Source organism: Schistocerca cancellata, chromosome 4 (assembly GCF_023864275.1).
Source record: "Schistocerca cancellata isolate TAMUIC-IGC-003103 chromosome 4, iqSchCanc2.1, whole genome shotgun sequence".
In the NCBI taxonomy this organism is placed as follows: domain Eukaryota; kingdom Metazoa; phylum Arthropoda; class Insecta; order Orthoptera; family Acrididae; genus Schistocerca; species Schistocerca cancellata.
In genome coordinates this window covers 98573977-98646065 of record NC_064629.1, presented here as the reverse complement: position 1 = coordinate 98646065, position 72089 = coordinate 98573977, and positions in this window count along the sequence as shown.

Sequence of the window (72089 nt, the reverse complement as noted above, 5' to 3'; positions counted from 1 at the left end):
GTTGGCATGCGCCAGACTATTATACGCTGATGCTGATGGCTGCAGCATACAGAAATATAAAATGGGACAAACTGGTTGTTAAAACTTTTTGCTCTGTTCTAAGCGCGGGGAACTCAGAAGAATCCAAAGGTAAGACCCTGGATCAGTGTCGCTATGGAAACTCTGACCCCTTGTGCTACGTTCATTGCTATCACAAGAATAACACGTAAAAGCAAATGATACTTATGCAAGACAAGGACGCAGTGCTTGTTGCTTTCACAAAATTAAGTAAATTATACCTGTAGTTGACCACTGTGCGCAAGGACAACCCTAACACAATAAAGTGAACCAGTTCCGTGTACAACAGGTTATAATTATTTGTAATGGGTCACCTTACCAGGGAAAGTTTATGAAAAATTAAGTATCTTGAAAAGTAAGTCAAGAGTAAGATTAACAGTCATTTATTTGCTCTAATGACTGACATAAATCACAATGAAATTAACAGAGTTCATTACAACTCAAACCAAATTACAAAATGACGCCAAAACAGTGGGGAGGTACCAAAATGTGTAGAAGAATGTCTGGTGTGAGCGCAACAAAACCTGGTTGTATGGGACGCTCGTGATATCACAGTTAAAATTACAACAAGAAGCCATAATTTACGAACCGCAACTTGCATGGCAAAGTAAGCTAGCAACTAGCCGCACAGTATATGGGCTGCGCTGCAATAGTTGCGACACACACAATCCCCTAAACAGCTAGCATATGCAAGACAGCACCTAGCTGTAGCCAGAGATGATAGCCTGGAGCAGAATGCTCTGAATCTAAGTTCACAGTCCCAGCTCTCTACTTTCAAAGAAACTCTACTTGGAAGAGCTACTCCATGCTGTTGCCAGTGAGACAGGCCAGAACTGTTGCTGAATCCATGGGAAAAGCAAGGGAAAGCACATGTGACCTCCCTCCTTATGTGTACAAGATGCTCATCTTTATACATGAAGTTGGAAATTTGCCGAAGCACTGTCTTCATGATCGGTCAACCTGACCGGCATTATCCGAACGAAACAAATATGATTATTTATTCAAGAGAAAGAGCTTCATCAGTTGAGAAAGTGAATAACGTGTTGGTTTCCCGCATCTCGTGGTCGTGCGGTAGCATTCTCGCTTCCAACGCCCGGGTTCCCGGGTTCGATTCCCGGCGGGGTCAGGGATTTTCTCTGCCTCGTGATGGCTGGGTGTTGTGTGCTGTCCTTAGGTTAGTTAGGTTTAAGTAGTTCTAAGTTCTAGGGGACTGATGACCATAGATGTTAAGTCCCATAGTGCTCAGAGCCATTTGAACCATTTTTTTAACGTGTTGGTCCACATGTGGCCCTTTTGACAGAGTTGTCGGATTTCCTTCTCAGGGGTATCGTGCCAAATTATGTCTAATTGGTGCGTTAGATCGTAAAAATCCTGACATGTTTGGAGGGCGCTGCCTATAATGCTCCAAATTTTCTCAACTTGGGAGAGATCGGGCGACATTGCTGGCCACGATACGGTTTGGCAATCACGAAGAGAAGGTGCAAAATTTCTAGCCTTGTGCAGGCGGGCATTATCTTCCTACTATGTAAGGCCAGGATGGCTTTCCATGAAGGGCAGCAATATACGTGTTTGGCCTGGAATCTCACAGACAGGAGTAGAATTTTCTTCAGCAATGAGCACCGCTTCAGACTCAGTCCTGATGATCGGCGAAAATCCGTCTGGAGACGTCGCATGTAGCGGTTGGATACCAACCTGACTGTCGCCCACCATACGGCCCAAGAGACCGGAGTGATAGTCTGGGGTTCCATTTCTCTCCATAGCAGAACCCCTTCAGTTGTCATCCGCGGCACCCCTACAGCATAGCGATACATCGACGGTTCTCTACGGACCCTTTTGTTGCCTTTCACGGCAAGCCATCCAGCACTTACATTTCAGCAAGATAATACCTGCCTGCACACGGTGACAGTTTCTGCTGCTCGTCTTCATTCCTGCCTAACTCTGTCGTGGCCATCATGGTGGTCGGATCTATCTCAAATTGGGAACGTTTGAAGCATTATGGGCAGGGCCCTCAAACCATATCTGGATTTTGACGATCTAACTCGCCATTTGCATACAATATGTCACGACATCCCTAGGAGGACATCCAACAACTCGCTCAATCAGTGCCAAAACGTACGACTGCTCGCTTTAAGACCAGAGGCTGACCAACCTGTCATTGACATGCTGAATTTATGAAGATGTCTCTCTTCAATAAATCATTCAGTTTTTCTAAAATTGTAATAATTTTTTTGTCTGTAGATGTACATCACACCTACCGATTTCCGTCCCTTTCGGATAATACTCCACGCTAAGACCATTGTGTAAAAAGGGCGACACATTGTCAAAAGAGAGTTAGGCAGTACATGTCCCGGATTTCCTGCAGCAAAGTTCTGCTGTGTTACGGGTAACACGTACATGAAATTGTGCTGCTGAAATGGCGCGGCAACTGATTACGTACTCAAAAGGTTATGTTGACGGGACAAACTGAGCGCCTGTCGTGTGGAAAACGTCTAAATTGCGCACAGATTCACCTAGAAATCGTGATGGTATATGGGCCCAACGCGAATGTCGCGTCCAGCCGTAATGAAATGGTACTATTAGTTTGCTGCAGGTGCAGAGTCGTGGCTCACGTTAATTGGAGAAGAAGGAAGATCTTGCACTATGCGGTTTCCATCTGGAAGAACATGTGAGGGAAAAGAGATTTTCCAAGGATGAGGGCATTCACACAGGTTCTCGAATGGCTGTGTGACAAACGGGCGGATTTCTGTCGTCGAGGAATTGAACGATTGATAGAACTATCTGACCGTTGTTCACAGAGACTTAGTGATTATGTTGCAATGTAGTGTCACGTGTCTGTGTCACCTTGACATGTGCTGTAGCATTCAATAAAAGTTAATTGATCTGTCATAGTAATGTGTAATTTACATTTCGAGGTGCCCTCGTATATCGAGGACTTCATGATGAAGACGCTAGAAACAGAGAATGGGGTAATAAAGCGGAGTGGTCTGGAAGATCAACTGCATCATATCTGCGATGACATGATACTGCTTGGAGATAAAACAATACCTCTTGAGAGAATTTTATTCACACTTGAAGAAGGTTTGCAAAAGTACTGGGTGACAATGAACACAAAGAAAACTGAAATGATTAAAAATGTATGGAGAAGTAGGTATGAAAGAGAAAACAAGAGAAGATCAAACTGAATAGATTGTACAGTACAGATATTTGGGGAGCATGCTAACTGATAACTGGACAAGTGAAGAAGAATTAAGATCAATCATATCAACGGAAAAGCAAGGAATCCAGGAAAAATAACGCTTATTAGGCAGAAAAATTGTGTTGGGGTTGAGGAAATGTTGGTAAAATGCTTCGTGTTGAATGTTTTTATGTACGGCTGAGAAAGCTGGACGTTAAAGAAGAGAGAAAAATACAAAATTGAACCATTCAGTTATAGAGGTTCGGAGGAGGATGGAGAAAATATGGCGGATGGATAAAGTGAAGTCTAGTGAAGATATGGGAAAGGTAAAGGAACGAAGAACACCTCTAAACTTGGTTCAGACAAAGAAAGGAGACTTGATTGGACATACGCTGTGAGGAGAAGGAAATGTAACAACAGCTATCGAAGGGACAGTGGAAGGACAGAAGAAACCAGAAAATCAGATGTAAAAAACGCAACATGAAGTGAAAAGAGAGAGGCACCAGGTTGCAAAGCAGTTGGCTTGGAAGTGGATCATATGGAAATAGCAACCATGTCTGGCATCTACTAATAGGCAGAACAATTTATGATGATGATTCTTCCTGCTATATTGTAAATGCACAATTAGCAGAACTTTGCTATTTGCTATTTTACATGTTGTTGCACTTTTAATGGCCACATTAAAGAGAGAGAATGAGTGAGTGAGAGAGAGAGAAAGGACTGAGAGGCATGGAATGTAAGTCATCAACCTTCACTCTGCAAATCGTCTTTCTTTGGTATATTGGTCCGAATGAAATGATTTTCTGGGTAATAATATAACCATCCAGTAGCTTTCGGATCACAGCTGAAAATGTGTACGGGAGCGGAAACGTACTGTCTTTCTCAAAACACTAAGAAGAAACTAGGGAGAAAAAATGTGAACGTTAAAATAAATAATAACTTGTGGAACAATAACTACTGTGCATGTTTAGTTGTATTTCCATTTAAGTAACCGTTCTGTACTGCAATGTACAAGAGGGAGGCTTCAAATACACTAGGAAATTCTGTTCTTCTCTATTGTATACGTACCATCGGAGGGTACGTAATTAATATCATTAGGCCTGAGGTCATGGAACAATAGCGCACAAGATTAGCGAACGCTATACATCGACTTTGTCTAGTATAATTGTGACAGATACTGTCCAGCAGTCAGGTACTAATTGCGCAATCAGTATCGATTCCCACCTCGGCGCGCTAGCAATCCATTACAATGACACCGAGTCCTCACGTGACAGGTGGTTTAATTACGGAGGATTGGATCGACGTGTACAGTCCCTGTGGACTTGGGTTCCGGCGCCCTTGTCTGAGATACGCCCAGCGTCCTGTTCTCCGCGCAGTGCTCCCTGTAGTACTCTTTTCTTTTATAATAACCCTCGACTGTGTTTTCTAAGCCGTGTTAGCTATGGAAGTATGAAATATAATTTGCTGACACTCATAGCTAAATCGCTGACTCTTTCTGATTAAGCATCTTAGCTGATTTTAAGTTGCTTGACGACAGGAGACTGGTAAGTAAGCACCTGATAAGGGATAAATCACGTGATACAAAATTTTGTCTCAAACTTTCAATTTTTAAAACCAGAAAGTAATGAAACGCCTTAATGTGTGGGACGTTCATCTTAAGAGTATATTTATGCTCCATGAAACTGAAACATCAATGACGCACTCAAATCAAAGTAGTATAAGTTGCAAATAAGATGCAGACTGACATTTCACATATGATGATTAGGCACAAAGGGCACATAAAAATGACCAGAATTTTCCCACATATTTGTCCATCGTGCCAATAGTTGCCAAACGAGTCCACTGAATTTATTTCTTGTTTATAACATCTCTACGAATGCCAAGTAGGATCACATGGGACTATTACGTTGTGGTGTGCTTCTTAGGCTAGCAGATGGCGGAACCTACTAGACAGTGTGAACTCGTACCAGGGCGAGGAAGTTAAGAAAGGTCACGTCAATTCCGTCTATAAGGAGCAGTCCAATGAAAACGAGACAGATGGAAAAAAGTAAATATACTGTTCATTATTTCAAAAGTAGTCGCCGTAACTATTAATACATTTATCCCACTGTGAGACAAGACGGTTAGTGCCTTTTTACCCAGGAAAATAATTAAGGATAAATCAGTGTTCATAGCACAAAGTTGAAACTGAAATACTTTTTATTAGTAACTTTGGCAAACTTCTGATCCACGCACATAAATATGAAGTTAATATCTATATGGCAACTACACAAAGTCGTATTACGCAATAATGTTTGCTGACGTAATATCGCTTTGTGAAATATCTTCTTGGCGTCGAAGTTTCCTATTTTAGAGCAAACCAATATATGTCATCATACAATCTCCAATAGAAATCCCCGTCCAAGGCATGTCTTTTGTCTCATTAAGCACTAGGGATGTTAGCAGGTTGGATGCTAGCCACCGACTATATCTGTCACAAAGACTTCTCGCGCAACTTTCTGCCAAACCATTTTTTACAGTCCCAGCTGAGGGGCATCCTTCAGCTTTTACAGCTCTTACAATCCTAAGGTTCCTAAGCATGAACCAGTTATACATATAATACTTTAATACATTTATAGTATGAAAGGACCTGGTTTTAAAAAGAACGTTTAGAAATTAATTCAGGTTAAATAAAATAACAGAAATAAGAAATTTTATTTCTATATGATTCAAGTCAAAGAACGTTATAACACACATATTTCAGTATTCATAACATACAAGATTACATAGAAGTATCATAATCTATAACAGACACAGGTTTTAGATATGCCTCATGTTTCATTGATGTTCCTCGTTTAGGATACCATCGTGAAATATCTATAACACTTCTCACAGCCTTTGGCGCCACTATATACAAGTTTCTTCAGAAACAACGCATTTTTACACAAGGATCGATAAATGGTTTGAGCCCATATGAGTCTCAGTGGATCATATGTTACTTGACATCATACTGCTTCATACCCTCTTACCAAATTTTAGAAAAATGTGGGATCCATTATCAGGTAGTACTGATTCTGGTTTTCGTATAGTAGCAAAGTATTCTATCATTCTGTTAAATACAGCTGTAGTTGTTGCTTTTTCAAGTAGAGAGAGTTTGATAAAGTTGCGAAAGACTTCTAGTGCCAATGGCATATATATATATATATATATATATATATATATATATATATATATATATTCCTGCCTCCCCCCCACGAACCATGGACCTTGCCGTTGGTGGGGAGGCTTGCGTGCCTCAGCGATACAGATGGCCGTACCGTAGGTGCAACCACAACGGAGGGGTATCTGTTGAGAGGCCAGACAAACATGTGGTTCCTGAAGAGGGGCAGCAGCCTTTTCAGTAGTTGCAGGGGCAACAGTCTGGATGATTGACTGATCCGGCCTTGTAACATTAACCAAAACGGCCTTGCTGTGCTGGTACTGCGAACGGCTGAAAGCAAGGGGAAACTACAGCTGTAATTTTTCCCGAGGACATGCAGCTCTACTGTATGATTAAATGATGATGGCGTCCTCTTGGGTAAAATATTCCGGAGGTAAAATACTCCCCCATTCGGATCTCCGGGCGGGGACTACTCAAGAGGACGTCGTTATCAGGAGAAAGAAAACTGGCGTTCTACGGATCGGAGCGTGGAATGTCAGATCACTTAATCGGGCAGGTAGGTTAGAAAATTTAAAAAGGGAGATGGATAAGTTAAAGTTAGATATAGTGGGAATTAGTGAAGTTCGGTGGCAGGAGGAACAAGACTTTTGGTCAGGTGATTACAGGGTTATAAATACAAAATCAAATAGGGGTAATGCAGGAGTAGGTTTAATAATGAATAAAAAAATAGGAGTGCGGGTTAGCTACTACAAACAGCATAGTGAACGCATTATTGTGGCCAAGATAGACACAAAGCCCATGCCTACTACAGTAGTACAAGTTTATATACCAACTAGCTCTGCGGATGATGAAATAGATGAAATGTATGACGAGATAAAAGAAATTATTCAGGTAGTGAAGGGAGACGAAAATTTAATAGTGATGGGTGACTGGAATTCGTCAGTAGGAAAAGGGAGAGAAGGAAACATAGTAGGTGAATATGGATTGGGGGGAAGGAATGAAAGAGGAAGCCGCCTTGTAGAATTTTGCACAGAGCATAACTTAATCATAGCTAACACTTGGTTCAAGAATCATGAAAGGAGGCTGTATACATGGAAGAAGCCTGGAGATACTGACAGGTTTCAGATAGATTAGATAATGGTAAGACAGAGATTTAGGAACCAGGTATTAAATTGTAAGACATTTCCTGGGGCAGATGTAGATTCTGACCACAATCTATTGGTTATGAACTGCAGATTGAAACCGAAGAAACTGCAAAAAGGTGGGAATTTAAGGAGATGGGACCTGGATAAACTGAATGAACCAGAGGTTGTAGAGAGTTTCAGGGAGAGCATTAGGGAACAATTGACAGGAATGGGGGAAAGAAATACAGTAGAAGAAGAATGGGTAGCTCTGAGGGATGAAGTGGTGAAGGCAGCAGACGATCAAGTAGGTAAAAAGACGCGGGCTAATAGAAATCCTTGGGTAACAGAAGAAATATTGAATTTAATTGATGAAAGGAGAAAATATAAAAATGCAGTAAATGAAGCAGGCAAAAAATGAAATCGACAGGAAGTGCAAAATGGCTAAGCAGGGATGGCTAGAGGACAAATGTAAGGATGTAGAGGCTTGTCTCACTAGGGGTAAGATAGATACTGCCTACAGGAAAATTAAAGAGACCTTTGGAGAGAAGAGAACCACTTGTATGAATATCAAGAGCTCAGATGGCAACCCAGTTCTAAGCAAAGAAGGGAAAGCAGAAAGGTGGAAGGAGTATATAGAGGGTTTATACAAGGGCGATGTACTTGAGGACAATATTATGGAAATGGAAGAGGATGTAGATGAAGATGAAATGGGTGATAAGATACTGCGTGAAGAGTTTGACAGAGCACTGAAAGACCTGAGTGAAAACAAGACCCCGGGAGTAGACAACATTCCATTAGAACTACTGATGGCCTCAGGAGAGCCAGTTATGACAAAGCTCTACCATCTGGTGAGCACGATGTATGAGACAGGCGAAATACCCTCAGACTTTAAGAAGAATATAATAATTCCAATCCCAAAGAAAGCAGGTGTTGACAGATGTGAAAGTTACCTAACTATCAGTTTAATAAGTCACAGCTGCAAAATACTAACGCGAATTCTTTACAGACGAATGGAAAAACTGGTAGAAGCCGACCTCGGGGAAGATCAGTTTGGATTCCGTAGAAATGTTGGAACACGTGAGGCAATACTGACATTACGACTTATCTTGGAAGAAAGATTAAGAAAAGGCAAACCTACGTTTCTAGCATTTGTAGACTTAGAGAAAGCTTTTGACAATGTTGACTGGAATACTCTCTTTCAAATTCTGAAGGTGGCAGGGGTAAAATACAGGGAGCGAAAGGCTATTTACAATTTGTACAGAAACCAGATGGCAGTTATAAGAGTCGAGGGGCATGAAAGGGAAGCAGTGGTTGGGAAAGGAGTGAGACAGGGTTGTAGCTTCTCCCCGATGTTATTCAATCTGTATATTGAGCAAGCAGTAAAGGAAACAAAAGAAAAATTCGGAGTAGGTATTAAAATTCATGGAGAAGAAGTAAAAACTTTGAGGTTCGCCGATGACATTGTAATTCTGTCAGAGACAGCAAAGGACTTGGAACAGCAGTTGAACGGAATGGACAGTGTCTTGAAAGGAGGATATAAGATGAACATCAACAAAAGCAAAACGAGGATAATGGAATGTAGTCAAATTAAGTCGGGTGATGCTGAGGGAATTAGATTGGGAAATGAGACACTTAAAGTAGTAAAGGAGTTTTGCTATTTAGGGAGTAAAATAACCAATGATGGTCGAAGTAGAGAGGATATAAAATGTAGACTGGCAATGGCAAGGAAAGCGTTTCTCAAGAAGAGAAATTTGTTAACATCGAATATAGATTTAGGTGTCAGGAAGTCGTTTCTGAAAGTATTTGTATGGAGTGTAGCCATGTATGGAAGTGAGACATGGACGATAACTAGTTTGGACAAGAAGACAATAGAAGCTTTCGAAATGTGGTGCTACAGAAGAATGCTGAAGATAAGGTGGGTAGATCACGTAACTAATGAGGAGGTATTGAATAGGATTGGGGAGAAGAGAAGTTTGTGGCACAACTTGACTAGAAGAAGGGATCGGTTGGTAGGACATATTCTGAGGCATCGAGGGATCACAAATTTAGCATTGGAGGGCAGCGTGGAGGGTAAAAATCGTAGAGGGAGACCAAGAGATCAATACACTAAGCAGATTCAGAAGGATGTAGGTTGCAGTAGGTACTGGGAGATGAAGAAGCTTGCACAGGATAGAGTAGCATGGAGAGCTGCATCAAACCAGTCTCAGGACTGAAGACTACAACAACAACATAAATTCCTGCAGTCTTCAGATAGGGGCCATATAAATCCACAGAAAATAAATCAAATGTGGGACTTCAGTATAGTATTTTGCATGGTACCCTTATTGGTTCTGTTTGTCAGTCCTGCCTTTTGGCAAATATTGCACAAGTTTAGAAGATCAGTCGTTTTGTTCACTAGGTCATCAAGAGTTACTATGACATCCGAAAGTTTTTCGGTACACTTCTTGGTTCCACAATGTTCTAATGCGAGGAGAAAATAATCTGTTAGATCTGTCTCAAAGTGTGATGGCAAACAAACCTTCCAATCACCCATATCTTTATCTTTCCGTTTATATAAAACGATTTCTGATATTTTGTAATATTGAGCAATGTGAGGATGATTGACATTACCAAAATGAACTTTAAGAAATTTCCAATCTTCGTCCTTATTTTTACATGTATGTTCAATTTTCTCTTGCCCAGTTACTTCTTTACTGAAACGCATCTGGAATGTACCGTCGTCATCATTCTCTCTACATAGACAGATTAGATAGTCTGGCAGCCTATATGAAGCATCTGCCACATAATTACAGCTGTATTTGGGGTAACAAATATCATAATCAAGTTGTTGTAGGCATATTGCTCAGCGGGGTAACCTCTCATTTAATAATCGACAATATTTTAGAAATATTAGTGCCTTATCATCACTATGAATAACAGTTTTATGCTCCCACAAATAATTTTGAAAGTTTTTCAGTCCCTGTATAAATACCAAAGCTTGTTTCTCTGATATGATGCAATTTATTTCATATTGATTTAGTGTCGTGTTCAGTCATACGTTGGTTTTGTGGCCTGTTCCTCCTGGGCTAATGATTTCTTGCAAGATTTCAACCTCCAATTCCATTTGCAATGCTGTCAGCACTCATATGAAATAGTTGCGTTAATTCTGGATTGTTCAAAACATTATTCCTTAACAGTTCAATTTTTAATTCTTCGAAATCGTCTTGGCATTCTTTAATCCAAGTAAAGGTACTATCTGTTCCAAGTAAGTTGTCTGAATGAGGTATATTAAAAGCCCACAGCCTTACAGATTTGCTGTAACATCCACACAGCTTGAACCTGTTTTTTTATTCTGGAGGAGGGTACTTTTCAGTAGCTGTTAACTTTCCTAGGTCCTAGGCAGTCCCAGATGTCGAATTAATATCCCCAGAAATTAAATTCTGTTTTTGCAAATTCGCGCTTTTTAAGTTTTAAGGTCATCCAACTGATTGAAGAGCAGTGAAGACTTTACTTAGCAATTCACAGTATTCTCGCTATTCTTCTGTGGCAAATGAGAGTTCATCTAGGTATAGAGTTATTCTGACACTCACTTCTCACCCTAAAACTGAATCTAATGCAGGGGATAAAGACGGTAACGAATGTATTGAGATTAAAAGGAACCTCTTTCTAATGGTAACATTTGCCAGCAAATAAAAATGCCGTGTACTTATGGGGTGCTGCACATAATGGAACTTGCCAGTGTCCGGCTGTCAAATCGAAGCCTGTTAGATACTATGTATTAGTGAATTTCTATAACGTCACATTTAAGGTTGGCCAGTTTCCCATTAAGCAGTTTTACTTGAAGATTGCACCTCACTTACCACTCACTGTCCGTCAGCTTTGTTATCCATTATAAGGAGAGGACTGTTGTCTTCTCTGTTGCTCGTCTCAATCACTCACTATTCAGTCAAGTCTGTTTTAACCTGAACGGCTTGTTTCTTAGCCAAGGCAACTGACAAATGTCTCAAAATAAAAATTCATTACAGTTTATTTGTAAAATACTGTACAATTCATTTTTATGTTCTGATGTAAGGTCATGTAAATTCTCATATACAATTTCTACATCTAATAACTCAAATTTTTATCCTGTTTAATTTCTGTGTCCTCAAATGCTATTTCTAAAGTACCTGATTTAGTGTTAATTCTGACAGTTTCATTACTGCAATAAATAACTGCTTGTTTATCCAGCTAATCGATTTTCAAAAGTCATCTTGACATTCAGATAAGGAGCAACCAAAAAATAATGTTAAATTGTTGCCATTTAATTTTCATATGTACAAGCTTATTCTTTTCTCCAGTAGCCCCTACAACCTAGACATCGTTTACCGACATAATAACTAGACCAGGTTTGTCTCTGATATAGTCAAAAAATGATTGTCATTAGTCACTGATCTGTGATACGGCATCTAAAAATATTTCTAATATAACATTGTATATTTCATCGGATATAATAGTCTGTTTTACTGTCATATTTTCGGAGTCATCTTGGATCACTGACGATAAGTCTTAATCGACCATGATATCATTCCAAGAAGTGTTGTTAAAGAAATGTTGTTTATCTGCAGATCATCTACATCAGGAGGTTTGTTCCGTTTTCGGATTTCCAAGAATTTTACAATTTGAACCGACTATTGACAGTGTCTCATATCATCTGGAGGTTTATTCTTTTTCGGTTCTCTGTTCACTTCTGGTTTTTGCTTTGAAATTGTTTAATCTTTCTTAGCATAAGAATATTTCGCAACGCAATCATCTGATTTGATTGCCTTCCCATGCTCTTCATCAGAACTATTGACTGAATCTGACCACTAGGGGTCGCTATTTGGTTCCAACATATACGCTTTCCTCTGTCGTGTGGTAAATTTTTCATCTGACCTTGCAACATAATTTGAACGTTTAATAATCCTTTCTGTATCATAACAGGCTTTTCGTCTGTGCTGTCTTCTTCATCGGATCTAATGATGTCTTTTTTCACTTCATATTTCTTGTAGTCATCAAGTATTTTAATAATTCGTAAACGATCGTCTGTATTCAACTAGTCTTGACAACTGTCGTTTCATTAGTCAGGAATACTTTCCGATATTGTTGTGCCTGTGCATGCCTGTCCTAATGAACATTGCATCGTACTTCTTGACACTACAGATACTGCAGTATCGTGTTTATCCGCCGATACTGGGCAGCGACTTTTAATTGAAATGTCCTCACCCTGCACGGGAATTATATAATGTGTACGAGCGCCAGATGTGAGTCATGAACGACGACGTATAGAAGTTCGGGTCTGGCCGTGAGTCGTGCACAGCCAGCCAGAGCAGTTAAGGCGACTGCTCGCGTAAAGCAGGAAGTAGGGGTTTGCAGCCTGGTCCGGAACAAATTTTCAGTGTCGTCATCCCATTACACAGCTGATGGCTGACAGTATTCGCAGTTGCGAATACATTTCAGGAATTCGTTGCCTAATGAGTTCCTCTTCTTCCATTTTCCTTCTGTTTACGAGCATGCTCGTTTTCCTATCACTAATTTCAATTACAGTGGCAGTTTGCGTAGTGTGTGTAGCGCATTTTAACTCGAACCTATCATCTCTTCAACCCTTTCGGCATGCGAAATCTGTGCGGTGCTATGTATGTCAACATTCTCTCTGATCTTTTGTTCTTGTGCAACGTCCTACTTTCAACGTCCCTTAGGTGCTTAGCATTCGTTGGCTGCCTACGAACTTGGCGGATCCGGACTTCTCGTGCTGGGAACTGGTAAGCTCCGTCAGTCCTCCGTTACAGTAAGCTCTGGGCGTGCTTCAGCGATCACCGTGAGGTGTGGCGGTGGAACGTTGTGTGTCTCAGGGAACGGGGATCTTGGCTAGACCTCCCGGATCGCGAGAATGGAGTAAACGTCTATAAAAGGCCCCTCAGTCTCCAAGTGTGCTACGCGCTGATGAGATGCATGGCTGTTGAGGTGGAACAGTCGTTAGCGGGCAACCTCTGGGGAACCTGCCGCACCTCAGTTATATAAGACTTACCTAGGGACGCGGGGCTCTGTCTAGGTGGACTTCTATTTCCCTAGCTACAAGTGGGATCGAGATGGATCCTACGAAGTACCCTCTTCCACATCCCAGCGGAATGGGTGGGCCGCTTGTAGGTACTAACACCCAATGAAATTACAGGGCTCATGTGGCCAGTCCTCCAGACTCAGGAGTTGCACAGAATTTATCTACGCATAGTAACAGAACGCACGCTGTCAGTCAGAAAGTGTGAAACGGAAACCACCAGAAAGCTAAATGTCTTGCAGAATATGCCATAGAAACGGAGCTCCACAACACCTTGAACGATAGCAAAGGTGTTGTGAACTGTCGAGATATTGTTGACATTCCCAAGGAGGAATGAAAGTATGAGTCGGCTTAAGAGAGGATCGTTGGCATGCAGAATATACTGAAAATGGTGGATGGAGATCTGGTTTAATCTGACTTCTTCATCCTTACATTCAATAGCACGAAACCACCAGAGCCTATCAAGGGGGGTATTTTTCGTCTCAGCGTATGGCCATATGCCCCTAACCCAAATGCGCTGTTTTAAGTGCCAACGCTTTGGGCACACCATCTTAGGATGCAAGGGTAAAGCGACTCGTGGAAAATGTGGCAATGTCACCCACGATGGCGTTGACTGCTCCTCCTCTCCAAAGTGTGTAAATTGCTGTGGGGATCACCCTGCCTGGATTAGGGCTTGCATTGTCTTCATTGAAGAGCCGAAGATACCGGAGATTAAGACTTCGAAACGCAGCCCATATGGGGAGGCCAAGAAGATCTGTAAGTACACCTCCGACATTCTCTACCTCTTTTGCTTCCGTCCTAAAAAAGCCTCTTTCGACAGCCAACGCTTCTATAAAAACGGAGGTTGCTAGTGTCGGCACTAGTACCTGCGTTTGTCAGTGTACTTGTGAAGCTGCAGTTGTGTCCAAGCGCATAGCCCCTCCGAGAACATATGAGAAAGGTACCGTTACCGCCATTGCGGAGCTCACGGTACCTTCAAGGGCAGAGTCTTGTAAAAAATCCAGTGCTGCTTGTGCCTCTGTTGCGGTAGTTCCCGAAAAGCCATCCCAGGTCAAGAAAGGAAATGGATAGCTTCCGCCACAGGCGAAAACAGGCCGTAGACCATCAGACCATGTTTATGTCATTCGAATTGATGGTTCTGCTACTTCTGCTTCAAAGCTAATGGACCGCAAAGTCTGCTCAGGGCAACCATCTCGCCCCAAAAATGAAGCTCCAGCTGTTGTGGACTCACTCCGGTGGAATGACAGGGTGAAAATCCAACCACAATGGTAAATGGCTCCCATACTACAGTGGAACATGTATGGGTTCAGGTCTCATGCGAAGGAACTGAAACTCCTTGAAAAGGCACAACCCCAGTGCTTGTGTTTACAGGAAATGCACTTCAAATCTATTGATGCCCCTGTGCTACAGGCCTATACCCTCCACCTCCAACATAAGGATGACCTGACTGGGGTACGAGCCAGTGGAGATGTTGCTCTGTTGGTACTAACACACACCACTCCTCTGCTCTCCACTTAGTTACTGCCCTACAAGCCGTAGCCATTACAGTTCATGCGAGTCCAACGATCACTATCTGCTCCCTGTACTTACTTCTGCACGATCTAATAGACTGGGAGGCTCTCGCAGGCCTTATTGAATAACTCCCCCGTCCGTTTCTCTTACTGATTGATTTTAATGCCAATAATGTATTGTGAGGCTCACACTATTTTTGCCCCAGGGGTCGAGTGTTGGAGATCCCCACGGTATCTCACAAGATGTTCATCCTTAACAAAGGCAGTCCCACAAATTTCTCGGCTGCTACCAGGCCATCTCCCACCATCGAGCTCTCTTTCTGCTCTCTATCCCTTGCAGACTCAGCACAGGGGGAAGAAACTGATGACCTTCTTTCTAGTAATCACTTCCCGCTGAGGATCCACCTACTGAATGGAGGATTGCTGGAACAGACGCCACCAAGACTGATGATAAGCAGGGCTAACTGGGCGCTTATCAGCCAGTTGGATGTCTTTGAACACTGTGATAGTGTCCAGGTGTGGGTAGCCCACATGTCATGTATGATCCATCATGCCGCTGTCCTGTCCATACCACAGTCTCTTGGTCCTCTTAGGAGGCGACCTGTACCTTTGTGGACAGAAGAGCATCGTTCAGCTATGTGGGTCAGGCGTGCAACTCTTCGACGGTTTAAACGCTGGCAGAAACTGGATAGCCTCACAGCCTCTCGAATCGCGAGAGCCAAGGCTCGACGCGCGTCATTAAGGAGAGCAAAAACCGGTCATGGGAAGCGTTCCTGGAATCCATCAACCTTTCCACTTGTTCTGTAAAAGTATGGGAAGCCACCCGGAGGTTTTCTAGTAAAAACAGTCGTTTACAGATAGCAGCAGTACTGAAACAGGGGTGTCTCCAAACAGCGCCCAGAGGCATCACCCAGATGATGACTCAAAATGGCTCTGAGCACTATGCGACTCAACTTCTGAGGTCATCAGTCGCCTAGAACTTAGAACTAATTAAACCTAACTAATCTAAGGACAGCACACACATCCATGCCCGAGGCAGGATTCGAACCTGCGACCGTAGCGGTCACGCGGTTCCAGACTGAAGCGCCTTTAACCGCACGGCCACACCGGCCGGCTCAGATGATGGCTGAACATTTTGCAAAAGCTAGAACCGATGGAAGCCAGGATCCGGAATTATTGTCGCTACTGTGCAGTTGTAGATAGGGGTAAGTTGGAGTTCAGCTGCAACTGTTCTGAGGCCTACAACTCTCCTTTCTCCATGTGGGAGCTCGAATCGGCACTGTGTGAGACTCGTGATACTGCACCTGGTCGCGACCAAATCCGGTACTGCACGCTTCGACATTTGCCAGTGGCGTCAAATGATAACCTCCTCAAATGTTTCAGTCTTATATGGCAGACAGGTACCTTCACCAACCCATGGAGAGAGGCGGTTATGATCCCTTATCTGAAACTGGGAAACGACTGTACATCTCTCAGTAGTTACAGGAGTATCATCTGAACGAGCTGTGCAGGAAAGCTCTGGAGCGAATTGTTAACTGTCGTATGGTCTGGTTGTTACAGACTAGACAAATCCTTAGCCACTCTCAGTGTGGATTCTTTAGATTTCGGTCCACTGTCGGCAACCTGGCCCTACTGGAGGCGGCTGTTCAGCAATCTTTCCTACGCAACAGTTACTGTTTCGGTATATCCTTCGACATCAGTAAGGCGTACGAGACTACTTAGAGACACTGTATTCCTGCACAACTGCATCAGTGAGGCTTTCCTGGCCACCTCCACATCTTCATATGGTCTTTCCTGTTTCATCGTGTTTTTCGGATTTGAGTTAGTGCCTCACTGTCAGATCATTTTGAGCAGGAGAATGGTGTCACTCAGGGCAGTGTTTTAAGTATTACCCTACTTGGTATAGCCATAAATAGTATCACGTCAACGATAAGGAGTGCTGTACAGTGATCCTTACTTCCGGAAAATTTCGCTGTTTTCCGTTCCTCCTCCAGTGTTGCAACGGCAAGCCGTCAGTTGAAACTTACTGTGCGGGGGTTAGAGCAGCAGGCTGCAAATATGGGTTTCCAGTTTTCTCCGGATAAGTGTATAATGACTTTTCTGGAGACTAGAAATCTACTCTGTAGGAATCAGCATGGGTTTCGAAAAAGACGATCGTGTGAAACCCTGCTCACGCTATTCGTCCACGAGACTCAGAGGGCCATAGACACTGGTTCACAGGTAGATGCCGTGCTTATTGACTTCCGTAATGCGTTCGATACAGTTCCCCACAGTCGTTTAATGAACAAAGTAAGAGCATATGGACTATCAGACCAATTGTGTGATTGAATTGAAGAGTTCCTAGATAACAGAACGCAGCATGTCATTCTCAGTGGAGAGAAGTCTTCCGAAGTAAGAGTGATTTCAGGTGTGCCGCAGGGGAGTACCGCAGGACCGTTGCTATTCACAATACACGTAAATGACCTTGTGGATAACATCGGAAGTTCACTGAGGCTTTTTGCGGATGAGGCTGTAGTATATCGAGAGGTTGCAACAATGGAAAATTGTACTGAAATGCAGGAGGATCTGCAACGAATTGAAGCATGGTGCAGGGAATGGCAATTGAATCTCAATGTAGACAAGTGTAATGTGCTGCGAACACATAGAAAGAAAGATCCTTTATCATTTAGCTACAATATAGCAGGTCAGCAACTGGAAGCAGTTAATTCCATAAATTATCTGGGAGTAGGCATTAGGAGTGATTTAAAATGGAATGATCATATAAAGTTGATCGTCGGTAAAGCAGATGCCAGACTGAGATTCATTGGAAGAATCCTAAGGAAATGCAATCCGAAAACAAAGGAAGTAGGTTACAGTACACTTGCTTGCCCACTGCTTGAATACTGTTCACCGGTGTGGGATCCGTACCAGATAGGGTTGGTAGAAGAGATAGAGAAGATCCAACGGAGAGCAGCGCGCTTTGCTACAGGATCATTTAGTAATCGCGAAAGCGTTACGGAGATGATAGATAAACTCCAGTGGAAGACTTTGCAGGAGAGACGCTCAGTTGCTCGGTACGGGCTTTTGTTGAAATTTCGAGAACATACCTTCACCGAGGAGTCAAGCAGTATATTTCTCCCTCCTACGTATATCTCGCGAAAAGACCATGAGGATAAAATCAGAGACATTAAAGCCCAGACATAGGCATACCGACAATCTCTCTTTCCACGAACAATACGAAGCTGGAATAGAAGGGAGAACCGATAGAGATATTCAAAGTATGCTCCGCCACACACCGTCAGGTGGCTTGCGAAGTATGGATGTAGATGTAGATGTAGATGCGTGTTCATTTTAATCGTTCTCTTCGTGTTTTTAATTAGCCTGCCTTGCATATGGGGGCACCATCCTACATTTTAGAGACTCTGTGCGGTTTCGGTGCCTTATTTTTGTCGACACTGGACTCTCTTTCGGGACGGTTCAATCCCGCGTCCGGCCATCCTGATTTAGGTTTTCCGTGATTTCCCTAAATCGCTCCAGGCAAATGCCGGAATAGTTCCTTTGAAAGGGCACGGACGACTTCCTTCCCCGTCCTTCCCTAATCCGATGAGACCGATGACCTCGCTGTCTGGTCTCCTTCCCCAAAGAACCCAAACCAACCTCTTATTTTTGACTGGAAATTGTCGTGGTTGCCACACCTGAGAGACTTGAAAGTCAGAACGATGGAGGCACTGAATCTCTTAAAGTGCCTTAGCCACAGGTCTTGGAGATCTGGCAGGACGCGTATCCTCCAGTTTCATATGACTTTCGTGCTTTCGCAGCTGGACTACGGGTGCACAGTGTATGGATCACTGAGGCCTTCTTGTTCGAAGACCACTGACGTTGTCCACCATGAGAGGACTCGGCTAGCCACGGTTGCTTATAGGACTAGTCCTATACCCAGCCTCTATGATGAGACCGGGGAACCACCACTTATCATCCGGCAGCAGCTCCTCATGCTGCATCATGCATGTAAGGTCCTCGCAGCTCCGACTTCACCCGCACACCATACTACTGCTCGTCTGCCGCTGGAACGCCTTTTCTTCAACTGTCCACGAGCACCAATGCCATTTGGGATCTGCGTCCAACGTGTGCTGGAGTCACTTGGTGTGGAACAAGTAAAACCTCAAATCTAGATCTTTAACCGTCTGCCACCCTGGTTACTGGAGAGGCCCAGGGTCATTTTAGATTTAGTGCAGTACTGGAGGGACTGCACTCCTGCTTGTTCAAATGGTTCAAATGGCTCTGAGCACTATGGGACTTAACATCTATGGTCATCAGTCCCCTAGAACTTAGAACTACTTAAACCTAACTAACCTAAGGACATCACACAACACCCAGTCATCACGAGGCACTCCTGCTTGTGTTTCTAATTCGATGTTTACAGACATCTTATACGAGCACCACAATTATGTAGCTGTCTTTACGGATGGGTTAAAGCATGGGGAGTCCGTTAGTTGCTCTTTCGTTTCCCGAATCGTGTCCTCAAGGTCCGACTGCCTCAAGACTTTACTATCTGCGACTAAGAATTATATGCCATCTTACGGGCTCTGGAGCAGATGAGACATTCATCCAGTGATAAATTTCTTGTCTGTTCAGATTCTCTGAGCGCCCTTTACTCTCTCCAACGTTTGTACCCAGCAGTTAAACTCATCTGGAATATCCAGGATGCACTCCTCCAACTACAACGACTGGGGAAAGAGGTGCAGGGAACAAAGCGGCTGATCGAGCAACCAAGGAGGCGTGTGGTGATTCTCAGGCATTTCAGTGGGCCATTGCTCTGCATGCTATCACCTCGCTGTTGAGGTACATTCATCGAGGGGAAGACGAGTGGCTGGAAGTGACCAACAACAAAGCTCCGAGTCGTAAAGTCCATAACTCGGCCGCGGGGTACTTTCTTCCACCCAGTCGACGGGACGAGGTCCTTCTTACTCGTCTTCACGTAGTTCACAGCCCCGTGACGCAAGAATTCTTACTCCAGCGACAGGACGCTCCAATGTGTGTGCTTGTCGCATGCAGATCACTGTGCGCTACATTTTATTGGACTGCCTTTTATTTGCGGACCAGCAGTCTGTGGCAGATTTGCCGACGTATCTTCTGTCTATTTTAAGCAATGTTCAAACGAATGTGGTGCGAGTTTTAAAGTTTTGTGAATTCTCCAACATTTGCCGCAAAAGTTTAGAAAGATGTTTTTAATGCATCAACAGGATGACTGACTCGCTCAAGTTTTTTTAGGTGGTCAGCCGGTCACATTTGTCTATGCTTTTCTTTTAGCTTTTTTTGTTTTGATTTCTCTTTGTTTTAATATCTTGTACCGCTACCTCCACTCTTAACTGATATTAGTTCACGTGAGGTAATGAGTGTGGGTTCATTTCGAGTGGACGACTGTACAACAATTTTAGTTTGTCTCCACATTCGTTTATTTTGATAAGTGGAAGGGAGCTACGTCCATAAGATTCAAATACACACACACACTACTTTCAACGCCTCCTTTTCTCCCTACACGTCTACTTGATTTTCTGACCACATAACCCTTCTGAAATAGTTCTCATTCACATCGTTTTTGTCCATTATACAGATGGTCGATCTGTTAACGCCAAACGGTTATTCTTGAAAACTCATTTCCATAAGAATTCCTTACTTCATTATAATTTAAACCGTTGTTGGCATTTATTTTCTTGCCTACGAACATATTCACATTTCTTTCGCTGCGGTTTCATTAGCTACCCAAGTGAGTTAGTTCTTCTCTACTGTGACGTCACTTCTTAGCTCTGCCACTGGAGCTACTGCTCCCAAGCGGACAGCTGATCGTTTGGTTCTATCCGTTGCTGACGGGAGCTCTCTGCCTGTAACCTCATATTCGATTTATTGCCAGCCTGCGTGATTCATCTCCGTGAACATCTGGTGCTACGTAAATAGTGGCTCACATCACTACGCAGTCACTATCGGGTGCACAGTATTCACAATGTTTATTCCGATGCTGTTTCCTACAGCTGGGCCATGAGAATCTACCCATGTTTTTTTGGCCCACACCTTTCACGCTCCATAGTTTTCTGCATCGTTGCTGTCTTTTTCCATAGGTCCTATATGGTACCGGAACTGGATCGGCTATTTCTCAAATTCGTTAATTTTCTGTACCAGGATTTGCAGAAATCTATCATAGACTTCCTGACCCTATTGTCATACATTCCAACCATAATGATCTCACAATTTTTCGGTAAATTTTTTATTGAACTCACTGAAAGTCATCTGACCTGTACTCAAATTCAGTCCCCATCTTCGGTCATTCCCAGCTAACCCACGGTTTACTATTTTGCTTTTTTCCTGGTCTGTCAGATCTTAAAGAAAAAGTCTTTCACTTGTTACCAGGAAATCCAACGGCTGCCAAACATTATGATTTTTGTCTTTATCATGTCTTTGTTCATCATCTAACAGTTTGTTATGAGCTGTCCTGTCTGTCACATATTTAGGTTCGTCTCTAATTTTCCTTTTACGGTCACAAAAACCGAGCGAGGTGGCGCAGTGGTTAGAGACCGGGCTCGCATTCGGAAGGAAGACGGTTCAATCCCGCGTCCGGCCATCCTGATTTAGGTTTTCCGTGATTTCCCTAGGTTCCACGCTTTTCTGGATCTTTTCGATTTATGAATAGTACCTCACATTGATATCATTAATCTGACCTTGCGTATTTGCAACATTGGTGTTTATGCCCTATATTGCAATGTCTGTATTGTTAAGAAGAATGATGCGATGATTCTTCGTACATGCCGCGAGTCCAAAGGAATAGCCGCTGCGGCGACTACAGCCGTTACGAAATACATGAAATGTGTTTTCAGTTGCGAATACGAAAAACCTTCAGCTGTAGAGGGATGAGGAATATGAAAATTTATGCAGCACAGAGACTCAGACCTAGATTCCCTATTTGGCTATCCGTGCAGGACTCACGTCGAGAACGAAACCTCGATATTTGGTTGTTCCTGCATCGCAACCTGTACTCGTACACACTTTACGTAATTCTCGTACAGTGGAGGACATTTTAAATCAAATTCGCTGATCGGTATCGACGGATAAATAGATTTTAAGAACAACACTGCAGTGTTACTTCGGACATGCATGAATGTATTACCACTTAAAGTATCGGGTGATTAGGTTCTACATCTACATTTATTCTCCGCAAGCCACCCAACGGTGTGTGGCGGAGAGCACTTTACGTGGCACTGTCATTACTTCCCTTTTATGTTCCAGTCGCGTATGGTTCGCGGGAAGAACGACTGTCTGAAAGCCTTCGTGCGCGCTCGAATCTCTCTAATTTTACATTCGTGACCTCCTCGGGAGGTATAAGTAGGGGGAAGCAATATGTTCGATACCTCATCCAGAAACGCACCCTCTTGAAACCTGGACAGCAAGCTACACCGCGATGCAGAGCGCCTCTCTTGCAGAGTCTGCCACTTGAGTTTGCTAAACATCTCCGTAACGCTATCACGGTTACCAAATAACCCTGTGACGAAACGCGCCGCTCTTCTTTGGATCTTCTCTATCTCCTCCGTCAACCCGATCTGGTACGGATCCCACACTGATGAGCAATACTCAAGTATAGGTCGAACGAGTGTTTTGTAAGCCACCTCCTTTGTTGATGGAGTACATTTTTCTAAGGACTCTCCCAATGAATCTCAACCTGGTACCCGCCTTACCAACAATTAATTTTATATCATCATTCCACTTCAAATCGTTCCGCACGCGTACTCCCAGATATTTTACAGAAGTAACTGCTACCACTGTATGTTCCGCTATCATTTAATCATACAATAAAGGATCCTTCTTTCTATGTATTCGCAATACATTACATTTGTCTATGTTAGGGGTCAGTTGCCACTCCCTGCACCAAGTGCCTATCCGCTGCAGATCTTCCTGCATTTCGCTACAATTTTCTAATGCTGCAACTTCTCCGTATACTACAGAATCATCCGCGAAAAGCCGCATGGAACTTCCGACACTATCTACTAGGTCATTTATATATATTGTGAAAAGCAATGGTCCCATAACACTCCCCTGTGGCACGCCAGAGGTTACTTTAACGTCTGTAGACGTCTCTCCATTAATAACAACATGCTGTGTTCTGTTTGCTAAAAACTCTTCAATCCAGCCACACAGCTGGTCTGATATTCCGTAGGGTCTTACTTTGTTTATCAGGCGACAGTGGGGAACTGTATCGAACGCGTTCCGGAAGTCAAGGAAAATAGCATCTACCTGGGAGCCTGTATCTAATATTTTCTGGGTCTCATGCATAAATAAAGCGAGTTGAGTCTCACACGATCGCTGTTTCCGGAATCCATGTTGATTCCTACAGAGTTCCTACAGAGTTTCCAAAAACGACATGATACTCGAGCAAAAAACATGTTCTAAAATTCTACAACAGATCGACGTCAGAGATATAGGTCTACAGTTTTGCGCATCTGCTCGACGACCCTTCTTGAAGACTGGGACTACCTGTGCTCTTTTCCAATCATTTGGAACCTTCCGTTCCTCTAGAGACTTGCGGTATACGGCTGTTAGAAGGGGGGCAAGATCCTCTTGCCTCTTTGCGGCTCTACCGTAGCGATGTGAGAGCTTCCTTGTTTCCCTTCAGCGTTGTGGGAGTCTTTATGTGCGTCCAATCGTTGATTGTCTCTCAGCACCACATTTTTGTAAATCAGTTTTGACTCTGCGTTGCCTTGCGCCGTGATGTGTCCATAGATCCCATTAACATGCACGTTAGATAACATCAGTTTTCGTTTTGACAAGTCCACACGGCAAGTGCAGCCAGGTTTGAAAGATTTTTATGAGTGGCTTGTAGACACAATCAGGCTAACTTAAGAATAGATTCACAAGACTTCCTTCAATTCTGAATCAACTGTGTTTTATGTTAAGTTTTAGACCCGGGCCTGCCGGAGTGGCCGTGCGGTTCTAGGCGCTGCAGTCTGGAGCCGAGCGACAGCTACGGTCGCAGGTTCGAATCCTGCCTCGGGCATGGATGTGTGTGATGTCCTTAGGTTAGTTAGGTTTAATTAGTTCTAAATTCTAGGCGACTGATGTCCTCAGAAGTTAAGTCGCATAGTGCTCAGAGCCATTTGAACCATTTTTTTTAAAACCCCCTTTAGACTGAGTTGTTGACAGTTTTCTCAAGACCGTCCTACTTCCATTTGGGTCATTCGGAAAATACGGCGGGAACACTGGTCCCCTCAAAATCGTGTACAAATTTATTGTGGTGTTTGTTCCGTGCAGGACTCACGTCGAGACAGAATACCACCTCCCATTTGCAGGTTAGTAGATATCGAATATATACAATTTACACAGAGAAGTAGGAACCTGTTTTGTATGTAATGAGAGTGCACACCTGCTCACAAATTACCTGCATTGTGTCACGGTCTTAAAATCCACTTATGAACTTCGTAAAAGGCTAATTTCAGCGGACCTTGTTCCCCAATTTGATATTTGTTGTAAGGTCTTATGGGACCAAACTGCTGAGGTCGTCGGTCCCTAAGCTTACGCACTACCTAATCTAACGTGAAATAACGTACGCTAAGGACAACACACACTCATGCCCGAGGGGGGACTCGAACCTTCGACGAGGGGAGCCGCGCGGACCGTGACAAGACGCCCAAGACTGTGCGTCTACCCCGCCTGGCTGTTCCCCAAGTAACATTCGTTATACCTTACCAAATTCCTGAGGGGCACGCGAGTCATTGCTTGGTGGCCCGAATGAATTACCACTGTTAACGTCGCATAGGACTTTACTGCAGTAATTTCTGCGTCGCCGCAACTTCCACTTCAAAACAAGTGTAGACTTGTCCAAGATTGTGAGGAGTCAGACGATACCTCTTCCCTTTTCCGCTCTACTGAAAATATTCCGTTGGAGAATGCCTCTCCCCTCACCGAGTTCATATCGGATGGCAAAATGATAGCTACTGTTCGAGATTCGAAAGCATTCAGCACCACTTCCGTTGTATCTTCCGAGGCTGAGAACGTCTCTTCAGGATCGCATGAGGACAGGCATACTCCGGAGCCGGCCGTGGCGGTTGAGCGGTTCTAGGCGCTTCAGTCTGGAACCGCGCGACCACTACGGTCGCATCCTGCCTCGAGCATGGATGTGTGTGATGTCCTTAGGTTAGTTAGGTTTAATTAGTTCTAAGTTCTAGAGGACTGTTGGCCTCAGATGTTAAGTCCCATAGTGCTCAGAGCCATTTGAACCATTTTTTGAACCTGCTCCGGAGCTCCGTACTGTATCGACGGACTTGCCGGACAACCCTGAGTCTGTAACCTATTACGTAATGTACGTCCGAAAGAACAGACGCGACATGTATAATTAAGGCGATGAGCCTCAGTGATCTTTCCAGTGGGTTTGCGCACCACACACGAAGGCTAATGGGAATGGACGAAACGCTGCAAGTACCGAGAATAATGGGCAGGTGAACTAAATTGGCAGTATTGTGGATAAGTTGGGAATTTAGGCCTGATGGGAGGGGGGCTAGAGTAGTCCGTGCAGCTGCGATCATCATTGTGTCCAAATGGCGCAATGGTCAGAGCATCCACAGGGGATATGCAAAATAATGTGAAAATCTGCACTTACTTGGGAATGGTTTATAAATAAGGAGTTGGACCCCCATTTTCCTGTAATACAGCTGTGACTTTTCTCAGAATACTAGCATATAATGATTGTAGTCTCCATTGGAATGTTATGCCACTCTTCGATCAGAGCCTCTCTTGTAGTGACGAGGGAGGCGGAAATCTGCTCCTGAGTCTACGCTCCAATACCGACCACAAGGGTCCGATAATGTTCAAGTCCGGGAACTAAACAGCTACGGAAGACGCTGCAGTTCAGTTGCATGCTCCTCATACCACGATCGTACAGTCCTGGCTGTGCGAATGGGTGCATTTTCATCCTGAAATATGGCATCATTGTTGGGGAACAACATCTGAATCATGGAATACACCTGATAACCTAAAATGTACAGACAATCATTGGCTGCAACACGGCCTTTGAGAGTAATGATGGGACCAGCAGAATATCATGGTATGGCTACCCACATCATCACACACCTCCATGTTTAATCGCTGGAATCAAGCAATCAGGATTGTAGGCTTCTTTTCGCGTTCTCTAGACGTAAATCTGGCCCGATGTTGGAAATAACGAAAACGTTAACTCGTCTGATCCTATGACTTGTTTCCCCTGATCAGCAGTCCAGGATTAATGGTTCCGACACCATGTTTTTTGCTTCTTTGCGTTGATTGTCGTCACTAATGGTTTCGACATAGCAGCTCGTCTACGAATATTCGCTCTATGGAATTCTCGGTGGACAGTGTGGGTAGATACATGGTCTCGAAGATGTCTTTCAAGCTCTGTAGTCACTTTAGCCGCCATAGCTTCGTGTTGTTTTGACACAATTCGTGTTAGCTTACGACGATATTTGTCATTTAATTTCGATTTGTACCCACTATTACGTATGCATGATTATGCCTTTCCATGATTTGTGTAGGCTGTCATGACTGTTGGAACATTTGCTCTTGAAACATTCATTAAGTTGGCTGTCTTGGTTAATGATACTCCGGCTAATCAGGCCTCCACAATCTGTCCTCTTTGTTACTCTGTTATGTCTTTCAAGACACGTGGACATCAGCCTCTGAATGCAAATACGAGGTGTACACTACTCGTAAACAACCTACGATGATGCCCAGTCCGTACTGAACGTGCACTCTCCAGCGCGACACATGCCTTACCTGCGTTGTCAACCGTCAAACGCAACCATCCCATTACTACTACTGTTCACATTATTTTTCCTACTCCCTTTACCTCACAGGGCCACCGCCCTTGTCGCAGTGGTAACACCGGTTCCCGTCAGATCACCGAAGTTAAGCGCTGTCGGACTGGGCTTGCACTTGGATGGGTGACCGTCCGGTTTGCCGAGCGCTGTTGGCAAGCGTTGTGCTCTCAGCCCTTCTGAGGCAAACCGAGGAGCTACTTGATTGAAAAGTAACGGCTCCGGTCTCGGAAACTGACATACGGCAGGGAGAGAGGTGTGCTGAGCACATACCGCTCCATATCTGCATCCAGTGACGCCTATGGGCCGAGGATGACACGGCGGCCGGTCGGTGCCGTTAGGCCTTCATGGCCTTTTCGAGAGGAATTTAGTTTATTTCATAGGCAGGAGCTCGCGGTTCAAATTCCGGTCTGGCACAAACTTTCCGCTTGGCGCTGTCTTCAATTTCCTTGTGTCTATTGTTCTGTGCCTTGATCCTACCAACGTTACTAGCTTGTGCCTTAAGTTCACTGTCAATATAATTTGATTGTGTCTTAATACGATTTTCAAGACCACTAGCAATGCTAACCAGTTGGCTACTTCGCGCTTTTATTTGACTGTTACGGTGCGTACCCTTTGCCTTAATTTGTGTGATTAAAAATTTAATAATTCATTCACGCTCAAAAATGTTCACCACCTTGCTCTAATGTATCAACATCACCTAATTCTACATCATATATATCTACCAGTACTTTCTTTATTCGTGATGAGTTTAATATTTCAACAGAGTCATTTACATATTTATCGTCTTCCATGTATGGTTCTTCATTTGTGTCTTCTGTTGGTTCTTGTTTTATTTGTGATGGACTCAGTATTGGGATCTAATTGTTTATGTGCTCATGGTACTCTGGATAAGATTGTTAATGTACAGTAACTTCATCTGTGCGTCCATTTCGGTAACTGCTAAGCGTGCGTATCCATTAAATTTCTCTGCACGACATGTACTTCTCCATTGTGCTCACTATTATCTGCTACAGATTTCGCATTCATTTTGTTGTTAAATGAGGGATACAATTTACTTTAGAAATTCCCTTGATATCTGGTACTGATTTCCCTATCAAGGTTACTGCACGTTTGTGGCACTAGACACTTGGTACTTGTAATATATGTGTTTTGTGGCTGCTATTAAATTTGTTTTACGGTTTTCGCTGTATAACAGGATGAAAGAATATCTTACTACGGGTGCAAAGTGCTGTAGGGCTGGCCGCGAACCAAGCCGTGGTCTGCGTGCCACAGCTCTCAGTGAAACTGCACGTTTTTCCCACCGCCGCGCCGCTCTGTATGATCGGTAAGAGGGATAAACGGCGAACGCGCCGTATCTAAATGGCAATGCATTTTTACTGCGTACGACTTGGTTTCATATTTCTCAACAACACAGGCCACAAACGAAACAAATTATCACTATTACTGAAGTATTTTTGGCACCCTGAAGACGTAATATAAATTTTGTCCGGTACAAGCTGTTGTAATAGACAGAATCAGATTATATCACAGATTGTCGCAAACAGGTATCCACGTAATCATGACTTATTTAGTTTTATAACGAAAAAAATGCCTTTCACATACATATTGTGGTCGCAATATATTACCACGTTTGCAAACTCGTTATGAAGCTGTGGAAACTCTCCCTGAGCATAACAACGTACACCGTGTGGACGATGTTAACGTAAGCGGATTTGTCTTTAAAACTGGACTTAAACTGCAGATCAATCAGTTACATGCACATATGCACAGGGATGTTTTGAACTGAAACGATAAAAGGACTCGAAAACCGATGTAGGAAAGGTAGCGAGTTGCCAGTGGGTACATTGAGGGCAGTTGGAGTTTCTAATGGATACGCTTTTCGTGAATTAATTATTTTCAATGTGATACAGCTGTATGCCACCGAAAATAATTATTTCGTATAAACCGTGTGCATTAAAAAACTCTTACTGCACTCAACGTACCTACTTACATTGCTATACAACTATTTACTAGGTTCGTTGAGTGCGGTAGAATTAATTTACAATCCTATATATTTGTGATGATGCAAATCTGTATCACTATAGGGGAACAAATTTTTGACCCCTGAAAGTACTGTGCACTCTGCAGCCATGCACATGAAGTAATTTAAATAATTCATTTTAGTTTATCAAATGCTTGTGGAGGGTGGTCATAGCCCATGAAATTATTAAATAATATTTCAAATTTCATTCGGTGTTGGATGGTCATCCAACATAGATTACGGTGACAAAATTAGAATAGAAATCCCTTATCATGAAATTCATTACCATTCTTTTTGAGTTTCTTCATTCATTTTATCTCAGTTTAATATTCCCTTCTTCAAAACCTGAAAATCCCAATTTACTAATTATTTCCAGATATCTATCTGGCAAAATAACAGTGCCAAGCATATTTTATGTCCACATCTAGAATGCAAATCTTCACAAGCACTAATACTATATAAAACTTTTACATGTAGCTCACTAATCTTTTTAAACATATTAGTGTTGCTAATGTTAAACTTCTTCAAATAGGTTTCCATTTATATAAAATAAATATTTATTAACTATTTGATGAACCATATGGTATTGAATCATAATTATCTACAACAATTCTTTTTTCATGCTGAAATAAGAATTCTTTTTTAACTTGTTTGTTGACTAAATATTTAGTATTTACATCTTTAGTTAATTGGTTGTAGTCCAGTTGTATGTTATTCTTTACTTTGTCCTCAGTTAATCTTATTTTAGATTTGTCATTCAATTTTTTAATATTTCTGCCGTTTAAACTGAATGTTCGTGTCTGTTTTTTCCATCATTTTTCTCATAACTATAGATTTTGGTCCACCTGGAGCCGAGTTTCCAGTCCATTGGTTATTTCCTAATTCATCAGTCAATTCACTTAACATACAGCCAGTTTCAACAGTATTTTCACCATTATCAATATGTACTGTACTGTCCTTATCAAAATACATAACAGCTCTTACTAGTTTATCTAACATATCATATAACCTAAGTGTAGCATTTGATGTAGTGAATGCTGCCATATAAATATTTTTGGCTGTGTCATTTTCCACATATTAAACTTTGAAACAGTATTACATCTGCACAATATTTCCATTCATAAAATTTGTGTCTATATTATCTAATCGATCATCCAATAGTATTTACAAAAAATTCTTTTAAACCTATAACATAATCTGTTTTACTCATTTTTGGTGTTGTCCAATTTTTCCCATAAGGAATTCAGACATATTTTAGCAACAGCACATCTACAAGCATTTTCTTCTATATTATTAGGATCCCAATTCTATCCAGTATTTCTTTGTTTGGTTAGATATATGATACTTACTTTCTAAAATCATGTTTACTGGGTTCTAAATTTCTTTTCATGAAATGTTTCTCATAATTCTTAAACAAAATTTCATAGACATCTAAAATTTTATGTCCTCTTTCTGTAGCCTCATTTACTTCATCAGTTGTCCTATCTCAAATAAAACTTCTTTCATTATCATTATGATTACATTATTTTATTTTCACTTCTACATGTTTGACATGTGATGGAACCAACAGTTTTTCATTTTTATCGATCTCCATCCTTACTGGCAAAACAGGATGATAAAAATGTCTGAATGTCAATACTTTACAATTTTATAAAACTATACCATTTACTATTATAACATTTCGGTTTGTGTATTTTTATTGAATGGCTTACAGGATAATAATCATAAAATTGAACTGTTGGATAAAGACTACATTCTTCAATATATTTTATTTTTGTGTCAACAGCAGCTGCTTTTGCCCTTAATTTTATTGTATTTGCTTGGTCACTATAAAAAACATCTCTCAGGTTTAACTGTTCAACAATTTCTGGTAATTGTTTTAATTTTTTGTGTTTTTTATACACTGTTGAGTTATTTCAATTACATTCCCACATTTCTACTAAATTGTATCTGGCATTGCATATTTCTACATTTCTCATTAACATTTTTTTGTATAAATCATCCATCAATTCATTATTTTTATTTTTAATCGTTTCAGTTTTGAAACATTTTTTGCAACTGCGCCAGAAACGGTCATGGTACTGATAAACAGTATTCATTTCTTTATAAAAACCATCTACTTTTTCTCCAGCTATTTTTACCTTTCTTGTATCAAGTGTGTGTTGAATATTATTATTATTATTTAAACTATTTAACTAAGCTAAGGTTTCTTTACTATAATTTTATTTTTGTTCTTCATCAAATAAGGAAATTTTTATTAGGTAAATATTCACAACTGTAAATACCCGAACAAACTCCATAAATGATTAAATAACGAAATCAATCGATATTTTCTATTTAGGGAATTGTTTTCTTAGCTTGAAACAGCCCTTTCTTAGTATATCTACATTAGAATTCCACCATTAAAAAATTTCTTCCCGCATATTGCATACATACTTTTCTATAAGTTTTTGAATATACCATTTGAGAAATTCTACTCTTTCTTTTGGTTTCACAGTGTCACCATAATAATATTCGATATCAGGAAATGGTCCTATGTAATTTTCATTTTCCTTTGTATTGAATAAATGTGGGAAGTAATCTTTCTTTAATTCATTCATTTGCTACTATGTATAAATTTTAGAACTAACTCTTGAATCTCCAATGACATTAATTTGTTTCCTTTGTAGATAGTATATGGTTTTATTGCGTTTTCAACACGATACTTCAAAATAAACAACGAGTTATAATGTTTAACAAAATTAGCTATGAAGGCATAATTTTTGTTTTTTCAGTTATTGTCCACTTACCTTTCAATTCTCCATTACTGTAGCAACGATCTCCATACCAATTTTACCAACCATTAACTACAAGTCATCTCTAATTTCTCTTTTACAAATACCACCTTTACTTCTTTTTACATTTTATACTTTTTCAATGTGTCATTTATGTTCCTCCAATCACAAACAAATCTTTTCACATTCTTCACATTAACAAGCTGCAGACTTCTGGATAATTGCTTAAACATTCTTCATTATAGCAGTATCTATTAGATTTTTTACAGTATATTTTATTCACTGTAGCTTCATGTTCTGGAGAAAAACACAATATACATACTTTCGTTTTTATTTTATACTCATGTTTTTTGTTGTTATATATTTTGTTACATTTACCACAGAAATATGAAACTCCTATGACTGCTGCCATGTTTGTGATTTTTATACAAATATATTTTTATATTCTCAGGAACATTATAGATAACTCAATGAAATTCTCAGTGCATACAACATTTATATCCAGTAATCGCTCAACATTTTTAATATCGTGTAGAGTAGATCCTTCTTCATTGTATTCGCCTGATTACATAATTTTCTGGTTAGCTCTTTCACGAATTTATTTTTGCCTCCTTCTCTACTTTTAATAATGTCAGCAGCAGTTAGTTTTCTTGCTAAGATAACAATTGTGTGATATGTTAATGCAGCTATTACTGGTCTAAGGCAGTGTAGCTTATCACTATTATTGTTTCTAGTAATACATCTTTTAGTTCTTTTACCATCAGCTAGATTTAATATTTTATTACCTCCACTACCTCTTGGAATGGGTAACATTTGAATATTAAAATAGTATTTACTGCATCAGTAGATTCATCAGATGTCAGTATATCTCTGATTTTATTGCATAAAACGTGTACTGATTGTTTAGTATTATTTGGTGCTTTATGTCCTGTAGAAATTGGATAAGCTATTTTCAGATTTGAAACCATAGACCTTGCCATTGGTGGGGAGGCTTGTGTGCCTCAGCGATACAGATATCCGTACCGTAGGTGCAACCACAACGGAGGGGTATCTGGTGAGAGGCAAGACAAATGTATGGTTCCTGAAGAGGGGCAGCAGCCTTTTCAGTAGTTGTAGGGGCAACAGTCTGCATGACTGACTGATATGGCCTTGTAACACTAACCAAAATGGCCTTGCTGTGCTGGTACTGCGAACGGCTGAAAGCAAGGGGAAACTACGGCCGTAATTTTTCCCGAGGGTATGCAGCTTTACTGTATGGATAAATGATAATGGCAGACTCTTGGGTAAAATATTCCGGAGGTAAAATAGTCCCCCATTCGGATCTCTGGGTGGGGACTACTCAAGAGGACGTCGATATCAGGAGAAAGAAAACTGGCGTTCTACGGATTGGAGTGTGGAATGTCAGATCCCTTAGTCGGGCAGGTAGATTAGAAAATTTAAAAGGGGTAATGGATAGGTTAAAGTTAGAAATCGTGGGAATTAGCGAAGTTCGGTGGCAGGAGGAACAAGACTAATGGTCAGGTGAATACAGGGTTATAAATGCAAAATCAAATAGGGGAAATGGAGGAGAATGTTTAATAATGAATAAAAAAATAGGAGTTCGGGTAAGCTACTACAAACAACATAGTGAACACATTATTGTGGCCAAGATAGACACGAAGCCCAGGCCTACGACAGTAGTACAAGTCTGTATGCCAACAAGCTCTGAGGATGACGAAGAAATTGAAGAAATGTATGATGAGATAAAAGAAATTATTCAGATAATGGAGGGAGACGAAAATTTAGTAGCCATGTGTGACTGGAATTCGATAGTAGGAAAAGAAAGAGAAGGAAACGTAGTAGGTGAATATGGATTGGGGGTAAGAAATGAAAGAGGAAGCTGCCTGGTAGAATTTTGCACAGAGCACAACTTAATCATAGCTAACACTTGGTTCAAGAATCATAAAAGGAGGTTGTATACATAGAAGAAGCCTGGAGATACTGACAGATTTCAGATAGATTATATAATGGTAAGACAGAGATTTAGGAACCAAGTTTTAAATGTAAGACATCTCCAAGGGTGGATGTGGACTCTAACCACAATCTATTGGTTATGAACTGTAGATTAAAACTGAAGAAACTGCAAAAAGGTGGGAATTTGAGGAGATGGGACCTGGATAAACTGACTAAACCAGAGGTTGTACAGAGTTTCAGAGAGAGCATAAGGGAACAATTGGCAAGAATGGGGGAAAGAAATACAGTAGAAGAAGAATGGGTAGCTTTGAGGGATTAAGTAGTGAAGGCAGCAAAGGATCAAGTAGGTAAAAATACGAGGGCTAGTAGAAATCTTTGGGTGACAAGAGAAATACTGAATTTAATTGATGAAAGGAGAAAATATAAAAATGCAGTAAATGAAGCAGGCAAAAAGGAATACAAACGTCTTAAAAATGAGATCGGCAGGAAGTGCAAAATGGTGAGCAGGCATGGCTAGAGGACAAATGTAAGGATGTAGAGGCTTATCTCACTAGGGGTAAGATAGATACTGCGTACAGGAAAATTAACTGACCTTTGGAGAAAAGAGAACCACTTGTCTGAATATCAAGAGCTCAGATGGAAACCCAGTTCTAAGCAAAAAAGGGAAAGCAGAAAGGTAGAAGCAGTATATAAAGGGACTATACAAGGGCGATGTACGTGAAGGCAATGTTATAGAAAGGGAAAAGGATGCAGATGAAGATGAAATGGGAGATACGATACTGCGTGAAGAGTTTGACAGAGCACTGAAAGACCTGAGTTGCAACAAAGCTCCGGGAGTAGACAACATTCCATTAGAACTACTGACAGCCTTGGGAGAGCCAGTCCTGACAAAACTCTACCATCTGATGAGCAAGATGTATGAGACAGGCGAAATACCCTCAGACTTCAAGAAGAATATAATAGTTACAATCCCAAAGAAAGCAGATTTTGACAGATGTGAAAATTACCGAACTATCAGTTTAATAAGTCATGGCTGCAAAATACTAACACGAATTCTTTACAGACGAATGGAAAAACTAGTAGAAGCCGACCTCGGGGAAGATCAGTTTGGATTCCGTACAAATATTGGAACACGTGAGGCAATACTGACCCTACGACTTATCTTAGAAGCTAGATTAAGGAAAGGCAAACCTACGTTCCTAGCATTTGTAGACTTAGAGAAAGCTTTTGACAATGTTGACTGGAATGCTCTCTTTCAAATTCTGAAGGTGTTAGGGGTAAAATACAGGGAGCGAAAAGCTATTTACAATTTGTACAGAAACCAGATGGCAGTTATAAGAGTCGAGGGGCGTGAAAGGGAAGCAGCGGTTGGGAAGGGAGTGAGTCAGGGTTGTAGCCTGTCCCCGACGTTATTCAATCTGTATATTGAGCAAGCAGTAAAGGAAACAAAAGAAAAATTCGGAGTAGGTATTAAAATCGATGGAAAACAAATAAAAACTTTAAGGTTCGCCGATGACATTGTGATTCTGTCAGAGACAGCAAAGGACTTGGAAGAGCAGTTGAACGGAATGGACAGAGTCTTGAAGGGAGGATATAAGATGAACATCAACAAAAGCAAAACGAGGATAATGGAATGTAGTCGAATTAATTCGGGTGATGCTGAGGGAATTAGATTAGGAAATGAGACACTTAAAGTAGTAAAGGAGTTTTGCTATTTGGGGAGCAAAATAACCGATGATGGTCGAAGTAGAGAGGATATAAAATGTAGACTGGCAATGACAAGGAAAGCGTTTATGAAGAAGAGAGTTTGTTAACATCGAGTATAGATTTAAGTGTCAGGAAGTCGTTTCTAAAAGTATTTGTATGGAGTGTAGCCATGTATGGAAGTGAAACATGGACGATAAATAGTTAGGACAAGAAGAGAATAGAAGCTTTCGAAATGTGGTGCTACAGAAGAATGCTGAAGATTAGATGGGTAGATACATAACTAACGAGCAGGTATTGAACAGGGTTGGGGAGAATAGGAGTTTGTGGCACAACTTCACTAGAAGAAGGGATCGGTTGGTAGGACATGTTCTGAGACATCAAGGGATCACCAATTAAGTATTGGAGGGCAGTGTGGAGGGTAAAAACCGTAGAGATAGACCAAGAGATGAATACACTAAGCAGATTCACAAGGATAGAGGCTGCAGTACGTACTGGGAGATGAAGAAGTTTGCACAGGATAGAGTAGCATGGAGAGCTGCATCAAACCAGTCTCAGGACTGAAGACCACAACAACATGTTCTGTGTATCTAATTTTTTAATTTAGTTCCCTTTTTAGCTACTTGTACTTTGTTGTGGCATACCCACAAGCGCCAGAACGAAGAGGAAGACTGCAAAACCAGTAAGGTTGTGAGGAGCTGTCAGCCAATAACTTGCTGATATGGACCGTGCAATGACAGGAGCAAGCTTTGCAAGAAGTGAATATAAGCCCTGTTCCTTCCAGCCTTGGCCAGATATTATTGGACAGTATTAGCTCAGCTTAGCATAGAGTTCTATGAGAACATTCATTAGTGATCCATATCATTTGCTTGTTTGAACTCTGGCTATAGCAAAGATCATTACTGTTTCCATGTCACCCATAGCTTGTGACACCTTTGTAATTACAAGTTAAATATTGTCAATCTGTTTTATTGAAATAAAACTGCTAATGTTATTTGTTTGAATTGTTGTATAGCCTTCTGAGAATGCAGCATTCTTTAGGCACCCTTTACACAATGAGTGGGCAGGATCCCACAATTTTGGGTGGCTTGTTCTCTTTTTCTTGTTCATATAATTTACTACTGAATGAATAAATTTGATGAGGTCTCATATTTTCCTGTCTCAGTGGTCATCGTTAAATGTGTAAAAATAATTTATATTAGGTGCTATTTTTGGTCTTCATCTAGCCTTTTCAAATAATTCTAAATGAAAAGTAAATCTTGTAAGACAACTGAATTAATTAATTGTGATTTCTTTAATTTACTGTAGCCTCTAGCACCACAAGTTTTTATTTCCATTTTTTCAGTTACTCACAAATTATTGAGTCCTTGTAGGAATAGATAGATTGCATGATATAATTAAATTAATTGATTCATCTATTAATTATCTGTCATAATTAGTTATATTATTCCTTCTAAAATAATCATGAAGTTGAGACATGTCCTGCTAATCATTAATCAATACCTTCTTTATGAAAAATATAGTTACATTTAGCTTTCGATTACTTTGATCTAATAAGCATATAGAACAAACAGCTGCTTCAGCATCTTTGTGGCTGTGCCATTAACTACTTTCTAAAGCATGTATTATTTTATAACATTTTATCGTTTTTTTGTATGAAAGATTCAGATAATTGCTGATAGCTTACAGTATTTTTCAAATTAATTTTATTTTTAATTTTTATTATAAAATCTTCATAAAATACATGATCACCTGGTACATTATCCCAATCTATTTTAGCTTGAAATGCACACATAAAGTACTCAGATAATTCTTGTTCAACTGTCCTCAAAAAAATATTATTCTGCCTATACGAGACAGCTATACTAATGTAGCACTAGTTGGTTTTTACCCAGCAGTTGTACTCCAAATATTACGATAAAAGTAATAAACTTCACTGTCAAGGATAAACGATCGAAATTCCTGTTGGCTAGTGCAGTTCAAAAACCTCATAAAAACTGATTCATGCAAAAAAGCCTAATATTCACATGAAAGTAGATTAAATGTTAAATACAATTATTATTGAGAGTGATGTTAAATTATACATGGATATAAAAGCCAGTATTTTAACAGCTCTAGGATTTAATGACCAAACTATTGAAGCTAATACAAAATTTTAACAATGTTCCTAATATTATTCCATTCTAATTAATTAATGTAAAATTTAATATAGCTGGTGGACTGTTTGTAAGGCATACTGATCATTTTTATCAAGAAACTAATATTATTGCTTCACTCAAGCCAAATGCCAATTGGTCGACCAATAATTCGTATTCCAATTTGTGAGACTATTCAAGATTTAGGCATAACAATAACTTATGAAAATGATAATTTGATTGATTTCAATGGTGCTTGTTTAACATTTGTTTTAGAAATGGCTTAATAAAACTTATTCTGCAATAAATAATGAATAAAATATAGAGTAATCAGATTTACTCATTCTCCGTGAATGAGAAATCTAAAAATAAATTAAATGTGCATAACACTGATACAGATATTAAGATAAATAACAGTGACACCTGGGTACATTCTAACCATCCTCAGCTATACAAGAGCTTCACTATTATTGGAACCGATGGTACAGTTTATCCAATATATGATGCGGAACACAATAAAAATATTTGATTTTTATGTGGCTAAACTAATTGATTTTGTAACCATAAAGCAAGGAAATATAATTTATCTAGAATTCAGCACATTTTTCATCACTTCTGCTGTATTTGACTTAATCTGTTACCAATGAAATAAGTATGGGAGGACATATACTTAAAAATGAGAAAATAAAGAGTAAGAAAACTGAATATGCTGGGTCGTTTCTTTAGGGACTATAAAGAAATTTTATGGGAAGGTGATCTTACTGTAATTTTTGCTTGGAGTCCCAGTACTGGATATGCTGTTCTTAGATGGCCTGCCTACAACGAAGCTGGAGATGAAGTAAAAGATATACTTCCAAAAGAATGTACATTGTAGTAGAATATATGGAAATACATGTACCACCTGTTAAATGTGAACCAAATTACAAGTTACAATAAAAAGAAAATATATTGAACAATCCTAAAGTTCCGATCCCTTTTTATGAACTGCAAACTGTAGATGTTGCTGGATTGAGTGGTAAGAAAAATTTTGCCGTAGATATTATGAATTTCTGTAACTCTGTAGAGTTTGATAAGCCATATACTGTATCTGTTCCGTTTCAAACAAATCGTAAATATAATCAGTTGCTTGAGTCTTCGTCATTTGAACACCTTAAGCTGCAGTATGTATACCTGAAGATTGGAAGAAACGAAGTTTTCCCTCAAGGGATGTGGAATAGCCGGCCGGAGTGGCCGTGCGGTTCTGGGCGCTACAGTCTGGAGCCGGGCGACCGCTACGGTCTCGGGTTCGAATCCTGCCTCGGGCATTGATGTGTGTGATGTATTTAGGTTAGTTAGGTTGAATTAGTTCTAAGTTCTAGGCGACTGATGACCTCAGAAGTTAAGTCGCATAGTGCTCAGAGCCATTTGATGTGGAATAATAATCCACCTAACTTACTCAAAGCATAGGATGCGTTTCTCGATTTTAAATGAGCTACACTACTAAAAGTAGATACTGGCGCAAGTCGATATAATTTTGTAATGAACTATCCAACTATGTGATTAACATGTCTTGGAGAAAAAATATTGGGACAACTAAGAATACAACAATGAAATTAGCCGCAATTTTTAATGAAAAAATTCGTGCAGAAACTTTACTATACATAGGTATGTATGGTAAATAGGAAATCACTTATGATGTACAACGTAGAATTTTAAATGTGAATTTTTAAACTGAAAGAATGCGTATCTTATTATATACAATTTTATTCATTATAATTATTTTTGTGAATTGGAAACCACAAACATATGTCTCATTTTTATTCTCGAACCAACCCTGTTTCTCAAATACCAGCAATATATACGATTTGTAAACGTTAGTTCCTTGGTCTACGTGGCACAGTTGAATTGCAAGAGAATTGGTTCAGACGGCCAATACTATTGTAATTTACTATCATCGTCGGCTGCTTGAACCCATCAAGAAGATGAAGACAACCGCCAGAAGCAGCTCTTCCAGTGCATACCAATGTAGAAGATGAAGAAGATGAGTGGACGACACTTAGCATCCAAGTCGCAGTCCAACAGCGATGTTCAGCAAAGAACCCATTGGGGTCCAATGCAATAAAGCGAGTAACATCAGGAAATAAACCCCACTGAGTCTCAGTTTAGAAGTCACCGACAGGTTTTGAAGGAATTTCGCATAATTTTGTGTTCGAATTAGGTTTTAAACTAATTCTAGTGCGCGGCCGCTGGCGTAAGCCAGGCCAAAGGCCTAAGTCTGCTTCAACCCGCGCTCAAAATGTCCATGATTTTCAGGGATCAAATATTTGTCCTCATATAATGATATAGATTTTTATCATCACATTATTATAGATAAGTTAATTCCACTGCGGTAGATAGTCAGTTAAAATATATATAAGGTAGTAAAAGGGTACGCTGAGAGCAGTCGGAGTGTTTTAATGTACGCGCTTTTCACGAAGTACCCACTTACTACTGCAGCGTCCTCAAAAACGTTTGGTAGACTATCCTTGTAATTCTTTCAGGTCCACAATAAATTCTTGAAACCTAGCGTTTCCTTTTAACGACTGTGAGGTCAGGGGAATGGACGGTCTTTTTTGTCAGATTTTGTTCCTTTTACGATGCCGTTTTCTTTGTACATGCTGTTGTGACTTGGCAAGACAGCCAAGCCACTATGATGGGTAGCCGAAAAGTACGCTTTAAAGCTCACGCAGGCTGGCGTGAGGTCTGGAACAGTTAAAGGAGTTGAGTCTAGTAAAAATAATACGTAGCTGCAAATAGCACATGATAATGGCGCCTTGCTAGGTCGTAGCAAATGACGTAGCTGAAGGCTATGCTAACTATCGTCTCGGCAAATGAGAGCGTAATTTGTCAGTGAACCATCGCTAGCAAAGTCGGCTGTACAACTGGGGCGAGTGCTAGGAAGTGTCTCTAGACCTGCCGTGTGGCGGCGCTCGGTCTGCAATCACTGACAGGGGCGACACGCGGGTCCGACGTATACTAACGGACCGCGGCCGATTTAAAGGCTACCACCTAGCAAGTGTGGTGTCTGGCGGTGACACCACACATGCATCCGCATCAAATCAAAAATAAGTTGCTTCTCGCCTTGCATTGACTTTCTGTTATCAATGTGCATTGTAGTCCACTTAAAATGCGAGGTCTGCAATGCACTGTAGGTGTTCTAGTTTTCGTTCCCGTACTCTTCGTTTCCTTCACAAATTCAACAACAGCGGGCTGTACGTCGAAGAATCGTTCGAGGCATGCCCCTTGAGTTAACTACCTCAGCGCCAGCCCGCAGATTCTGTGGCCCCGTTCAAAAACAGTCCATAGATTCTATGGGCGAGCGTATTTTGTTGATTAAAAGCGCCGCGCGTTGTTTTCGCACCTCAGACTATTGATATACATTGTTTATACCGTTCTTTATTATTTGCACGAATAGATGGCATCACCGAGCGTCTTGTTTTCTCGGTATTTCGTTCGTTATGAGTCGTCGCTTTCGCCTGTGGATAGAGCACATTGCTGGTATTCTGTGTAAAAGGAATGGTGAGCCGTTTTATATCCGATGAAGAAATTGCCAATTTGCTGAATTTAGGAGACATTGTCGATTCTCTAAATAACGAAGGTAATTTGTACGACACAGGTGTCTTTGAAGGCGCCTGCAGTGCAGTGTGTTCAGGCGCAGAACTATTTTTTCATTTGCTCTTACTAGGAGTATAAATTCATTTTGGTTACACAATTAATTTCAGACCAAGAAAATGACAATTAGTGATTTCATTTCCAATCTTACCAACATCTCCAATTAACCAAAATGGACCTGTAAGCTGACTGACACAGAGACATTTCCCGCAACATTTACCACCGGAAAGCATCTCGTAAGGAGACACGTTATCAGGGAAACAGTGCTATGTAGCGTTGTGTATAAACCCTGTTGTAAAACATTGCATATGGAAACGCACTGTAAATTTGTGCAGAAAGTGCTATTGTATTTAAATACGATATTCAGCACTCACTATTATATATTTATGAACTCATTTACTGTACCTATATAAATGTATGCCTGTTTCAATTTTATGAAAAGAATGCCGTGTATAATAACACAATTTGTCCATGTTATAAAAATGGTTCAAATGGCTCTGAGCACTATGTGACTTAACATCTGAGGTCATCAGTCCCCTAGAACTTAGAACTACTTAAACCTAACTAACCTAAGGACATCACACACATCCATGCCCGAGGCAGGATTCGAACCTGCGACCGTAGCAGTCGCGCGGTTCCGGACTGAAGCGCCTAGAACAGCTCGGCCACCGTGGACAGCGTGTCCATGTTATACCAGACAGGATTTTGTTCAAAGTTTCATGTTAAAGAAGACAAACTTGGCTTTAGTGTCAGTCTTGTATTCATATGTACGATGTTTTCCAAGATATGAATTCTTGAACACTGTTAAAATTGCCTGTATTCTGGCAAACAAATGGTAATGAGATGGGGAGCTATTAATATCAATGGGGGCTACTCTGGGAAGAAGGTAGAGCTGGCAGAGGCTGCAAGTAAGATGGTGCTGGACGTTTTAGCTGTTAGTGACATTCGGGTAAGGGGTGAGATCAAAAATGGTTCAAATGGCTCTGAGCACTAAGGGACTCAACATCTTAGGTCATAAGTCCCCTAGAACTTAGAACTACTTAAACCTAACTAACCTAAGGACATCACACACACCCATGCCCGAGGCAGGATTCGAACCTGCGACCGTAGCAGTCCCGCGGTTCCGGACTGCAGCGCCAGAACCGCTAAACCACCGCGGCCGGCAAGGGGTGAGAAAGAAGAGGAAGTGGGAGAATACAAGGTCTACCTGTCAGGAGTCAAAGCAGGAATAGCACAATGGAGTGTAGGACTTTACATCAGGAAAGAAATGGAACCCAGCGTAGTTGCAATAAGGTATGTAAACGAACGACTGATGTGGATAGATTTGACAGTGTCTAGCAAGAAAATTAGGATTGTGTCAGTATATTCGCATTGTGAAGGGACAGATCAAGATAAGATGGATAGTTTTTATGAGGCACTCAGTGATGTAGTTGTTAGAGTAAAGGACAAGGACAGTGTTCTGCTCATGGGTGATTTTAACGCCAGGATTGGAAATCGAACAGAAGGGTATGAAAAGGTTATGGGTAAATTTGGAGAGGATATGGAGGCCAACAGGAACGGGAAACAACTCTTGGATTTCTGTGCCAGTATGGGCTTAGTAATCACAAACTCCTTTTTTAAACATAAGAACATTCACCGGTATACTTGGGAAGGCAGGGGAACCAGATCTGTCATTGACTATATAATAACAGATCAGGAATTCAGGAAGGCTGTGAGGGACACACGTGTATTCAGGGGATTCTTTGATGACACTGATCATTATTTAATCTGCAGTGAAATTGGGATTGTGAGACCGAAAGTGCAGGAGGTCAGGTCCATATGTAGGAGGATAAGAGTGGAGAAACTTCAGGATAAGGAAATCAGGCACAAGTACAAAACAGCGATCTCAGAAAGGTACCAGTTAGTTGAATGTAGTCAATTACAGTCATTGGAAAAGGAATGGACAAGGTACAGGGACACAGTACTAGAAGTGGCTAAAGAATGCCTTGGAACAGTAGTGTGTAAAAGTAGGATGAAGCAAACAGCTTGGTGGAATGATACAGTCAAGGCAGCCTGTAAAAGGAAAAAGAAGGCGTATCAAAAATGGCTACAAACCAGAACCCAGGTAGACAGAGAAAGTTATGTTGAAGAAAGAAACAAAGCCAAACAGATAATTGCAGCATCCAAGAAGAAATCATGGGAAGACTTTGGAAACAGGTTGGAGACTATGGGTCAAGCTGCTGGAAAACCATTCTGGAGTGTAATTAGCAGTCTTCGAAAGGGAGGTAAGAAGGAAATGACAAGTATTTTGGACAGGTCAGGAAAACTGCTGGTGAATCCTGTGGATGCCTTGGGCAGATGGAGGGAATATTTTGAAGAGTTGCTCAATGTAGGTGAAAATGCGATTAGCAATGTTTCAGATTTCAAGGTAGAATGGGATAGGAATGATGATGGAAATAGGATCACATTTGAGGAAGTGGAAAAAATGGTCAATAGATTGCAGTGCAATAAAGCGGCTGGGGTGGATGAAATTAAGTCGGAACTCATCAAATACAGTGGAATGTCAGGTCTTAAATGGCTACACAGGATAACTGAAATGGCCTGGGAGTTGGGACAGTTTCCATCAGACTGGACAAAAGCAGTAATCACACCAATCTTTAAACATGGAAACAGAAAAGATTGTAACAACTACAGAGGTATCTCTTTAATCAGCGTTGTGGGTAAAATCTTCTCAGGTATTGTTGAAAGGAAAGTGCGAGTATTAGTTGAGGACCAATTGGATGAAAATCAGTGTGGGTTTAGGCCTCTTAGAGGTTGTCAGGACCAGATCTTTAGCTTACGGCAAATAATGGAGAAGTGTTATGAGTGGAACAGGGAGTTGTATCTATGCTTTATAGATCTAGAAAAGGCATATGACCGGGTTCCTAGGAGGAAGTTGTTCTCTGTTCTACAAGATTATGAAATAGGAGGCAAACTTTTGCAAGCAATTAAAGGTCTTTACATGGATAGTCAGGCAGCAGTTAGAGTTGACGGTAAATTGAGTTCATGGTTCAGAGTAGTTTCAGGGGTAAGACAAGGCTGCAACCTGTCTCCACTGTTGTTCATATTATTTATGGATCATATGTTGAAAACAATAGACTGGCTGGGTGAGATTAAGATATGCGAACACAAAATAAGCAGTCTTGCATATGCGGATGACTTATTTGTGATAGCAGATTCGTTTGAAAGTTTGCAAAGTAATATTTCAGAGCTAGATCAGAAATGTAAGGACTATGGTATGAAGATTAGCATCTCCAAAACGAAAGTAATGTCAGTGGGAAAGAAATATAAACGGATGGAGTGCCAAATAGGAGGAACAAAGTTAGAACAGGTGGACGGTTTCAAGTACTTAGGATGCATATTCTCACAGGATGGCAACATAGTGAAAGAACTGGAAGCGAGGTGTAGCAAAGCTAATGCAGTGAGCGCTCAGCTACGATCTACTCTCTTCTGCAAGAAGGAAGTTAGTACCAAGACTAAGTTATCTGTGCACCGTTCCATCTTTCGACCAACTTTGTTGTATGGGAGCGAAAGCTGGGTGGATTCAGGTTACCTTATCAACAAGGTTGAGGTTACGGATATGAAAGTAGCTAGGATGATTGCAGGTACTAGTAGATGGGAACAATGGCAGGAGGGTGTCCACAATGAGGAAATCAAAGAAAAACTGGGAATGAACTCTATAGATGTAGCAGTCAGGGGGAACAGGCTTAGATGGTGGGGTCATGTTACACGCATGGGAGAAGCAAGGTTACCCAAGAGACTCATGGATTCAGCAGTAGAGGGTAGGAGGAGTCGGGACAGACCGAGGAGAAGGTACCTGGATTCGGTTAAGAATGATTTTGAAGTAATAGGTTTAACATCAGAAGAGGCACCAATGTTAGCACTGAATAGGGGATCATGGAGGAAGTGCATAAGGAGGGCTATGCGCCAGACTGAACGCTGAAAGGCATAATCAGTCTTAAATGATGATGATGATGATGATGATGATGATGATTGTCAAATAAGTCTTTTAATTGTTTCTGCATTGTGTTGTAAGTCGTTTTATAGAAAATCTGCAGTACACGTCAATTACCCAAGTGCATAAGACTTGCTGAGAATTCTCAACTCTCTCTTCTACCATTCACATTCATTTTTAAAGGTTTATGACGATAGATTTCTATATTGACTCTTCCTGTGCAAACAGCCACTGGAGCTGTGAAAGTCTGTCATAGCACGAACAGACAGCACTGACACCACGATGCTATCGAACTGAAGGAAGTCGTGCTGGCCGAAAAATGTCACACCAAAATATCAAATGCAGCGACACGTTGTCCTCGATGGTGAGTGTTCATCGGAGGTGAGGGTATCATCTGGAGTGCCCCAAAGAACTGTGGTAGGTCCGCTGTTGTTTTCTATCTACATAAGTGATCTTTTGGATAGGGTGGATAGCAATGTGCAGCTGTTTGCTGATGATGCTGTGGTGTACGGGAAGGTGTCGTAGTTGAGCGACTGTAGGAGGATACAAGATTACTTGGACAGGATTTTTGATTGGTGTAAAGAATGACAGCTAACTCTAAATATAGATAAATGTAAATTAATGCAGATAAATAGGAAAAAGAATCCGGTAATGTTTGAATACTCCATTAGTAGTGTACCGATTGACACAGTCACGTCGATTAAATACTTGGGCGTAACATTGCACAGCGATATGAAGTGGAACAAGCATGTAATGGCAGTTGTGGGGAAGGCGGAGAGTCGTCTTTGGTTCATTGGTAGAATTTTGGGAAGATGCGGTTCATCTGCAAAAGAGACCTCTTATAAATCACTAATACGACCTATTCTTGAGTGCTGCACAAGTGTTTGGGATCCCTATCAGGTCGGATTAAGGGAGGACATAGAAGCAATTTAGAGGCGGGCTTCTAGATTTGTTACTGGTAGGTTTGATCATCACGCGAGTGTTACGGAAATGCTTCAGGAACTCGGGTGGGAGTCTCTAGAGGAAAGAAGGCGTTCTTTTCGTGAATCGCTACTGAGTAAATTTAGAGAACCAGCATTTGAGGCTGACTGCAGTACAATTTTACAGCCGCCAACTTATATTTCGCGGAAAGACCCCAAAGATAAGATAAGAGAGATTAGGGCTCGTACAAAGGCATATAGGCAGTCATTTTTCCCTCGTTCTGTTTGGGAGTGGAACAGGGAGAGAAGATACTAGTTGTGGTACGAGGTACCCTCCGCCACGCACCGTATGGTGGATTGCGGAGTATGCATGTAGATGTAGATGTAGACGCTGTACCTACTACTTCCGGGAAGGAACGAGCAAAGGCGACACCGGTCGACGCCCTGTTCCACAGGTTATTACCACAATGGCATGTTCCCTAATGGAGGAATAATGTTTGACCGTGATTGTGTATGCTAATGGAAATTAATCGAACGACATTTCGTCATCTAAAAGTAAGATTTGAGAGGAAGCAACAGTTATTTTCACCGGAATGGAACCTATGATACTAGAGTTGGAAAGTAAATCTGTGCTCGTGGAAATCAAAGACTGTGGCCAGCGTAATTATGCAAAGTAATTCCAAGTAAATATACTGCTAACAGAATAAACTAAGAACTGTATTAAACTTTGCTTAAATGAGCATTTGGTTTGGTAAACTGAACACAAAAACAACAGCACACACTTGAAAGTATTAGGAGAATGACTATTCAAGAACATAGCGACTATATGGTATTACGTTTAGTGGCAACAAACTATTCCACACTAACATATACTGTCTGCTTTAGAGTGTAAAGAACAATTGCAATGTGTCACTCAACATGTGCAAAATGCAAATAATTTGTGCGTAGGGTATTGTTTGTATGTTAACCGGGGACCTAGAAACGACGGAGAGGCTCCGTCCCCGCCACAGTCGCAGTGTTCCACAATCCCACGACGACTACCGCAGTCCACTTCACCCTTCCGCCGCCCCACAACGAACCCAGGGTTATTGTGCGGTTCGGCCCCCGGTGCCCCCCCCCCCCCCCCTCCAGGGAACGTCCCACACCAGACGAGTGTAACCCCTATGTTTGTGTGGTAGAGTACTGGTGGTGTACGCGTACGTGGAGAAATTGTTTGTGCAGAAATCGCCGACATAGTGTAACTGAGGTGGAATAAGGGGAACCAGCCGGCATTCACCGAGGCAGATGGAAAACCGCCTAAAAACCATCCACAGACTGGCCGGTTCACCGGACCTCGACACAAATCCGCCGGGCGGATTCGTGCCGTGGACCAGGCGCTCCTTTCCGCCCGGAAAGCCGTGCGTTAGACCGCATGGCCAACCGGGCGGGCTGCATAGGGTAGTTTTAATACTTCAACGCCGAAAGACTGTAATTTTAATATAGTTACCATGATTCAACCAAGTGAGTTATCATGTTGGTTTATTCATTTTGGTCGACGTCTGAAGGTACAGGTTTGAAATCTCAGTCTCTGAGTTATCAAATTTATGTTTCTGTTGTTTCTCTAACTCTCTTCAGTTATAAGGCTGGCACGGTTCTACACCGATGTCCAGTTGAACTTGTACATCTTACCCTATGGGTTTCGGTGTATACGACACGTTAAACGTTCATTTTCCCTCCTTCCTTAGTAGACAGAACTCACTATGTAAAGCACTGGCAAGCATCACAGTCCACCATGAAATACACTTACAGTAGTTGCAGATCTTGACATTACACGGTTCTCAAATGTTAACAGGTTCCTTGGGCTTAAACTGATTGCTCATTAAGTTAGTCTAAAATGGCTTTATGTGTTCATTTTTTATGGTTCCTCTCTTCACTTAAAAAGATCATTTTTCGTCTATGTGTTGGAATATGTGGTGATTTCGTAATATATGTAACCCCCCCATGAACCATGGACCTTGCCGCTGGTGGGGAGGCTTGCGTGCCTCAGCGATACAGATGGCCGTACCGTAGGTGCAACCACAACGGAGGGGTATCTGTTGAGAGGCCAGACAAACATGTGGTTCCTGAAGAGGGGCAGCAGCCTTTTCAGTAGTTGCAGGGGCAACAGTCTGGATGACTGACTGATCTGGCCTTGTAACATTAACCAAAACGGCCTAGTTGTGCTGGTACTGCGAACGGTTGAAAGCAAGGGGAAACTACAGCCGTAATTTTTCCCGAGGACATGCAGCTCTACTGTATGATTAAATGATGATGGCGTCCTCTTGGGTAAAATATTCCGGAGGTAAAATAGTCCCCCATTCGGATCTCCGGGCGGGGACTACTCAGGAGGACGTCGTTATCAGGAGAAAGAAAACTGGCGTTCTACGGATCGGAGCGTGGAATGTCAGATCCCTTAATCGGGCAGGTAGGTTAGAAAATTTAAAAAGGGAAATGGATAGGTTAAAGTTAGATATAGTGGGAATTAGTGAAGTTCGGTGGCAGGAGGAACAAGACTTTTGGTCAGGTGATTACAGGTTTATAAATACAAAATCAAATAGGGGTAATGCAGGAGTAGGTTTAATAATGAATAAAAAAATAGGAGTGCGGGTTAGCTACTACAAACAGCATAGCGAACGCATTATTGTGGCCAAGATAGACACAAAGCCGATGCCTACTACAGTAGTACAAGTTTATATGCCAACTACCTCTGCAGATGATGAAGAAATAGATGAAATGTATGACGAGATAAAAGAAATTATTCAGGTAGTGAAAGGAGACGAAAATTTAATAGTCATGGGTGACTGGAATTCGTCAGTAGGAAAAGGGAGAGAAGGAAACATAGTAGGTGAATATGGATTGGGGGGAAGGAATGAAAGAGGAAGCCGCCTTGTAGAATTTTGCACAGGGCATAACTTAATAATAGCCAACACTTGGTTCAAGAATCATAAAAGAAGGTTGTATACCTGGAAGAATCCTGGAGATACTAGTAGGTATCAGATAGATTATATAATGGTAAGACAGAGATTTAGGAACCAGGTATTACATTGTAAGACATTTCCTGGGGCAGATGTGGATTCTGACCACAATCTATTGGTTATGAACTGCAGATTGAAACTGAAGAAACTGCAAAAAGGTGGGAACTTAAGGAGATGGGACCTGGATAAACTGAAAGAACCAGAGGTTGTAGAGAGTTTCAGGGAGAGCATAAGGGAACAATTGACAGGAATGGGGGAAAGAAATACAGTAGAGGAAGAATGGGTAGCTCTGAGGGATGAAGTAGTGAAGGCAGCAGAGGATCAAGTAGGTAAAAAGACGAGGGCTAATAGAAATCCTTGGGTAACAGAAGAAATATTGAATTTAATTGATGAAAGGAGAAAATACAAAAATGCAGGAAATGAAGCAGGCAAAAAGGAATACAGACGTCTTAAAAATGATATCGACAGGAAGTGCAAAATGGCTAAGCAGGGATGGCTAGAGGACAAATGTAAGGATGTAGAGGCTTATCTCACTAGGGGTAAGATAGATACTGCCTACAGGAAAATTAAAGAGACCTTTGGAGAGAAGAGAACCACTTGTATGAATATCAAGAGCTCAGATGGCAACCCAATTCTAAGCAAAGAAGGGAAGGCAGAAAGGTGGAAGGAGTATATAGAGGGTTTATACAAGGGCGATGTACTTGAGGACAATATTATGGAAATGGAAGAGGATGTAGATGAAGACGAAATGGGAGATAAGATACTGCGTGAAGAGTTTGACAGAGCACTGAAAGACCTGAGTCGAAACAAGGCCCCGGGAGTAGACAACATTCCATTTGAACTACTGATGGCCTCGGGAGAGCCAGTCATGACAAAACTCTACCATCTAGTGAACACGATGTATGAGACAGGCGAAATACCCTCAGACTTCAAGAAGAATATAATAATTCCAATCCCAAAGAAAGCAGGTGTTGACAGATGTGAAAATTACCGAACTATCAGTTTAATAAGTCACAGCTGCAAAATACTAACGCGAATTCTTTACAGACGAATGGAAAAACTGGTAGAAGCCGACCTCGGGGAAGATCAGTTTGGATTCCGTAGAAATGTTGGAACACGTGAGGCAATACTGACCTTACGACTTATCTTAGAAGAAAGATTAAGAAAAGGCAAACCTACGTTTCTAGCATTTGTAGACTTAGAGAAAGCTTTTGACAATGTTGACTGGAATACTCTCTTTCAAATTCTGAAGGTGGCAGGGGTAAAATACAGGGAGCGAAAGGCTATTTACAGTTTGTACAGAAACCAGGTGGCAGTTATAAGAGTCGAGGGGCATCAAAGGGAAGCAGTGGTTGGGAAAGGAGTAAGACAGGGTTGTAGCCTCTCCCCGATGTTATTCAATCTGTATATTGAGCAAGCAGTAAAGGAAACAAAAGAAAAATTCGGAGTAGGTATTAAAATTCATGGAGAAGAAGTAAAAACTTTGAGGTTCGCCGATGACATTGTAATTCTGTCAGAGACAGCAAAGGACTTGGAAGAGCAGTTGAACGGAATGGACAGTGTCTTGAAAGGAGGATATAAGATGAACATCAACAAAAGCAAGACGAGGATAATGGAATGTAGTCAAATTAAGTCGGGTGATGCTGAGGGAATTAGATTAGGAAATGAGACACTTAAAGTAGTAAAGGAGTTTTGCTATTTAGGGAGTAAAATAACCGATGATGGTCGAAGTAGAGAGGATATAAAATGTAGACTGGCAATGGCAAGGAAAGCGTTTCTCAAGAAGAGGAATTTGTTAACATCGAGTATAGATTTAAGTGTCAGGAAGTCGTTTCTGAAAGTATTTGTATGGAGTGTAGCCATGTATGGAAGTGAAACATGGACGATAACTAGTTTGGACAAGAAGAGGATAGAAGCTTTCGAAATGTGGTGCTACAGAAGAATGCTGAAGATAAGGTGGGTAGATCACGTAACTAATGAGGAGGTATTGAATAGGATTGGAGAGAAGAGAAGTTTGTGGCACAACTTGACTAGAAGAAGGGATCGGTTGGTAGGACATGCTTTGAGGCATCAAGGGATCACAAATTTAGCATTGGAGGGCAGTGTGGAGGGTAAAAATCGTAGAGGGAGACCAAGAGATGAATACACTAAGCAGATTCAGAAGGATGTAGGTTGCAGTAGATACTGGGAGATGAAGAAGCTTGCACAGGATAGAGTAGCATGGAGAGCTGCATCAAACCAGTCTCAGGACTGAAGACCACAACAACATGTAAGGTAAAAGCAAAAGATATCATTTGTGTACTTTGTAATATTATGAAAGTTGGCGGTAATTCACTTATGATCAAAACTACGAACACATACTGTTGTTTTCCACCAACCACATCTGTACAAGATACCATAGCAGCAGAGAAATATGTGGATGAAAGGGAGATCCAGCTTAGGTCAATGGAATGTGAGATAAAGAAGGCCAAAGGGACGAAGTCAGTCTGGATAACGGCCGTCTACGAAGCGGTGCAGACTGCCTATCTCTGCCGTGTCTTGATTTTGCACCTGACAGTGCTATGTGGTTGCTGTCCTGTAAACTCCGGCTCCTGATGATGGTGGCTGAGGCATCGTCCTGTTCCATTCCGAATACTTCCGTTAGGGGCAAGTATAGAAATCGTTATAATTTAACTCCTGACTTTTGCACCACTGTCTTCTAGTATTACTTTGCCTCAACAGAGCTAAAACATGTGGTGGAAATTTGAGTTCTGAATGGGTTCACTTTGAGCAAAACATAATTTCTTTTCTCTTCCGCAATTACACACATACGTTTCGTTGAAGTTTCAGCATCATCGGTAGGCGTCTGTTTTCTTCCTGGTAGACAGAAAAGATGCTCTTTACTACTTGTACACATATAAATTTGTGTTTTCAAGAAAATATTTACAAACTTAAAACACGAAATCTGTTTTTCCTGTTTCTTTTAATGTTTCGCGCTGTACTTGCTTACATTTTCACCTTGTTACCACATGCTGTGGTTTTCCTGTTTCTTTTAATGTTTCGCGCTGTACTTGCTTACATTTCACAGTTTTTCACCTGCAGCCAAATAAAGCTTAATATAGAGATAATGTGAAACTAGATGGTTCAAGAGACCTTGTCAAACCATATACATCTATAGTGTATATATGCAGACTGAAGTGACAAGTGAAAATGCTGATTGAGTTGAGGGGGTGTACAAAGTGGGCTGAGGTGTGGGTGGGAATTTGGCTTTAGGAGGGAGGCATGACATGGTAATCTGTACAGTTGTGCAAGTTCGTTGTGCTAGGGTGGTGTAGTGGTTATTGCACCTCCCTAATGAACAAGAGACTCTGGGTCGAGACCCGTGTGTGTGTGTGGGGGGGGGGGGAGGAGGGGAGGGCGGTCAATGAGTGAATGTGTATGGGTGGGTTGGTGGTTGGGTGTGTTCATGGGTCGGTTTTGTCCGATACTTTTATGAGGGCAGAGAACAGAGTTCCGTTGCAGAGAGTTGTGTATTCACTTGTTATTCGCTTTCTTTCGACTACAGCTGTTTGTATGTAGTGTTGTTGTTTAGTTATTAGTTGTTGTCGGAGGCTGTTGCTGTATATGACAATTTTCAAGTTGATGTTGATGCCTGCTGGGTTGCGTTTCATATCCATAAGGTGTTCAGCAAATGTAGAATAACAGCTGTTACTTTTTAATGCTCTTCTGTATCTGTAAACACAGCGTAATTCTGTTTCTGCATCAAGTTGCGACTTGTTACGCAGCAGTAGCCGTACTGGTAGTCAACAGCAAACAGCAAAGAGGTAGAACAGGAGATCGCAAGAGCTGGGGAAGCCCTTCTGTCCGAAGAGTGACGTATCACAATCGAGACGGTAGTGGAAAAAGTGAAAGTCGTTCATGGAACCGTTTCCAACATATTTTGAGCATGACAAAGGTTCTGCCCCTTTGGTTCCGCAACTGCACAGATCCATTCAAAATGCCTGCCAATCGGACACGGCAATGGATATTTCGCAACTGTGTCACGCTAATCCCGATTACCTTTTTGGCCGCAAAATCATCATGGACAAGTGCTTCTTGTATTACAATGACCCAGAGGCAAAGGGGCATAGGAAACAGTGGGTGCTTGTACTTTCAGCATAGCCCGAAAGATGAACAGCCAAACATCTGGAGAGGTATGTGATGCTGAGAGTTTTTGGTACTACCATAGAGTTGTGTTACAACAATATAATCGGAAGGTGCAAACCGCCACAGGACTACACCACTGAAAATTTACGGGAGACTGTTAAGAGAAGTGTCGCAGGAATCTGTCCAAACGAATACTTTTGCTCCACGACAGCAACCCAGATTTTCCTGTACAACCCAGATTTTCCTGTACAGCATACAGTCATACATGTTGCTTCTTTGCGACATTAAATTTTTCCTCACGCTCCCGTATTCTTCTGACGTGACACCCAGTAGGTTGTTCCTCTTTCCTCGTGTTAAGGAACCATTGCTCGACAGCCAAAATACAGACTTCTGCGTCCAAGAGCTTGGCGAAATCACTCATCGTTTGGGACAAATGTGTTGCACTGACGGATGAATATGTAGAGCAAGATTAACATCATCACTCAGTTTCATGTTCTCTGATTTTTTTCGAAGTGGTACTTCAAACTTTATGACTGTCCCTCGTAATTAGAGAAAAAGTCTACTTTTGGGGCCATGATCTGTAAAATACCTCTGTGTACACACCTGAAAACGTCGTTTTACTTATCTAGCATTCAGAGCTGGTCACCAAGGGGACTAATGTTTGTTTACATAGCTATCGGTCCACAGTTGTGGGTAAAGGGAGGGGAGGGACTGAAAAAAAATGGCACTGAGCACTATGGGACTTAACATCTGTGGTCATCAGTCCCCTATAACTTAGAACTACTTAAACCTAACTAACCTAAGGACATCACAAACATCCATGACTGTAGCAGTCGCGCGGTTCCGGACTGAAGCGCCTAGAACCGCTTGGCCACCGCGGCCGGCGGGGAGGGACTGTAAGTACGCATATAGCTTTCCTCCTGCAGAATATTGTTTGATTCTTTTTTTTTCCAATGAGCACTCTCAGAAGGTTTTCTTTATGTATAATGTTGTGCAGCCTCCACTGTGAGAGCCTATGGGTAATTTGCGTCGCGCTGTATCAGTTCTATATAGATGACGTCAAATGCCGTATCAATTACAGAAATTAGTGATGAAAAAGTTTTGATATTCTTAAGAGAGTCATCGCGTAAGTTGAAATCTGAAACTCTGAACTTTTATAATTCTGCTGACTTATTATGAAATGTCTAAATGTCTAATAGCTGTAAATGTATCCTTCTGCTGAAAAGTGACAGACAGTGCCACGAAGCTATTGCTGTACATTGCCTACAAAACGGAGATACATTAAAGCAAAGTTTTGTCGAGCCAGAACAAAATGTATGAAGCTTTCAACAAATAGTAGAAGAACATGGAGTGGGACCAAGGACTGAAAGAGCAAGTCTCCTAGTAGAATTTTGCACAGGTCATAATTAATCACCACTAACACATCGTATAAGAATGGAAAAAAAAGACTTTCTATTTGGAAGTGACCTGAGGGCACTGGAACGTTTGAGATTGATTATATAATGGTAAGACCAACAGTAAGCAATCAGGATTTAAAATGTAAGGCCTTTACAGGAACAGTTGTGAATTCTGACCATAATTTATTGGTTATGAATTCTAGATTAAAACTGAAAAAGACGTATAAAGATAGTAACTATGTAGACTTTCCTGGCGTATATGAAATTCTTGTCGGTTTTCCAACCGGATCAAACTGTCATCTGAGCACAATTTTCAGTGGTCAGTCTGGCCGCCATCATCAGTTGATGGCGGCTAGGTGGACCGATGAAATATTGTGCTCAGATGACAGTTTGATCTGGCTGGAAACCCGACAAGAATTTGATATGAAGATAGTAAATTAAGGAGACAGGGCATGAATTAATTCCAAGAACCAGTGTATGTTCGGAATTTCAGAGGGTGCACAAGGCAAAGTTGTAAAGAAGCAGGGAAAAGGAATACAGTAGGAGACGAATGGCTAGCTTACAAATGAAATCGTGAATACTGCAGAGGATCACATAGGTAAACATCTAGGGTACAGTAGAAATCCTTGGATAACACGGGAGGCATTTAACTCAATGAATAAAAGGTGAAAAATAGAAAGTTGGAGCACACTAAGCAGAATACAGACGTCTGAAAAATGAGATTGACAGAAATTTCGAAACTCCTAAGGAGGAATGGTTATAAGAAAAATGCAAGGACGTAGAAGCGTACATCTACATCTACATATATACTCCGCTATCCACAAAGCGGTGTGTGGCGGAGGGCACTATTCGCGCCAAAGTCATATTCCCCCCCACCGTTCCACTCGCGGATAGCGCGAGGGAAAAACGACTGTGTGAACGCCTCAGTACGAGCCCTAATTTTCCTTACCTTTGGATGGTGATCATTGCGCGATTTGAAAGTTGGTGGTAATAATACATGCTCAACATTCTCGGCGAAGATCGGATTTTGGAATTTAGTGAGCAGCCCCTTCCGTTTAGCGCGTCGTCTATCTGCAAGTGTGTCCCACTTCACACGTCCTATGAGATTTGTAACGCTCTCACGATGGCTAAATGTACCCGTCACGAATCTCGCCGCTCTTCTTTGGACCTTCTCAATCTCTTGAATCAGACCCAACTGGTAAGGGTCCCACACAGATGAACAATACTCTAAGACTGGACGAAATAAAGCATTGTAAGCAATTTCCTTCGTTGAAGGACTGCATCGCTTCAGGATTCTACCAATAAACCGCAATCTAGAGTTCACTTTAATCGTTACTTGCGTAATCTGATCGTTCCATTTGAGATCATTTCGAATAGTCGCACCCACATACTTGACGGATGTTACCGCTTCCAAAGACTGGTTATTTATTTTGTACTCGTACATTAATTGAGATTTTCGCTTTGCTATACGCAGTAGATTACACTTACTAATATTGAGAGATAAATGGCAGTCATTGCACCACGCATTTATTTTCTGCAAATCGTCACTGATTTGTTCACAAATTTTGTGTGATACTACTTTCCTGTAGACTACAGCATCATCGGCAAATAGTCTAATGCCGCTGTCGATACTATCAACTAGATCGTTTAAGTAAATCGTAAAAAGCCGACCTACTACGCTGCCCTGGGGCTCACCTGATGTTACGCTTGTTTCTGTTGAAGTCTCCCCATTCAGGACGACATACTGCTCTCTGTCTGTTAGAAAACTTTCTATCCAACCGCATATGTCATCGGATAGACCGTAAGCGCTCACTTTTTGGAGCGAGCGACAGTGCGGAACTGAGTCGAACGCCTTTCGAAAATCGAGGAATTTGGCATCAACCTGAGAGCCGGTATCTAGAGCCTGTTGTATATCATGCACAAAGAGGGCCAGCTTTGTCTCGCATTACCGCTGTTTCCTAAAACCGAGCTGGTTTTGGCAGATGAGCTTCTCCGAGTACAGGAAGGTCATTATGTCTGAACACAAAATGTTTTCCATAATTCTACAACAAACCGATGTCAGTGAAATTGGCCGGTGATTATGTGCATCCAATTTTCTACCCTTTTTATAGATTGCTATGACCTGGACCTTCTTCCAGTCTTGTGGAACTTTCCGCTGTTCCAATGATCTCTGATAGATGATGGATAAGAATGGTACTTTATTTGTAGCATAGTCAAATTTTTGGAGTCATTTTTAGAATCTGCAGATAAAATATTGCTTTCAAATTCGGTAAAAGAATCTCTCGTTGACCTTTTGAAAGCTGATTTCATTTCGCATAATTTCTGTTTGTCACCGGGGCAACTTCCTAATATATTTGTTGAACCAAGGTGGAACCTTTCCCTCCCGTATATTTAGACTCGATATTCCTCTAGTACGTGGTGGACAATTCCATTAAATTCCGACCGAAGATGCTCAATATCTTTGTGTCCCGCGGTGAATGTTTGGAGTTGGTTATGAAGACATTCATTAACGACACTTTTATTTGCTTTTCCAAGCAAGAAACCTCTACGTTGTTCCTTTGGTTTTTTTGCAACTTCGACTGACGCAGAAGCAACAACGACATTATGGTCCCTAATACCTTCTTCTAGATTAACTTCCTCCGGTCTGTTTGTCCTCAGGTCTGTTTGTCACCAAGATATCTAATATCTTCCCATCTTGAGTTTTCTAACCAATTTCTCAAGGTTATATGATGAGAGCGCTCCTATAATAACTTCACACGAATCTTTGCTTCTGTCCCCTGTGATAAACGTGTAATTTTCCCAGTCAATGGACGCCAGATTAAAGTCTCCACCTATAATTAATGGATAATTTGGATATATATTTACTATGTACTCAAGACCTTCCTTGAAACATTCTGCGACGAGTGTTGCGTATACTGGTGGTCTATAAACACATCCTAATACAATGGTCACTCCTTGTCTGATTGACAGTTTTATCCAGACTATTTCACAGTCCGACCCAGTATCGATCTCAACTGCATTTAAACAGCTTTTAACTGCAATGAATACACCACTTCTCATAGCATCAGCCCTATCCTTCCTAAACATTGTCCAATCCGAGTTCAAAATTTCACTGTTATTTATGTCTGGTTTCAACCAGCTTTCGGTACGTAATACAATATTGGCGTTACTACCGTTTATTTCGGAGAGTAACTCGGGGATCTAACTATAGAAACTTCGACAATTTACTAACATGATATTTAGCATTTTTAAATCCTTTGGCATGACCTGTTTAGGCGAACTACCAATTTTTACAGTCGGCACACCCACATCATTGTCATGAACTGGTAATTTTTCAGACCAACAGTTTGTTTCCCGTGGGAAGGAACCTAATCTGAAACACCCAGCCGGCCGGGGTAGCCGAGCGGTTCTAGTCGCAACAGTCTGGAACCGCTTGGCTTCCACTCCTCGGGAGATGGAGGCCGTCTTCGCCAGTTTAGCTAGCCGTCGAAAGGACCCAAGGATTTCCTCGGAACCCGGACGACTGGCATTGTTGGTGCCGACATGTGCACGCCACAAGTACTGTGCTACCCATGTGGATGCTTCCTGTCTGCAGTACACTCCTGGTCTATCGAGGGGCGTCCTACAACCTTCCATCCCAAAGCGTAGTTCGAGGGATCTTCAACCATTTTCGTCACAGAGTCGACGTAGCCTCTGGTTCAGATTCTCCACTCCACTCCAAACCAGAGGACCCCGGTCCACCCTGGGTACAATGCTGCAAATCGTCAGCTTGGCTTCCACTCCTCGGGAGATGGAGGCCGTCTTCGCCAGTTTACCTAGCCGTCGAAAGGACCCAAGAATTTCCTCGGAACCCGGACGACTGGCATCGTTGGTGCCGACATGTGCAACAATCTGCAGCTGGCCACATCCTGGACAAGGCCCCCCTAGCAAGCACACCGAGTAAACGCTGGGCTTCTTCCCCGCCTTAGCCGCTATGTTCCTGAGGAGCTCCATGACGCGCCTAACATTGGAGCTCCCAATAACTAACTAACCCCTATCCACACCTTCGTAGCCGGATCTTGTTGAAGGAGCGGCAATTATCCTGGCAGAAGGTGTATTATGATCTGGCTCAGCCCCTCCCCCCACCATCAGATAGCACACTGGATCTATTAGCAAAGTGTATGGTATTTGGCAGGAGCCTGCGTCCCCCATGCAGCCTTCGCCTTGAAGCTCGAGACCTCGACTCAGTCCGCCACCTACATTAAGGTGAGAGCGAGCCAGGCGCACCTGACTTCAGCTCAGTGAAAGAGCTGTGACATCCCCCCCTACCCCCCCCCCCCCCCCCCACACACACACACATCTAGTACGGTAGAGGCTGCCCCAGGCATCCCATCCCCACCGCACCTCAAGTTGCCACTCTGGAGCCTGTTGACTGCGGCCAACAAAGCTTCCAGCTGCGTTTGGACTGTGGCCAACTCCTCCTGCATCCGCACACCACAGACACAGACCCTACCCATCTAGCTAATATGTGATTTACTATAAGAAACTTAAGGAAACCTACTGCCACTCAAGGTTAACAGCTACACCCTAGTTGGCAGAAAGGACACTCAACAATGAAAAACAATAAAAATGAATGATAGAAGCTAGAGGTGATGCTTAGATTCCTGTTATGGGCTATCTTGTGAATACTAAAGAAAGAAACAGTGACCTAGAGTAAACTGCAAGGACCCATCTAGTGAATACTATTAAAGAATTAAACAGTAACCTACAGTAAGCTACACCTACTGATTATCCATCGTATTTATAACGTAAACAAACGTTTACATACACGTGAAAATTACCTAATGAAACTATAAAAACTGCTACCTTCAATGTATCGAGTCTAAATGACACTAATAAACGTAAATACTGAGTACTGTACACTGACAGATGCAGGTACAAAACAAAACCTTTAGCTAACAATAAGAGTTCAGAAAGTAAAGCACAAATACTAACTCTAGTTTATAGGAACCGATGGGCTTACAGTACACGACCACTAAAGCCCACAACAAGCTAAGGAATTTAAGCAGACGTCGAGGCGAGTTTTAGCTTGCTGCTAACTAAATCGTATGTAAGAAGGGCTCACAAGATGTATTATAACACTGATTTACTCAGACTGTTAACACTCACAGGTTGCGCTAGTCAAACGTATACAAGGGAGGTTCAAAATGGTTCAAATGGCTCTGAGCACTATGGGACTTAACATCTGAGGTCATCAGTCCCCTAGAACTTAGAACTACTTGAACCTAACTAACCTAAGGACACCACACACATCCATGCCCGAGGCAGGATTCGAACCTGTGACCGTAGCGGTCACGCGGTTCCAGAGTGAAGCGCCTAGAACCGCTCGGCCAAATCCGACGGGCTATACAAGTGAGGTTAGAATTCACTGTCAGTATCACTTTTCCTAATAAAACTTATTCAAACTGCTAAATGACACTAATAAACGTAAATACTTAGTACTGTACACGACTTACTTGATAATCCCGCGCATTTAACGTCAGTTGAGAATGTATACAAACGTTTGCTTACGCGCGAAACTGTCCTAAACAGAAACTTCGCTTTTCCTATTCATACGCAAATAAAAACTGAAACCTTCAATTTATCAAGTCTATCTGACACTAATACACGTAAATACTATAGAATATACAGCAAAAACTTTAATTGCTACCTAAATTACTTATCTCGCAACACAGAAAGCGAAAAGCGCTCGTAGCCGGCGTTAGGGCTGTTATCACCTCGTACATTCCGCAAGGGGAAAATTAAAGAAACTCTTAGAGAACTGGAAGCAGCTGTATGAATATCAACGGCTCCGATGGCAAGCCAGTACTAAGCAAAGAGGGGAAACCTGAACAACAGAACGAATATACAAAAGAATTCTGCAAGGGAAATGATCTTTAAGCCAGCATCATAGAAAAGGAAGAGATTGAGATGGTAGATATCATACTGCGAGAGGAATTTGACAGGACACTGTAAGACGTAACTGTATAGTAGACGAGATTCCCTGAGAACTACTGAGATCCTAGCTAGTGCCAGCCATGACAAAGCTATTCCACCTGGTGTGCAAGATATAAGACAGGATACATATTCTCAAAGTTCAGGAAGAATATAATAAATCCAGTTACAAAGACAGCAGGTGCTGACAACTGTCAATACCACCAATCCATCAGGTTAATAAATCAACGTCGCAGAATACTGACAAGAATTATTTATAGAGGAATAGAAAAACTGGTGGAGGTCGACTTCGAGGAAGATCAGTTTTGGTCCCGGAGAAACGTAGGAATATTCAAAGCAATACTGACTCTATGCCTTATCCTAGAAGATAAGTCTAGGGAAAGAAAATGTACGTTTACACAATTTGCGGGTTTCGAGAAAGTTTTTAGATGTTGACTGAAGTACGTACTTTCAAATTTTGAAGGTAGTTAGGATAAAATACAGGGTCCAGTAGGTTATTTACAACTTTAACAGAAACAGACTCCAGTTATAACAGTCGAAGGACATGAAAGGGAAGCAGTAGTTGAGACGGGAGTCAGACATGGTTGTAGCGTATTCCCAACGTTATTCAATCTGTACGTTGAGTAAGCAGTAAAGTAAACCTCGGAGAAGTTTAGGGAATTAAAGTTGAAGGACAAAAAATAAAAAAAATTCTGGTACGCTGAATACATTGTAGCTGTCAGAGACAGCAAAGAATTGGGAAGACCTGCTGTAAGAAACGTATATTGTGTTGAAAAAATTTTTAGGTGAACACCAAGAAAAGTAAAACAAGGGTAATGGAACACTGAGAGATTAGGAAGTAACACACTATATGTAGTAGATGAGTTTAGCTATTGGGACAGCAAAATAATCGATAACGGCCGAAATACAGAGGATATAAAATACAGACTGGCAACACCAAGAAAAACATTCCCGAAAAAAGTAATTTCTTAACATAAAAAATCAGTTTAAATTTTAAGAAGTCTTTTCTGAAGGTAAATTATTTACCTGAACTGTAGCCCCGTGTGGATGTGAAACGTGAACGATAAGCAGTTCATACAAGAACAGAATAGAATATTTCGAAATGTGGAGCTCTAGAATAATGCTGAACATTAGATGGGCAGACTGAGTGAGTAATGATGAGATACTGATTTGAACTGGGAAGAAAAGAAATTTGTGGTACGACTTGCCTAAAAGAGCCAACGGCCTTGCCGCAGTGGTGCCATCGGTTCCCGTCAGATCACTGAAGTTAAGCGCTGTCGGGCTGGCCTACCACTTGGATGGATAACCATCCGGTCTGCTGAGAGCTGTTGGCAAGCCCTTGTGAGGCAAACTGAGGAGCTACTTGATTGAGAAGTAACGGCTCCGGTCTCGGAAACTGACGTATGGCCGGGAGAGCTGTGTGTTGACCACATGGCCCTCCATATCCGCATCCAGTCACGCCTACGGGCTGGGATGACACGGTGGCCGGTCGGTACCGTTGGGCCTCCCTGGCCTGTTCGGGAGGAGTTTAGTTTAGTTTTACTTGCCTAAAAGAAGGGATCGGATGGTAGGACACATCCTAAGGCCTGAGGAAACGTCCGTTTGGTAATGGATGGAAGAGAGAGAGAGAGAGAGAGAGAGAGAGAGAGAGAGAGAGAGTTTGTGAAAGGGGAAAGTGGTAAAATTGTAGAGGTAGACCTAGGCATGGAGCAAACAGGTTCAAATGCATGGAGGTCGCAGTAGTTATTCTGAGATGAAGAGGCTTGCACATAGTAGACTTGCAGGGAGAGCTGCATCAAACGACGACGACGACAACAATATTAAAGATGTCAGTGGCACAAAAACCGTTGGTTAGAGACTTCTGGACGAAACAGGAGCCCGCATCTCGTGGTCGTGCGGTAGCGTTCTCGCTTCCCACGCCCGGGTTCCCGGGTTCGATTCCCGGCAGGGTCAGGGATTTTCTCTGCCTCGTGATGGCTGGGTGTTGTGTGCTGTCCTTAGGTTAGTTAGGTTTAAGTAGTTCTAAGTTCTATGGGACTGAAATATCCAGCGGTCAACTGGAGTAACGTCTGGAAAAACATTAACAATCCCATCCTCCACTCCAAAGTAGTGTCCACGTGCTATGACATTGTAAACGAGAAGGTCCCCACAGGTGAAAAGCTGCACAATATCAAAATGAAGCAGAGTCCGTACTGCGACCATTGCCATACTGTAGATACCTTGGCACACATTCTCATCTGCCGAGACCAATACCACGTATGGAACTGGACTAGAAAAAAACTCGCAATAATCACTAGAACCACAGATTCTGCTATAACACTTAAAGATGTACTTCAACCAGACTGGCATTTCTTTCCTGCAACAAAGCACAATAGTTACACTTGGATTATCGGCCAGTTTGCATATTTTGCAGTTACGAATACACATGCCACTATAGACGAGTACATACAGTATATAATGGAAGAGCACCACAACCTTAAAACGAGTCGGAAATACAAAGCTTTGTTTCAAAATTTCTTACTTCACACTTTGCCATAAAGAAGCGGTAATTTTTGGTTAGTGCACAACACTACAGCGAGTCTATACTAATTTTGCTTCATTACAATTAAGTTGGCATTTATTTATTTATTTATTTTTATAGTACGGCAAGTCAAAGTGCCTCAGGAAAACTAATTTTGCCAGATGCCGTAACATAAAACAAATCAGAAGTGCTTGATTGATTTCGTGTTCTTCTGTTTTACGGGTACTGGACAGTTTGTCACGGAAAGAAGATTTATTCAGTTTCTTATATATATATATATATATATATATATATATATATATATATATATATATATATATATATATATATATCATTTAAAAAAACAAAACAAATAAAATAAAATAAAAAAGAAAGTAGGTTAAGTTAGGGTGAAAGTGGCGGTGGCAGCAGATTGTCCCTTTTTTTTTAATTTTTAGGTTAGATAGGATTTTGGGGGTGATATGGGTGGTAGGGGCCAACGCCTGAAGTGGAAGAGGTAAAAAAAAAAAAAATGAAAGTTGGTAGAGCACTTGCCCGCGAAATGCAAAGGTCAAAAAGAAAATGGGACTGATGACCATAGATATTAAGTCCCATAGTGCTCAGAGCCATTTGAACCATTTTTGACGAAACAGGAACCTAAAAAAACATAGAACAAAATTAGAAACGTTGAATTCTGTCTTCAGACATTCCTTCACAAAGGGAAATCGGGAAATACTGCCGTCTGTCACTAACTGTTCCGCTGCAGTAGTGACGTTGAAGAACGGCTTACGTCACTATAACACAATTAGCCCATATGGTCCGATAGAATTCCTGCCAAGCTATAGAGAGATTTTAGTAAATACCACAGGTCACACCCGCCTACGAGAAAGATGTAGAATCGATCCACGTAAGTACTGTTCTATATAACTCACATCTACAGGGTTATTCATTTATTCATAAGGTCCTCCTCGGATTGAAGACTACGCGAAAACTATGAAACATACAGAGAATGAAACATGTCGTTGGACATACCAGCTCTCGAAGTTTCGAAGCGTAAGACGCCCCGTGCCATAGTCGCAGAGCGCACGACTTGGCGGCAGGCATGCACTGCTGGTAGCGGGTGGTATAAGTTGAGAATGTGGATCTGATAGGAGACGTACTAGGTTAGTCCGTGAGGTTGTGGCGACCACTGTGTTCGGATAGCATAGTGGTCAGTGCATCTGCGTAATAAGCAGGAGACGCAGGTTCGAATCCCAGTTAGGCACAAATTTCAAACTTGCCTCTTTCATATAAATCAAAGTGCACTGGCCGCTAATGTCTTCATTTCCTTTGTGTCTTGATTCATAGTGGCTGCAGGATCAAAATATCGTCTGTTCTTCCGGATATGTCGTACAGAACAGACACCACATATACATATTGAATGTATTGGATGCACGTGCTCTTCCGCCCGTATCGACTTTAGCAACGTAACAAACGGTGTCCTTACTGTACACCTTTAAAGTGAGTTCAAAATTCGGAAAGACGCTCTATCCACTTATGTGTGTCATTATTTCGTATGCTGTGTAGCTCTCACGCAGTCGTTTTCTGAAATTCCAAAGGTATTTGTGAACGACCTTGTATTTGTTGCAGAATCAAAGAACACGTTCTGAGTTCAAGCTTTGTAATCTAACTAAAAAAAAGAAAAAAAACATTCCATATTCTTAGATATCCGAAATGCGTTTGATACGGTGCCTCGCTGCGGACTGTTAACGAAGGTACGAGCATACGGACTTCGTTCCCAGGTACGTGAGTGGCTCGAAGACTTCTCAAGTAACAGAACCCAGTAGGTTGTACTAGACGGCGAGTATTCGTCTGGAGTGCCTCAGGGAAGTGTGATAGGACGCTCTTATTCAGTATATACATAATGATCTGACAGATAAGGTGAGCAGCAATCTGCGTCTATATGCTGCTGATCCTGCGGTATACGAGGTGGCATTGTCACTGAGTGACTGCAGAACGCTACAAAGTGACATACACAAAATTTCTAGCTGGTGTCACGATTGGCAACTTGCTCTTAATGTTTTAAAATATGAGTCGACGTGGGTGAGCAGGAAAAATAATTCCTTAAAATGCCAATACGGCGTTAGAAGTGTGCTGCGTGACACACTCACTTCAATTAAATGTCCGTGCATAACGTTGCAAAGCAGTATGGAACTGAACGAGAGCGTAAGGATGGCACAAGGGATGGCGAATGTTTATTGGTCGAATTTTGGTATAGTGTGGTTGATCTGTAAAGCAGACCGCACATCGAAAACTTGTGCCACCTGTTCTTCAGTACCGCTCTAGTGTTTGGGATCCCCACTAAAAGGATTAAAGGAAGACATGGAAGCAATTCAGAAGCGTGATGCTATATTTGTTACCGGTAGGTTCGAAAATCACCCCAGTGTTACAGGGATGCTTCGTAAACTCTGATGAGAATCCCTGGAGGAAAGATTATTGAGACGATGTAGAGAACCGGCATTTGAAGCTGAGTGCTAAATTATTCTACTGCTGCTAACATACATTTTCCGTAAGGATAATGGAGATACGATCAAAGGAATTAAGGCTCGTACTGAGTCATAGATTTTCAATATTTCTATTTGGGAGTGGAACAGGAAAGAAAATGGCTAGTAGTGGTACAAGGTCCCCTTCACCGCGCACCACACGGTGGCTTCCGGAGTAGGTATGTAGATGGAGATTCTAGTTGGAAGACGGCTTAGTTTCCGAAAACACGCATCATGTTGAGCTCAATTCGCGCTCTTCACACATGATATCCGCTGTCATGGATTGCGGATTGATGATGATGATATCTGGTTTGTGGGGCGCTCAACTTCGCAGTTTTCAGCGCCCGTACAAATTCCCAATCTTTAGACAGTCCAGTCTCGCCACATTCACGAATGATGATGAAACGATGCAGACAACACAAACACCCAGACCCCGACCGGAGAAAATCCCCCACCCGGTCGGGAATTGAGCCCGGGGGCCCGTGATCCAGAAACATCAACGCTGGCCAGTAGACCCGCGGACTGGATTGAGGGAGCGCGGTTGATTTGGTTTTTCAGACATCAGAAATGCTTTTGATTCATTATCCCATAGACGTCTCTGAAGAAAATACTGTCTTATGGTTCATCTACGCAGGTTTACGACTGCATTGAAATTTTCCTGTCAGGAGATAAATGGTTCAAATGGCTCTGAGCACTATGCGACTTAACTTCTGAGGTCATCAGTCGCCGAGAACTTGGAACTAATTAAACCTAACTAACATAAGGACATCACACACATCCATACCCGAGGCAGGATTCGAACCTGCGACCGTAGCGGTCGCGCGGTTCCCGACTGTAGCGCCTAGAACCGCTCGGCCACCTCGGTTGGCGAGATAGAAAAGGACCAAAAGCTACCATTTCTAGATTTGCTGGTCACGACGGTGTGTGAGAAGGAGAGACAGCTACGTCCATTCTAGTAGCTGTTTCTGCGATGTTCAAATGGTTCAAATGGCTCTGAGCACTATGGGACTTAACATCTGTGGTCATCAGTCGCCTAGAATTTAGAACTAATTAAACCTAACTATCCTAAGGACATCACACACATCCATTCCCGAGGCAGGATTCCAACCTGCGACCGTATCGGTCACGCGGTTCCCGACTGTAGCGCCTAGAACCGCTCGGCCAAACCGGCCGGCCCTTTCGGGAGAATGGAGCACATTATCCTGGAGACATCTGCAGAGAATGAGGGTTATATCTGGTGTCCCCCACGTAAGTGTAACAGGACCGTTGCAGTTCACGATATACAGCGCAGCATTTTAGTTGCCATATCAGGCTTTACACAGATGATAGAACAGTCAACGAAGAATCTATATCCAGGAAAAACTGTAGCAACACTCATTTGGCTCTCGACAAAATATCGACCTTGTGCAAAGACTCCAAACTAACTCTTAATGTTAAGAAATGCAAAGTTGCTAGTTTCATCAAATGCAAAATCACAGTGTTCTTTGACAATTGCATTAGTGAGTCACAAATAGAGTCACTCATGCCATACAAACTTTTGGGAGTACCAATGTATGTAGTGAACCGTTTAGACACAGATGTAGTGAAAGCCAATAATAGACTGGGATTCGTCGACAGAATATTGTAAATCTGCAGTTTGTGTACAAAAGAGTTCGCATACCAAACGCTTGTGTGAGATTCAAATCAGCTCGGAAAATAAAATAATCTACAAAGACAGGAATCGAAGGAATACAGATAGTAGGTCACTGGAAAGTCATTAGTGACTGATAAAATGGGATCAGTAGGGTTAGGATAAACGGCTACATATTAATGAGGCATCGAATTCATGCACACGATGGCGGTGCGGATTGTGATAGGCTTTCTGACTGACGAGAGTCTAACAGAGATGTTGAAAAATCTTACTGCCAGACACTCAAAGACACATTCCGTTGATATCACCAGAAACAGGATTTTTTTTTTAGGGTAGAAGCAACGAATATTTTTCAGCCCATTACACATGTACCCCATTGCGATCGCATGGATATAACTAGGTAAATAACCCGCACAGAAGCGTTCAAGCTGTCATTCTCCTCACGCGCTATTTATGAATGGAGCGGAAGGAAATTTTAATATATGGTTCATCAAGAAGTAACGTCTTTCACAAATTTCACACTGATTCGCTGAAAAGAGCTGTAAAAGCAGAGCCGATTATTTAGACGACAGAGCATTAACTGAATCAACTGTCTTCTTTTGGATGGCCTTATTACTGCTACTCATGTTGGATTTAATATCGGCATACGTACTTTCCAAGCCACCTTCAAGTGCATGACTGAGTGTACTTAGCATTCTACACCATGTTAAGATTTCCTCCCATTTCAATTGCGCTACGAGTAGTTTAATCTTGCCTTCGCGATCGCTGCGGATGCTATGATTAGGGGGCTGAAGAATATCTCAATATTATTCACTTAATAATGATTGTTGAAACTGGTGAGATAATTGTCGTCTGCCTTTTGAGATTTTCTATCATTTACGAGACGCTGTTACGTGAGGCAAACAACCGATCATCTGATCTGCCCTTCTTTGTATATTCCCCGTTTGTCCTATTTGCTCTGGATCCTTCACAGATGAGCAGTATTCTAAGATGCAATACAGATGTTTTTGTAACCTGTTTCCTTTGTAGACTGATTGCATTTCCCCAGTATTCTACTAGTGAAACGAAGTCTGCCGCCTGTTTTACGTACGACTGAGGCTATGTGATCATTCCATTTAATGTCAATACAGATTGTTACATGCAGGTATTTTTATGAGCTGAATGATTCCAGTTGTCCCTCACTGATAATGTAGTGTCTTTCACATTTACGTGTTTTGTGAAACGCTCAGTTTTACATTTTTGTGCACTTAAAGAAAATTATCAATCTCTGCATCACACTGAAATCTTACCAAGATCTGCAAAATGTTGGTGCAGCTGTTTTCAGGTAGTACTTCCTTACACATATCTGCGTCATCTGGAAGATATGTAAGAATACAAGTAATACTGTCTGCAACGTCATTAAAATGCGTAGTGAACAGCATGGACCCGTGTACACTGCCCTGGGACACGCCTGAAGTTATTTCTACTTACGTCGTTTGCTCTTCATCCAAGATAATATGCTGCGGTCTTCAAACCAAGCAGTCCTCAAACCGGTTACTAATTTTGTCTGATACGCCATACGAGCCTACTTTTGTTATTAAATGTTGTCATAGTAGCGAGTCAAATGTTATGCAGAAGTCAGGAAATACTACCTCCATATGACTATATGGAACCAAGGCTTTCTAAATGTCAAGTCAGAAAAATGTTTTCATAATTCGTAATGATTAAATTCTTCTTACGACTGGCTCTTCTGTACGCACATTGTCAGCTTTACCTCGAATTTAAGCGCAAAATTTGTCTGCGAGTCATGCAAGCTTTTAGCAGTGATCGCAGAGAGTATCTTCGAGACATGTGTACATAATGTACAATCTATATTTTCTGGCATTCTGCCATGTCGAAGCTTCCATTCTCGCGCTTGGTACTCAGCTACGCACGTGGTAGAAGATACGTTTGATACGGATCACGCTGGAAAAACAAAGAGATCGGAAACATGTGTGATATCTTAATGTAGAACTACAGCGGATAAAATGCCACCTGCCTTTTCGAGAAACTGTAGTTCGCAGAGAGCGAAAGTAGGTGACCGTAAGGAAAGCTGGCATCTGTGAATGGAAAATTACTGTCATTCGGAAATGAGTAGTAGTGTAAAGTAAGGGGGAGACTGAAGCGAAGTTGAGCAGTGATCTTGTGGCCTAGATGTGGCTACTGGGAAACTGTTCCCGTGCAGCGGCGATCACGACTGCGTGGCCTTGCCATTTTCCGGAAGCCGGTTTGCCAGTGTCGTAAGCGCGCGTCTCTGGCGCTCTGCTGCTACGTAGCCTTGCGCTTTCCGGTGAGCCGCTGCTGCACAAGTAATAGATTCTTATCGCGCTCGGTCGCTGTGTCTGCCGACCCTACCTTCAGACTGCAACACTTATCAATGTTCGTTGCGTTGAGACGGGAGTATTTTGGTCCACATTGGTGTTTATATAACAGCCTCTCCACGATTCAGTATCTAGTAGGAAGCACTATAGAATTGTAAATACTTTCTTTAAATTATTTCCTCTAAAGTGCTTAACATATTTTCCGATTTTTATATGTACAAACAAATAACGGGAAAGTGTTATGTTGATTGATACTGTTACCAGGTCTGTAATGCTTTTTCAGTGCTACTGCATTTCTGAAAGTTTTGGCCCGCTATGGAAATCTATGTAAAATTTTCACGAACGTTTTAACTATCAGTAGACCAACTCAGTAGTTCATGGTGGGACTGGTCAGCATAAAGACGGTCGACTGTGGCATGTCGAATAATCGTTGAAATGCCAGTATATTTTGTAGGGAGAACTCTTTTTTCATAGTCACGTGTAGGAGGAGTTGTTTGGAAGAAGTGAATGTGCATCTTGGAAACCGTAAGCAGTTCAAGCTACGACTTGGAAATTTTTAGACGCATCAGAGGTGAGTGTGGCGTGGTTTAACTAAATTTTGGAAAAGAGAATAGTTTTGGGACTACTGAAAGGAGGAGAAGTTTCTGGGTGATCGGCAGCATTAATTTTGAGACGGTTGACATTGTTATCTACGAGGAACACTAACTGAACGTGTAACATTATAGATGGAGAGTGATGCAATCCTCTGCTCTGTTTTGCCTAATTTTAAGAAGATCGCTTTACTTTGGTATAGACTTTGAAGAGGAAATGCAAGTGCAGAAGACAACAGGAGCTGAAAACAAAAATTTACAAGCAAGAAGATTTAGAAAATCACTGTGTAGAAACTATAGAGCCATTGTACTTCCTATAATCAGCAGCAATCGGTTTCGAGAACACTATTACATCGTCGCTTATTGGGACAGAACACCGCGATTACGATATCTTTTTGAGCCAAAACAGAGACAATGAATTTTATTGTGCTACGACGTTACGAGTTGGGACTAATCGGTATTATTCGGTGCATGAAACAGCTAACTGCTTTGTTTTAAACTGTGTCTCAATAATGTTTATTAAAAGAAACTGCGAACAGTTTTTTTAACTGTATCTCAGTAGTGTGAAGGCCAAGCTTCCGAACAGTTAGTTTGGAAGAAGTAACAAACTGGCGGGTTGATACTCAAATATACGCTCAAGCAGTCGTCTTTGTTGAGTGTGAAAATCAGTGGTCCCGATAGTCTCTCTGAGAATACCTGCCACACAATAATAAAAGAGGCGTCCTACGCAGAATGAGGAGGGACACTGTCGTGGAGCAAAAACACGCCCTTCGACACCGTTCCACGACGTTTCATCTTCATAGCCTTCCGTGACCTTTTCAGGAGATTTAATTTCACCCCCAACACGGCAGCCCCATACAACTTACAGCATCACCTTGCTCACTAATGGTTGGATCTGAATCTTTTTCAGCGATGGTTGCTGTTCCATGACTCACGTCCACTTGTTCACTATCGCCTCGAGTGCAGTATGCCGGTTCTGGAAGACAAGGTTATCCACTTTCTTTGCAGTGTCATGTCTTTCACGAAAAGATGGCGTCCACTTCTTACCCGCCATTCAGATTTGTCGGACCATATTGGAAGCGTGTGCGCCACATAATTACTATCCTCCCGCGGGAGGTTAGAGTCCTCCCTCGGGCATGGGTGTACGTGTTGTTCATAGCATACGTTAGTTTAAGTAGTGTGAAGACTAGGGACCGATGACCTCAGCAGTTTGGTCCCATAGGACTTCACACACATTTGAACATAATTACTATGTTTTATGATAATCAATTCTTGCCGTACTCTTCCAACAACTGAATATGGAGTGTTGCGGCGTCGTTCTCTTTCAAATGCAGAAAATGAACTAGTACCCGGTAGCCCACTTTATCAGTGCGCTATGTAATTTGTTGTGGCTCCTCAAGTGGCGTACTACGTTACTATGACGCGAAGATTTCAGCGTGTACCAGGACTGCAAAGAGTCCTACAACAGAAAAAAATTAATGAAACCATTTTACATTTCCTAGATGATTATTAAAACACTATGAGTATTCTTCGTATAAAACACTGGAAGATCGGTGTTAGGTTGTTAGTTTTGTAAAGCCTCGTCACCAGTTTTTTAAAGGCCTCCTCGCTACTACTGTGGAGGCCGAGTTGCCATTGTTGTTACGGTAGGCCAAGTTTGTGAAACGACTTCTGGAGCAGTACACCGCTACGACAATTTCTCCCTGCCACTGAAATGAAATGATCTTATGGCATCGTTGGCCGGGAGGCCGCATGTGGGGGAGTTCAGCCGCCGTATTGCAAGTCCTTCTTAGTTGACGCCACATCGGCGATTTGCCAGTCAATGATGATGAAGGACACACAACACCTATTCATTTCGAGGCAGAGAAAATCCCTGTCTCCACAGAGAGTCGAACCCGGGACCCTGTGCGCGGGAAGCGAAAACGCTATTGCAAGACCACGAGCTGCGGACTCCATGTCACTATTACACACTTATGTGCTAAGATGAGGTAAGAGGATAGGAGAACAAAGATTCTACAACACTCCAACAAATTAGAAACAAATTCA